The 64,405-nt window shown below is 43.3% G+C and overlaps 3 protein-coding genes across 5 annotated transcripts; 2 read left to right on the forward strand and 1 right to left on the reverse strand.

The window, feature by feature from the left end:
• Positions 1-5,723: 5,723 nt before the first annotated feature.
• ACTA1 (actin alpha 1, skeletal muscle) lies at positions 5,724-8,123 on the forward strand. Of its 2 annotated transcripts, none has more exons than XM_048936784.1 (7): positions 5,724-5,855; positions 5,974-6,114; positions 6,231-6,555; positions 6,691-6,852; positions 7,077-7,268; positions 7,376-7,557; positions 7,706-8,123. In XM_048936784.1, the coding sequence occupies exons 2-7, from the start codon at positions 5,986-5,988 to the stop codon at positions 7,847-7,849; spliced, it is 1,134 nt and encodes a 377-aa protein (XP_048792741.1). In that variant the 5' UTR covers positions 5,724-5,855; positions 5,974-5,985; the 3' UTR covers positions 7,850-8,123. The 2 variants fall into 2 exon arrangements, with proteins under 2 accessions (XP_048792741.1, XP_048792742.1); XM_048936785.1 differs by having other exon boundaries at positions 5,746-5,855; positions 5,978-6,114.
• Positions 8,124-19,009: 10,886 nt separating this feature from the next.
• On the forward strand, positions 19,010-31,439 carry LOC125689033 (centriole, cilia and spindle associated protein). Its single transcript, XM_048935807.1, has 3 exons — positions 19,010-19,366; positions 24,239-24,546; positions 27,486-31,439. The coding sequence occupies exons 1-3, from the start codon at positions 19,087-19,089 to the stop codon at positions 27,657-27,659; spliced, it is 762 nt and encodes a 253-aa protein (XP_048791764.1). The 5' UTR covers positions 19,010-19,086; the 3' UTR covers positions 27,660-31,439.
• Positions 31,440-32,220: 781 nt separating this feature from the next.
• Positions 32,221-52,981, reverse strand: RAB4A (RAB4A, member RAS oncogene family). 2 transcript variants are annotated; one of them, XM_048935808.1, is made up of 9 exons: positions 52,839-52,981; positions 47,124-47,147; positions 44,568-44,648; positions 43,910-44,024; positions 42,904-42,966; positions 40,665-40,819; positions 39,625-39,720; positions 37,138-37,298; positions 32,221-35,658 (listed from the first exon to the last, which is right to left on the reverse strand). In XM_048935808.1, exons 1-8 carry the CDS (start codon positions 52,867-52,869, stop codon positions 37,183-37,185), a joined length of 681 nt encoding a protein of 226 aa, XP_048791765.1. In that variant the 5' UTR covers positions 52,870-52,981; the 3' UTR covers positions 32,221-35,658; positions 37,138-37,182. The 2 variants fall into 2 exon arrangements, with proteins under 2 accessions (XP_048791765.1, XP_048791766.1); XM_048935809.1 differs by lacking the exon at positions 47,124-47,147.
• Positions 52,982-64,405: the final 11,424 nt, after the last annotated feature.

Below are 64,405 nucleotides of genomic sequence, written 5' to 3' on the forward strand. Positions count from 1 at the left end.
AACACTGCATTGGGAATAATAGGTTCTGGGGCATTCAAACATTGGGACACATTTGCCAAAAGCCATGTGATTAGTCAGCACTCCAAGATCTGCCAGTCAAGCTGGTCCTGCCCAATGAAACCTTGTATGCACTGTAAAAGGGGATAAAGTGCTGGTAGTGTATATAAAAAACATGCTGGATAAGACAGTCTGTTATTCCAGCCTTGGGCAAAGGCAAGCCTGTTTGTGGGACTGCTTCTGCTCAAGGACCTGGGTGCATGTGGTGGGTAATGTGGAAGGATGGGGATGTCTGTGATTTGATGCTGGGTGAGAACAGCTGGTAGTTTAAATTGTGTGATGTTAAATTACTACATAACACTGCATGTCGTCATCATGATTATGGTCGTTACATCTCTTGTTAAAACTATTACAGTAAGAGCTGCTCAGGTTAAAGAAGAACGAACTCCAGTGGAACCAGAACTAGCTTCTGAATGCAGTAACCCAACACTGTGAATCATCCCTTCTGCACTGAAGAACTGTACTGGCAGATGCAGCCCAAAGTTGTGAACGAAATGAATACCATGAACAATTTACATGAATGGCCAGTAGGTCATGGGAATACTGTATGTGTAGATATATCAGAAAGCAAGATAGGTGATGGTAGTTAATTAGGATGTGTAGAAATTATGGGACCTGGACATGATGTAAATGATAGAGAATAAGGGGTGTCTTAGTTTCAGTTGGGATGGAATTGTTTTCTTTATAGTGTCTGGTATGATGCTATGTTTTGGTTCTAGGGGAAAGACAATGTTGATAACACATCAGTGTTTATAGTTGCTGCTTAGCAGTGTTGTAGAGTCAAGCCCATTCTCAGCAAAGGGCCTGAGGAGCTGGGAGGGAAGAGAATTAGAACAGCTGACTCTAACTGGCCAAAGGGATGTTCCATGCTATACGACATCAAGCAGAATGAGTTTTGAAGGGGGTGAGAGTTCATCTCTCACTCTTCCACTGCTCAGGGCCTAGCTGGGCATCAGTTTGGGGATGGTGAGCAATTGCTTGTTCATCACTTGTTATATACATTATATACATATATATACATCCAGTCATAACTATTATTCTTTTCCTTTTTTCTGTCCTAGAACAGTTTTATTTCAACCCTTGAGTGTTTGGGATTTTTTTGTTTGTTTGTTTGTTTGTTTGTTTTTAATTGTCTCCCCCATCCCAGTGGGAAGAGGGGGAATGAGTGAACAACTGTGTGGTGCTCAGTCACCTGCCAGGTTAAACCACGGCAGTCTTAAATTTATAAACATTGTCACCTCGGTCAGGGGCATCAGGAGTGTGTTTTCAGGTAAAAGAAAAAATAAGGTTTTCATTTTCCATGCAATAAGGTTTTCATTTTCCATGCATTTTGTAAACTCGCTGTTTTGTTGTATATTTTCTTTACTATGAGACCTGCCTGATAGTCAGGAAGTTGCAAAGACACACAGGGTGAAATGTGGGACCCACTGAAGAAAGTAGAAACCCTTGCTCTCACTCCATGGGGTCTGTGATTTCAGTTCAGATAACATTGAACAGCATTAATGCTTGATGACTATATTTTGCTTAAGAAACACATAGTTCTTCTGTAGAATAACTTTACTACCAACAGTTCTCTTGTAGTCTGCATTGTGTACAGTCTGCTGCAGAAACTAATTTCAGTTTTGCAGTAACGATTGCTGTAAGGATAGCTGGCTTGTCACTAGTTCAACTTGTCACCAAACACTATTGTCATTCAGATTCCTCTGACCCAGAAATACACCATTCTTTCAGTTCGTCCTGATTTTATACTTTACAAGACCAGGGTTACTTTTTCAAAATGCTCTTAACTGACATTTTATCCGTCTAATGTTCATAAAAATTACTTCTAGATTTCTAGAACGCATCTTAAAAATGAGATTTAGGGGCTCACCATGCAGGCATTCACAGTAACTGCTTGAATTGAGGCTGACCAGAAACCTCGAGAGCAGTTCATGAAAGTGGGTGTCCATCGTGATCTTCCTTACTTGACGACTTGCTCTTTAATAGTTGATGTTGCGGTTAATTTTTAACCCTTCTGTCTCAGTTATCTCTAACATAGGAATAAAAAATTCATTTAATTTTTTATTAATTATTTTGATTGGTAGCAGATTTTGAACTTTAAGTTAAATGTTGCTTTAGTCTGATAGGTTTGCACCTTACTTTTGCAAGTAGCTCAACAGCCAGAGAATGAATGCAGAGCGAGTTGCATGCCCTTATGTTTTACTTGTCTGGCGAGTTGCCTGCTGCAACAACTTGATCCAACAGCTGAGAAGGTCAGAAGTTAAATTGGTTGAAGAGAATCCAGTTTCTAGTTTTAAAAGCACAGCTCCCCTTCCGCCGCTTCCCCTCCTCCCTGTACTAATACAGTAAGCTGGGCTGAAAGTCTGAACATGTTTGGAAGAATAGCTTTATCTAGAGAGGTTCTAACTAATATGGAAAAGAAATGCATTAACAACTCATCTTCTCAGATTGTTCTAGGAAGCAGACTTTGCTCTCCTGCAGTCCTTTGTGGCTGATAACAAAGTGTGGGTATAAATCTGAGCTGTGGTTGCAAAGCAGTCAGTCATTTAAAACATTAGAAGAATTGCACCTGCTTGTTTAAATATTGCTTTAAGGGTGGTTTCATGTAATTGATGTCACATTTTAAGAGAAATGGCATAATCTAGCAGATGACTGTCACTCTGCGCTGAAATGTGTTCTACACAAACTTTTACTGGGCATGTTTTGCAAGAAAAGGAATCTCTGTAATTGACCATCCACAGCGAAATACTTCAGAGATACCCTTCTTAGAATGTCAGTAGTCTGTTAGGACTGACAGGATCAGCCAAGAAAGCTTTTTCTAGCGGTACACACTTCTGCTCATCCACTGCTGTCTGCTCCAATGCGCCTGGTGTCTTTGCTGAGATGTGTTTATTCCAGTTGGTGTAAAGGCATTCCCCAGGTTCTCAGGAAACGATCAGCCGTGGAGTCTTTACAATTAATGTTTTATTCTGCTGCTGGGTTAGGAGGTATTTGGCATTTGTACAATGCCTTTCATCTGACTATTGCCAAAACAGAAGGCTACAGGCAATGAGTTTACTTAAATATAACCTCATTAAAATAACTTCCATGCCTAAACTGAAGTTAAGTGTTCTCCTACAAGGAATGTTAAGTTGGTTCACTATTGCATTAGGAAGCTTGAAAAGCTGGGGATTTGGGGCTATCCCTCCAGACTCCGTTTCGTTATGTAATAAGCTGTTCTTTTACAGCACTCTTGTCTCGGGTTACTGTACAGCAGGATGCCTTCGTTTATCACTGCCCATCAAAGGTCATGCAAGAGCTCCAAATTACTTCCAAGTGCAACAGAACCAGAAATACAGTTGGGCCTCAAAACATTCAGGTTTTGATAAAAACAGCTCAGGGTGTATGGGCAGCTCCTGTACAGAACTGCATTTCATATTGTTTCTTAAAGTGTTGCTTTTTCATTAATGGAAAATACATGCAGCACAAAATGTCCACACTTCTGTCCTCTGCTGTTATAGGAGCAGCAGTTTATCAGTTGTCATTTGTGGTAAATTTCTAAAGTCACTTATTGTAGATAGTGGTTTTCTCTGTGTTCTCTTTTGGAAACTAAATTCAAATGTTTCCTGACTTACAGCCCAAATCAAATAGAGTTAAATATCTGACCTACCTGTGGAGAGCTATGCAGAACTAGAAGAATTTCACACCAAGCTGTAAAGTTTATTTGGGCTGCCAGAAAATCAAAAGAAATTAGGGAAAGAGTGGGTTTAGGCTTGCGTCGTGTTTCATTGAAGGACCATTAAAAATGTTTACATCTCAGAAGTGTTAATGTTTTAGGCAGGATTTCTGTTATAAACATAATTTGATTTCAGATCCAAAGCCCGCTCAATGCAAGTGGCCATATTTTGGAACCCGTGTTACAGTTCTGTAAGTAGATTCAATGGCCGCAGTTCTCTTAAAGTGCTTTTCTGGCTTCCAATTTTTCAAGTCCCAGTTATAGATGACAGAACTGAAGAACAGCACAAGAAGTTGAAAAATAGTGTGAGAGAAAAGCATCTGTTATCCCCATGTACTTCAGTACAATAAAGTGACAAGAAACGAAAACATACAGCTGAAAGAAATAGGGAGCAGCCAGAGGTGAAGAGGAATGCTGTCAAGACAGAGGATGCAAAAGCTGAAAAAAAAAAAAGTTTGCTTCTCTTCACACTTCTTGTTCTGCATGGCAGTGGAGGAAATGCCTTTACTTTGAGGAGTAAGTAACTTCCTCACAGCATGAATGCTTCTGGCTTAACTCTTCTTTTTACCTCTTCTTCCTCTTCCTCTCTTGACTCCATGTTAAAGTCTATAAGTATTTCCCTTGACCAGCTGTATCATCAGAGAATGTCTTGAAGGCTGATTTACATGGACTCATGTGCAAGGCTGCAAACTTGCTTGTTACCTCCTCAATTCTTCTTCTGATGTGATCAGAATTTCTGTATAAAGTCTTCCACATCTGCCACACAGAACCTGTTAAAATACCCGTAGCTGCCGGAGATGGACAGTTCCTTTTCACTTGCACAGTACCTTTGCTTAATCAGAGATGGTTTCTCTGTGAGACTGCCCTCATTTTAAGAGGCTGAGCTGCTGTGCTGGATAGGGGGTGGTGTGCTGTACCCAGCAGAGCTCAGCAGGCCAGAAACAGGGATGTGGTAAGGGCACCAGCATTCAAGGCCACGTCAGGCTTCTGGGACCTGAGTCACCTGCGTCTGTACCTTCCCTGCTTTGCCTTCGGACATTTCTCTGTGATCATCATATACCTTTATTTTCCATTTTAAAAATAGCACCCAGGAAAAAAATATGTGACAACTCAGAATGCAAAGCTGTGACTTTGGGGCTGTTTAATCTGGGGAAGAGGAGGCTGAGGGGAGACCATATTGCTCTCTTCAAATACCTGAAGGGAGATTGCACTGAGAGCAGGGTTGGTCTCTTCTCACTGGTGACAGGTAACAGGATGAAGGGAAATAGCTTCAAGTTGCACCAGCGGAAGTTTAGGTTGGAAAAAACTTCTCTATAGAATGGAATGGGCTCCCCAGGGAAGTGGTTGAGTCACCATCCTTGGATGTGTTTAAAAACCATTTGGATGCAGTGCTCAGGGACATGATTTAGCAGAGGGTTGTTAGTTAGAATAGTACGGTTAGGTTGTGGTTGGACTTGACGATCTTGAAGATCTTTTCCAGCCTGAACGATTCTATGACGCTGTGATTCTATGATTCTAGGCGGGCTGCCTCCATGTCCCACAGGACGGCACATAGCCACAGCTCAGCCTCTAACATGCTGCCCTTCCAGCTGCCCGTCCTTTGCCTGGCTCAGCCCGTACCTGGCCTCACGCTCCCTCACAGGTGAGGCTCGGAGGCTCCGTCCCTGTAAGGAGCCCCGCAGCCGGCCGCCCCGGCCCCCGAGGCCTCCTCCCTCACGCCTCACTGCGCTCCCGGCTCCCGCACGGCCCCGGGAGAGGCCCCCACCGCTTCGTCCTTAACGGGCCCGGCGGTGCCGGGGGATTATTTCGGCCCCGGCCCCGGGGGGGGCCCGGCAGACGCTCCTTATACGGCCCGGCCTCGCTCACCTGGGCCGCGGCCAGGAGCGCCTTCTTTGGGCAGCGCCGGGCCGGGGCCGCGCCGGGCCCGACACCCAAATATGGCGACGGCCGGGGCCGCATTCCTGGGGGCCGGGCGCCGCTCCCGCCCGCCTCGATAAAAGGCTCCGGGGCCGGCGGCGGCCCACGAGCTACCCGGAGGAGCGGGAGGCGTCTCTGCCAGCGGCCCGACGCGCAGTCAGCACAGGTAGGTGGGCGCCGTGCCGTGCCGTGCCGTGCCGCCCGGCGTCCTTTCGCGGGGCCGTCGCGTGGTCCCTCCGTGCGCCCCGCCGTCACCCTGAGCCTGACGGCCCCGTGTCCCGCAGACAGCCAGCAACATGTGTGACGAGGACGAGACCACCGCGCTCGTGTGCGACAACGGCTCCGGCCTGGTGAAGGCTGGCTTCGCCGGGGATGACGCCCCCAGGGCCGTGTTCCCCTCCATCGTGGGCCGGCCCCGCCACCAGGTACGATGTTGGCCCCCTCGGGGCTTCCTGCGGGGTCCCTCGGCCCCCTGTGTGGAGAGGGGATGTGCTGCTGCCCGTGGAGAGGTTGCTGAGCCCCCCGTTTTCCTCTCCTGCAGGGTGTCATGGTGGGTATGGGTCAGAAGGACTCCTACGTAGGAGACGAAGCTCAGAGCAAGAGGGGTATCCTCACCCTGAAGTACCCCATTGAACACGGCATCATCACAAACTGGGACGACATGGAGAAGATCTGGCACCACACCTTCTACAATGAGCTGCGTGTGGCCCCTGAGGAGCACCCCACCCTGCTCACTGAGGCCCCCCTTAATCCCAAAGCCAACCGTGAAAAGATGACCCAAATCATGTTTGAGACCTTCAATGTGCCCGCCATGTATGTGGCCATCCAGGCTGTGCTGTCCCTGTACGCCTCTGGCCGTACCACTGGTGAGTGCAGTCATCCCAATGGACCCTCTTCCCCAAGGACACCCAGGACCGGGCCTCTGCAGTCACCAGTTGCTCTGCCCCAGCGCAGATCTGTTTGTGGGCTGCTCCTCAGATGGCTGCTCTTTGTTTTCACAGGTATTGTGCTGGACTCCGGTGATGGTGTGACACACAACGTCCCCATCTATGAAGGGTATGCCCTGCCCCATGCCATCATGCGCTTGGATCTGGCTGGCCGTGACCTCACTGACTACCTGATGAAGATCCTGACTGAGCGTGGCTATTCCTTTGTCACCACGGGTAAGCACTGTTCCCTCCTCCAAAATGTCTCCCCACATTCCCAACTCTCACACATCAAGGAATGCTGAAGCCTCTTGCCGCACTGCAAGCCCTGGGAGCGCTCCCTGTGGGGCATTTGCTTGTGGCTTGTGGTCTGGAGACCCAGCAGACCTATGGAGGAGTTGCGAGTGTTTCCTGTTCTTTCCCTTCCTTGCAATCACTGATGCCATTGCTCCCTCTAACAGCTGAACGTGAGATTGTCCGTGACATCAAGGAGAAGCTGTGCTATGTGGCTCTGGACTTTGAGAACGAGATGGCCACCGCTGCCTCCTCCTCCTCCCTGGAGAAGAGCTACGAGCTGCCTGATGGACAGGTCATCACCATCGGCAATGAGCGTTTCCGCTGCCCAGAAACCCTCTTCCAGCCTTCCTTCATTGGTGTGTGCCCCCCTTCCCTCTGTTCTCCCCTGCCAGTTCTCTGCTTTCTTCTGGCACAGAGCTCCTGCTTAGCACTTAGCTCATACCTGCTCTTCTCCTGCCCCCAGGTATGGAGTCTGCAGGGATCCATGAGACAACCTACAACAGCATCATGAAATGCGACATTGACATCAGGAAGGACCTGTATGCCAACAACGTCATGTCTGGGGGTACCACCATGTACCCAGGTATTGCTGACCGCATGCAAAAGGAGATCACAGCCCTGGCCCCCAGCACAATGAAGATCAAGGTAAGGCTTGAGTATCAAGGACCTGCACAGAAGTCTCCAGGAGCAGCCTTTTCTGGTGGTCCTGTGAACAGTGCGTGGGGCAGCATGTACCCCATGACACCTGTGGTGGCTGCAAGTGTGCTGATCTTGTCTCTCTTGGCTTTCCTAGATCATTGCCCCACCTGAGCGCAAATACTCTGTCTGGATCGGTGGCTCTATCTTGGCCTCCCTGTCCACCTTCCAGCAGATGTGGATCACAAAGCAGGAGTACGATGAAGCTGGCCCATCCATTGTCCACCGTAAATGCTTCTAAACATGTTTACATGATCACTTTGCCAACCACACTCAGGATGACAACCTTGTAGGTTCCAGGTTGCTGAGGACCTGCACCAGCCATGCAACTTTCTATTTTGTAACAATTTCTGGTTACTGTTGCTGCAAAGCTCCATGTGACACAGTGTATGTAAAGTGTACATAAATTAATTTATTTTACCTCGTTTTGTTTGTTTTTAAAACCAATGCCCTGTGGAAGGAAACATAAAACTTCAAGAAGCATTAAATCATCAGTCATTCTGTCACACCCCTAATGCAGTTGTTTCTGTCGTTATTTCCCTGGGCTCGTCCATCTCTCGCTGACGTGGGTCTGGGTGCTGGGGTTGGGAGTAGGGGTTGGGGCTGTCCAGGGAGAGATGGCATGGGGAGGGTGATGGGATCCTGCTGGGGGGGCTTAGCCCTGCTGTGGGCTGCAGGAAGCTCACTGGTGCAGAGAGTAGTCTGGGATGCCCACAACACGGGCGCCCACTGCACTGTGTTTCTCCCATGCCCAGTAGGGAAAGGGTTACAAGTGTTGCTCGTTCTCAGCTTGTGAAGGATTTTGTTGGGCTCAGCCTGCCAGAGCAGGAGTCAGGCATGCCTGTGCAGCTCCGAGCTGTGATGGACAGAGGCAAGGCCACAGCTGAGGCCAGGTGGTGGGCACAGGTTAAATTAAGACCTTTCCACTCCACTTATGGAAAGACCTCCTGCACTCACCCTGTCCCCGGGGCTGGGGGCAGCCAGGGCCACTTCCTCACCCCACCTGACACGCAGAGCTTTGCCTGCACAGCCAAGACCTCCTGTGGCCACAGGTTCATGTGGATTCCCTGTGCCCTGGGAGCCCAGGGGGCTTTCCCTGCCTGCCCTTCTGCCTCCAAGGACACTGTGGGAGCTGCCTTACCTATCTGCCTCCTCTTAAATGGCCCTGGCAGGAAGGCTGCACTTGGTTTGGGGCTGCTGTTCCACATTACCACTGCAGTGGGGGCAACACTGCTGGAAGAAAAGATGATTTTCAGCTGAACTTCCAATCCGGAGAGGTTATTGCTCTACTGTGATGATGCTAAGAGTGTGTTCTTTCTCATTGCGATGATTTTGCCCTCGTGTGAATACACTTTCCAATAACAGCCCAGTCTCCAAAGAAAATTTCTGCAGGAAGAGACAGTACCTGGTGTGGGAAGTCCCTGTGCAGCCCTACATGCTTCAAGCTGAATGGCTGGGACTGGATGGGAGAGCAGGATCATATCCTTTCTTAAAAAGACAAACAGAAGTTGTTGTTCAGTGGTACATACTTCAACAGGGCTATGGAGAGCTGCTTACCCAACCCTTGCTACTGAAGGGTACTGATATGAGATTTTCCTGTAGCTTAAATGGTGCTAAGTTCTTAAGTGGTCATAGGATCAGTAAGGCTGGAAAAGACCACAGATCATTAAGTCCAAGTGGCAGCCCCTCCCCACCATGCCCACTAACCATGTCACTCAATGCCACCTCCACACATCTTCTGAACACCTCCAGGGACGGTGACTCCACTAGTTCACCAATTGTGCTTCAGAGCAGGCAGGATGACACTCTCAGTGTCAATTGCATCCTGCTGAAGAGCTTAACAGTGCAGTTTAACAATGAACTGATTTGTTGGTTTGGTTGCTGAATGAAGATGTTGAGATGCCACTGAACTTTTTGGAGATTAATTTCAGGACTGAACACATTCGTAATCCTGAAACCAGCCTTTGATTTGGACTTGGCATTTGCAGGAAAAAGGTTGTTTGGAAACAGATGAAGAGAATTTTCAGCAAAGGGAAAATTAGCACATCACTTTGAGTCTGGTCTTCACTGACCAATTTCTTAAGAATTTCATCATCCTTCATGCTCTTGGGCCAGTGCTGCTGACAGGAGGGGGAGGATCATCAGAGCCAGCATCCTCAGCATCTAGGAATGTGTGCTATGAGTAATGGTGACACTTTAGAGAACTACTTTGTTTCCCCAGGGCTTTCCCTCTTCTCCATGTATAGTTCACTTTCATCCCTGAAAGTCCAACTTTCTGGACTTCCAGCACTGTCTGCTCTTGGTGGCCTATCCCATAGTGCCACAGGGACTGTATCAGGCACAACCTTTTCCCAGTCATGTTCTGAAGCCAGCTCTGTTGGCTGGGAGGCAGCTCTGGCCCTGGGGTGCTGCAGTCATCCAGGAAACAAGCCTATGCTATAACCCTACTTCACAGGGCTGCATATATATAGATTCCTGTAAGCAGCTTTCTTCTTTGGCATATCCCTCCAGCCCATTATACCCTCTCAGCCCTACCTGCTCTCTGCTCAACCTCTCTTAGCTTCCAGCAGCTTTTCCCTGCTCCAGGGAAAACAAAATTCTAAAGATCAGAGAAAAGTATGATGGCTTTATAGAAGAGCTCTCGTGTGCTCAGGGGTGAACAGATTAAAGCCAGTGGCATCATGTGCCCTTGCAGCTCAGAAAACCAGCTGTATCCTGGGCTACATCAAAAGAAGCATGGCCAGCAGGATGATGAAAGGGGTCTTGCCCCTCTACTCTGCACTGGTGAGACCTCACCTGGAGTACTGCATCCAGATGTGGAGTCCTCAATACAGGAGAGATGTGGACCTGTTTGAGAGCATCCAGAGGGGGGTTGCAAAAATGATCCAAAGGATGGAACATCTCTCCTATGAAGACAGGCTGAGAGAGCTGGGGCTGTTCAGCCCAAAGAAGAGAAGGCTCCAGGGAGACCTGAGAGTGGCCTTTTAGTATCTAAAAAGTGGCTGCAAGAGAGAAGGGGACAGACTTTTTAGCAGGGTCTGTTGTGATAAGACAAGGGGAAAAGGTTTCAAACTAAACGAGGGGAGATTTAGATTGGATATAAGGAAGAAGTTTTTTTACAATAAGGGTAATGAAGCACTGCAGGAACAGGTTGCCCAGAGAAGTGGTGGATGCCCTGTACCTGCAGACACTCTGGCTGGACTAGTCTCTGAGCAACCTGATCTAGCTGTAGGTGTCCCTGTTCACTGCAGGGAGTTGAACTAGATGGGCCCTTCCAACTCAAATGATTCTATAAGACCTATGATTCTATGACACTATGTTTGTTCCTAGTCCTGCTCATGGAGACATAACCCCATCTGCCTTGATTCAGTGCAGTGTGGCAGATCTCTCTCCTGAGGACTGAGCTGTACTTGCAGAGATGGCTGTGCCTGCTTGGCCCTTTGAATGAATCAGCTTTTGGTTATGTTGCCCAAAGCAGAACCCTCTGCATTCTACTCCAGGCGAATGTGTGTTAAGGGATGCACCTCTGGCCTTTCCCAGGGAAAAGAGGTGGCAGGAGCTGGTGACCCTTCATCTGACTCCTCCCGAACCACTTTTCCAGTGGGAAAGAGACACCAGAATTTTGCATCTGATTCAGACGGGATTGGTGCAGTCAGTGCTTTCTCTGAAGGAGTTGGGATTCCCCTGGACTGCTGCCAGCCCATGAAGTAGGCAGGTGTTGCTGGGCTGCCTGCCCACGGTACTCTTTGGGTAGAGTTTTCCAAGGGTTTGCTGTGCTGTCATGGGGCCTGCGGCAGCCACTGGGTAGAAGAAGGGCTGATGGCCACCAGTGCTGCCCCAGGTGATGCACCATGACAACAGGACAGAAGTGTATTGGTTTTATCTCCATTTTACCTTTTCCCATCCCAAGCTCATCATGGTTTTCCCCCTGACCATAAACAAGTCAACACTCCCTGCGGTCTGTTTGTTACCAGCGAAATGGCTTTTCTTTTTTCTGACTCAAAGGAAGATAACAAGGAACAGCTAATGTTCATGGAAGATTGTGAGATATCGTCATGAAGGTGTTTGGAGAACGGGAAATACTTGCCATCCTAAATTTAGCCCTGAAAGTCATACAGTCCAGTTTCCTGGCACAAATACCAGGGAAAGTCTAGAAATCTGAATGTCTTCCAAGCACGGCCATGACCCAGGGGCTGCCATGGCCACCAGCTGGGTGGAACATTCCCATACTAGCTGTGGGGTCTCCTCCTTTAGAAATCTCCAAAAGCCACCTGGACATGGCCCTGGGCACCCTAATCCAGTGGCCCTGCTTGAGTAGAGGATAGAACAGATGGACCCAGACGTTCCCTCCAGCCTCAGCCATGCTGTGACCCTGTGATAACTCCTGTAAATCTTGGCCAGGGCCCAGTGACCAGGTGCAGCTTGCCCAGATTGGTGATGGTTCTTCATAGCCTACAACTCACCTGGGCAAAAGCTGAAAAAGGGCCGTGGGCAGGCCATGGGGTACACCAGCTGGGTGTGCATCACTGTGTAAAACTAAAAGGGGCAGGATGATATGAAGCAGTGAGCAAAGAATAACATAGAAAACACTGCAGGGTCAGCACACGGCAGGGACTGGGAGATAGAAGTAATGGGGTCCGGGGCAATCTGCAGCACATTACTGATGTTCTCCCAGTTTCATACCGATAGAGGCTCCCCAGATGCCCTGTATTGATATTGCACTTAGTATTAATTGTTGCCATTTGTGCAGGTGAGGTTTGGCTGATCACACCTTGTGGCAGTTTCATCCCATTAGTGGAGTCTCAGACAGGCAGCACATGAACAAACCCTGTGTTTATCTCACTGCAGATGTGCTGAGTCCTGTGAGTGGCCCTCATTGAAGCCACCAGAAGACAACAGATCTGCTTAGTGTCCAAGGGTTTGCACGTTTAGGGCCTGGATTATGAAACATAGCCACAGAAATAAAAACAATATTAACATCTAAGGAGGAAATGCCTTCTGACATAACCACAGGGGCTGCCGCCTTCTTCAGTGGCAGTGGCTGTGCTGGTGGCATGCGGGCAGGCTGCAGCCTGGGAGCTCTGCCCTCTGTAATCATAGGTTGCGTGCAACCAGCGGGACAGTGAGTGGCCTTCCAACACTTTTGGAGAAATCACCATCGATGTGCTGACCACATATGGGCATGGTGTTTTTATATGGTAAGTGTAACCGTGAGCAGGCGTTGGTATTGCTAAATGAATATTTAAAGCAAATGTCTGATAAGTTCCTCACAGGCAGTTTGACTTGTGAGTCACGTTGCAGAGTCCCCAACCTTGCCCCTCTCTATTTATAAGTTCATGCCTTGCTATATCTGACTCGCTAAATAAGCCTTCCAAACTGCAGCAGGGATTCTGGGGGCGTATTATGGGACGTGGGGAGTGATTTAGAAGAGCGAGGGGAGCTGGGGAGGGCACTGCAAATCTCGGTGTGCCCACTGCCTTCTGAAGAGCAGAACTCCCTGCCCTCGGTCTGACCCACACAACTCCAATCTACTGGCACAGGCTGGGGGGAGCTCATGGCTGTGCTTATGACAGGCAGGCAAGAACTGCAGCGAGGTTACTCCAGGGAATACCCATATCATCACCCTCTGGAGGGCAACGTTCTTTCTGGTTTTACATTCTCCCAGCGGGACCTCCAGCATTACAGTGCTGTGAGCATCAGAGTGGCATTTACCCAGAAGGAAGGATGGACCTCAAGGTATTCCTTTAAGGGCTTCACCCAAAGGCAGCTCACTCCCAGGTCCTGCCTAGATTTTGGAAATGCTGCACTTCTTAATGTGGCAGACACTTTCTTCCCAATTTCTCTGATTCTATCTTACACAGCATAGGGAGGGATGGTATCGGCTCTAGAAGGGAAAGTGGGGTGCCAAACAGTGAAGTGGCCACAGCCTTAAAATGTAACCAGTGTAACTGACTTAAAGATACGGAGTTGAAAGGAAAAATAGGACTGAAGGTGAAAAAAAGGGGGGGGGGAGGGGGGAAAGATAATTGATTTTCCAGAAAGTTTTTTTGATTAAAAATCCAAAATAAGTTAAGGACTTGAGATGGCATGTCTATGCCTCAATAGAGATTTATTTATTTTTAGATCAGCTTTCATAGATAAAGATATAAAGGTTTTATGGTTGTCCTCCCACAGCAGATTTCCAGACCATTGCCTGTTGTTTGGCTCTGTCCACAGTGTGTTTATTTAAACAGTGTCACACTTTTCTTGGCAGGAACTCCTGATGAGAGTATAGGAGAATATATCTTCTTCAGGAGGGAGAGCTTAGCAGCATGTTGAAGGAATAAAGGGTTGTTCTCTCTGCCACTGGCCAGATGCCTATTGTAGTTTCTCCACCAGAAAGCAAGAACACATTTCCAACCCACCTGGATGCAGAGGGAGAATCCTGACCTGTCCTGCTTGCCTCCCCTCCCCGGGTAAAGGACAGATACATTTAAGGAGCTCTTCAAGATTGTTTTGGATGACTGCATGACCACCTTTTCCCCTGTTGGCTACCTCTCAGTGGTGACCTCCTGCTCTGCAGAAGGTCTGGCAAACAAGAGACCTTCAGAGTGTCATCTGGAGCTGAGAGCTTTTTGGTGAACATTCATTGCTGCAGGACTTCACAGGAAGGATTTTACAGCAGAGCAAGGCAAAGTGTAGAGTGTTCATTCAGCTTTGTCCACAGAGCTTTTGGGAGCAGTGGGTCCTGTATACAGAGCACAGTGTGCACAGGGTTTGGTGTGCTGGCAGCCTGGGCTGGATAAAAACCAGCGAGCTCAGGAGGTGAAAGTTAGCCTGAGAACACTCTGTGGAGCCAACAGGTTGCCTGTGCCGAGGAGATAATCCATTATAAACAATAAACAGAGATGTCAGCACTCTCTAAGGAGGCACTTACAAGCGGTGTTCATTTTTTTTCAAGGATGCCCATTTGCCAGATCTATCCTGGAGATGATCTGTGATTCTCCAATGGATGTTTTCTTAAAACATGGACTTCTTTCATTGGGCACACAATTGTGCTTGGTCCCCTTCCTCTGAAAAACACAATCCTGGCACCAACCCAGATGACTGCGTGTTTGAAATGTACTTTTTGTAAGGGTGCTGTTGTGTCTGGAGATGCTGTGTGTGAGTGGCTGCCCTTTTTGTGTCCATCCTTGGAAGGAGGCTACTGTGCTGGTGAATTTTAGGATGGAGAGCACTGGGAAGGACCAACAGTTGTGCGGAGAGAAACATTTAAGCTGGAGAGACCTGGGAAACTCTTAGTAACATTTGCTTTTCGGTACTGAAAACAGGCACTTTGGATTGCTGAGCAGCAGCTTCCTCCTACGAAGCCTTTAGGACCCAACTGGAAATCTCCAACCAAACGCTGAGCCCAGAGTTGGCTGCTGGTGGCTTCATCCCATCCCACCCTGCTGGCACAGCTCGGAGCCGGAGAGCTTGGCCACGCTCGGCCAAAGCTGCAAAGCTGGTGTGCGGTTGGCAGTGCTTAGCACGTGTGTGCATTCAGGCTGCTGGCTGAGATTGCTAGGAAGCCAAAGGAAGAGGCAGCCTAAGACTTTAATCCCCCTCCTATCTGGAGGCTAAGTTAACCCCAGCTACACTGACATTTTCCAGCCTGAAGCCAAGTGGCCGATTACGTGCCTCTTGCTAGCGGCAGAAACCTGTACAGATGGAACTTACACATCTGCAAGCCCCAGGGGGTTAAAAATAAACCCCACCCCACCGGTGGCTGTTTCATGTCCTTTTAGAGGTGTGCCATACTTTTCATGCATTTCCATTCTAATAATCCTCTGTGAGACCTGAGAAAATGCATTGGTGGCATTTTGACGTTTTGTTCAAGGCACTTTTTTTTTTTAACTCCTGCTATCTGGGCTAGCTCCCCTCCGCAGAATTATTTCACCAGAAGTACATTTGCCATCTATGTGCCTTGTTCTAAACTGGGAGCTACAACATGTTTACCAGCACGTTTATGGCTCTCTCTGCCACTGCTGTGCAGTCAGCAGCAAATGACTGAGTGTTTCTCAGCAAGGCAGAGACTTGCTCTCTGGAATGGGTAAGCCATGTTTGCTTCTTTGCCTTTTTTTTTTTTCTTCTCTTTTTTTCTTTTCATGCTCCAGTGCAGGGAAGCTTTGTTCAGAAGAGCACCATCTGAGCAGACTTATTTGTGTCATCCCTGCCGAGTGGTGTCACTCCTTTTGGTGTGGGTGTTCCAACAGGTCCCTGGCTTGGGCATTACTCTGAGCATCTGGGGTGTCCTCAGGAGTGTGTCCTTTGCAGGAGGAGCCATGCATGCACCCTGGAGAGCAGCAGAGCAGCTGGGCCCAGACCCACAGCTTCTTGGGCTGTTTGAGATGTGGGTGGGATAAGGGAATGATTGTAACATGTGGACAGCATTTGGGTGAAGGCAGAAAAATGAAAAGACAGGTAAAGCCTTTGTGGGTCCTGCAATGGAGGGGAGAAGCTGTGGTTGCTGAAGGAAGGGGCTGACAAGGTTGCATTGCTCTGTGTTTTGGGGGAGGGACAGGTGAGTCACTTGGGTATGGAAAATGAGGAGAACAGCAAATTCAAAGAGCCCCTTCCCCACCACATGAAAGGGGACAAAGCTCCTTTCTTGAATGCTCACCTTGGGGAGACAAGGGCGAAGGGCTTCTTTTCCTCTGAGTGGAAGGAATGGAGGAAGACAAGAACTGGAACTAGAACAAAGCTGGGAGATATAAAGGAGTGAAGTTTGAGGAAAGCAGCAGTATGAGCAGGTCATGGCTATGCAGCTGGTGCAGCTGTACCGGAGCATGCCTTGCTGCTGCTGCAGCTGGAGCAGGGCAGGGAGCTCAGGACAGGGGCTGGGTGTTAGAAGGTAACCCCCAAGAGTAAAGCTGCATGAAGATGGGCTCTCTCTGCCAGTGTCCACTGCATCCCAGTCACTGTTGGTTGTACCCAGCCACTGCATGCTGCCTGAAACCCAAGAGAGCCTGGACAGCCTCCAGGAGGCAGGCACAATTCCCATATTGAGCCAGTCTTGCTCTTTCCCTGCTAGCACCCAGCATGGTTTGCCTTCGTGGGGGCTTTTATACAGGGCTGCATTCCTGCAGCAGGAGCCCCCAGCCAGTCAGCGCAGCCGAGGCCATATTAGGGACGCTGCTCACCAAACCATGGCTGCATGCCCTCTGCACCTCCCCAGCAGGGCTCTCTGTGGGGAGGAGGAAGGTGGGCAGGTGGGAAGTCTCTCCTGCTTGCCCTGCCTCTCTCCTGGCTGGGTGAAGGCCTAGGTTGTGTCAGGCTCAGTGGGCAGACTGCAGGGGTGCTGCTGGGGCTGGCACCCTGGCCATCACCCTGCTTTTGGCTCTAAGGTCTGTTTCTTGCAGGGACCTCCTTGACCTGGCAGCAATGATGTACAGCACTGTAGTGCTTGAGGAGCAGAAAAGTGGGAAAAAATGGCTGATAACAGTAAAAAGGAGAAGATACGGGCAAGTCCACTGATCCTCCTCTAGCACCTGCTGCTACAGAGCATGGAGGAAGGCTGGGCTGTAGGGTCTGATGCCAGCTCTGCCATCAGCACGTGGAGCTCCTGACTCACCTGGCCTGCCACCTGCAAGAAGCCAATGATGGAGACTAGAGGCAGAACTAAGGCCCTCCTGGGAAAAGGCCTTTAAAAGTGAAAAGCATGTTTAGAATTCATGTTCATGTTCAAATGATGTCTCCAGATTTTTAATGAAGGAAAACAACAGCAAAATATGTGAGGGAGGAAATTCTTATAAATACTGTAGTTCTTCATTCAGGCATCTGTGGAGCTGAAGCTACTTAATAACCGGCTACTCTCAGCCTGTGTATGTAGATCTCTGCCATGAGGCACTGAAGCCAAAACTCATTAGGATTAAAGAAATAAATGTTTACATAGCTACGCTGAGCACATCCAGAGCTGCTGTGCTGAGGAGCTGGAGCAATCCCTGCGTGTGTGCATGGAGCTGTGCTAAGAGGCTCTCACAGGAGTTGCCTTTAATCGCTGTCATCTAGCTCAATGTCCTCCCCCAGAGCCGCAAACAACGCCTCAGGGCTGGGTAGGGGTGATGGCTGGCATGAGGCATGTTGGGCCCTGCTGACTGGCCTTAGGGGCCCTGTCCCACAACTCCTTAGGGATGGCTGTGGAGGGCCATGAGGAACGTGCGTGGGTAAGGTGTGGCTGTTGGCATAGCATAGGCACAGCTGGGTGTCTCCACAGGCTTCTGTGACAGGCCTTTTACACAAACTGTCCCTAGTTAGTTCTCAAGCGTGCCTGCTGCCAATCTGCCCATCAATGGGGGATGTATTGCAAGAGATCCAGGACAAACTGGAGTGTATGGACAGCTGGGCGCTCGCTTTCATGGCAGTGAGGGAAAATGGCCCTCAAAAAGGCTGGCACAAAGAAGGTGAGGGCTCATAACAGCAATCAGGCACTGTTTGCAAAGTGCTGACGTCCTGTTGCCTGCCCTGAGTGAAAATGCTGGAGGTGGAGCTGGCAGCGAGCCGGCCTGCTGTTGTGGTTCTGGTGTCCCTGTGTGAAGGCTGAAGCATGAGTTAATGGCTGTGAGATCTGTGGGCACTGGGGTGCCTGTGCTCCCTGTGTATGGCCACGTCTGCCTCCGCAGAGGGCTGTTTCTCTGAGGAGAGACAGCACACAGGAGGAGAGGAGCCGGTGCTCCAGGAGCCAGCTCACAATCCCAGCTGCCCATCCAGTGCTTTGCAGGGTGGTTCAGAATGCCATTGAGCACACAATTACCGCTTCTGGACAGAAGGCAGATGCTGCAAACCCAGACCTGTCATCTGCCATAAATGTCATCTGCCCATACATCCCTGGTTTACTGGGGAGCAATCTGTGCTCCTCCCTGGCCCAGGCGGCCGCGTCAGCCCCGCAGCTGGGCGAGGGCACAGCTGGGCGGCGGCGGTGGGTGGCAGCGACACAGCGGGCGGCCACCAGAGCCCGGGGGGGTGACGGGCACGTGTTAAACGGGAAGCCGTGTGGTTTGCCTGCGCCAGGGCGGCACGGATCGATCGGCGAGAGGACTGTATATCTCGGGTGTCTCTGCCGGCTCCAGCGATCTCATTTACGCTGGTTCGGGCGAGCCGGCCTTCACCGTAGCAAGGCGAGAGGAGAACGACGTTTGCCCGCTGCCTAAAAGTAGGAGAGCCTCCCGCCGCGCTCCTGAAAGCCGTCAGTGCCCCCCTGTGTCGGAGCAGGGCGCCGTTCAGTCTCACTGCACGGCCCGGCGCACACCCCGCCACTGGGTGGCGCTGTCGCCAGGCGACGCGAGGAGGCTCCGGGGGGTGTCGGCGGCGTCGCGCCGCGATTGGCGCGGCGGGAGGGGCGGGGCCGGGCGCCGCTGTTTGGATTTAAACGTTGCAGCGGGAGGGGCGGGCTCGGCCTGCGGCGCAGCGCTACGCGCCGTTCTGTGCCTGTTCCGCTCCCGTTCCCCTCTCGGCTCCGCCATGGTGGTGCCGGCGCGGCGCGTGAAGACGGAGTACATGAAGCGCTTCAAGGAGCCCAAGTGGGAGTCGTGCGGCGCCTGCTACCTGGAACTGCTGCGCTACCGCCTCAGCCGCCGCCTCCTGGAGCAGGCGCACCGGCCCTGGCTGTGGGACGGCTGGGAGCAGGACAGCGTCGGCGGCAGCGGCAGCAGCACCGTCGGGTCCCCCTCGCCGCCGGGAGCGGGCAGCCCTCCGCCCGCGCAGGAGGAGGAAGCGGCTGAGGCGGGACGGGCCGGCCCCGGTAGGAGCGGGGGGATGGCGGGGGTGGCTGTGGCGGCTGTGGCTGTGTGCCTCCCTGGGAAGGCGCGGCCGGGTCAGGTGCGTGGTCGTGGCTGGCGGAGGAGGCCCGGCCCGGCCCTGGTGGTGCCGCAATGTGGACGAGCTGCTTGGGGTTCCGCGTGCAGCGAATAGGGCGAGAGTATTGCGCGTCCTGCTCTGTGTGCTGTAGAGAAATCTGGGCCGGGAGCTTCTCAGGGAGAAGCCTATCCGTGAGCTGCGGCTGTGGAACCTCAGGGACCCGCAACGCTGAGAAGCTGGGCGTCCCTTTAAAGAAGAGCGTTGTGGTAACTCATCCTGACTCACAGCCGCTTATGTAAACGGTTGCCATGGGAGCAGCGCATCCCTGCAATTATATAAGCAGGTTCTCTGGCGAAAGCGGCAGCACCAAGCTAGGCTGTGTGCCAGTGACTGGCACATAATGTTACTGCTTCCCTGGACCTGCGTGTGACATTCTTTTGTCTTTGCTGAACACTGGGTCCCTGCTGATACCCGAGCTCTGTGGTCTTGGTTTTGCAGTGAGTCAGTAACCCTGAGCCAGTGTAGAGCTGCAGTCCTCACAGCAGCGTGGGCCTGTGTGCCACCCGGCTGTCATATGCCTGCTAAAATGCTGTTAGGCTGAAACACAGCTCCTCAGTGTTGGGAGAAAATGCCAAGACGACAGGAGTGGTTAGGGATGCTCTTAAGAACAAGGTCTGTTTGAGTTGAAGGAGCTGAGGTATGCACAGGTGCTGGCTGACAGGGTTAAACACTCTATCCCTCCAAAGCCATGCAGTGATGGCAGCAGCTCACTGGGATGAAACCAGGCCGGAGTTCCTTGGTAGCTTGATTCCATTTAGGTCTGCTTTAGCAGCAAGTAAGAAGTTGTTAGTTGCAGATGTGCTCATATAAGCATATTCTGTAGTTAGTAATGGTGTGCGTGGTCTGGTTCTGGCTTGTGTGGATGTCTTTTCACCTTTGCTTATCCTAGCCAGCAGTACTGACCTGAGCAACGCAGAGGCTTTAGGCAGCAGTAGTAAGGTTTGTGGCTGCTGTAAGAGAGTACCTGATTCTTTCTGAGGTTCTTCCCATTTACTATGGGAGGGAAAACCTGTATCTGATCTTCATGTCTTTGCAGAGTGACTTTCTGCAGGTATTTTAAAAGCTTTAGCAGAAGATCTAAAAGCAATTCAGGTTTGGCAGCTGGATTAAGTGGAAATTTATTATATACTCATGGACAGCTTACTGTACAATCAGAAAGCAAGCAACTTGGTATTAAGGAATTATGAAGGTGCTATTTTCTTTTGTTCAGTGACTTCATAATTAAAAAGCACAGAGGATATAACATACAAACCACCACCCCATGAATCTTTCATTATTCGACTGCTTTTTTTTCTGAAAGGACTTAATTACGCTGAAATGCTGTGGGAGCAGTGAGTGTGCTAATGTCAGTGATGTTTTTTGTCTTCTGAATCTGACACCCACCCACACGCTGCAGCATCCTGGTTGGGTTGTTACCTGGCTACTGATGCTTCTCTCTCTCCTGGAGGGAACCAGATTTCTGCTAGAGTTTGTGGCAGAATGTGCTTGGCCAGCAGTAATGTTGCTGAAATCACACATGCAGTGTTTTTCTTCAAGAAACAATTACCTGGTTTTTTTTTTCCACTTAGTTCTGACCTGTGAAAGAGCACTGACAGCAGTTCTTGAAAGCTTCTGTTATCCGTATACAAAGCTGGTTTTATTATTTTGCAGCTTAACTTCAAGGCTTAGTGATGTTGCTCTAAATTATTACCAGCATGAACCCCTCAGATGGCAAATAGGATGATTGCGTTTCCTTGCTGTATCTGAAAGATATTAAGGTGCACACTGAATGGCAACTTTGGCTTAATTCCTTCTTGCTCTTCACACTTGGGGGGGGACGGGACGGGACTGCTCTGTAGAATGCATTTAGGCCTGGACATGATCCAATAAAATCCTGACCGAAATCAACTGGTCTAGTTGACACATACTCAAAGCTGTCAACCCCATGGTCTGGTAAGTGAATGACAGGAGCTCTTGGCAGCAGTACTGCAAGCAAACCTGCTCCTTGTGAAATGATACTGTTGCACACACATCCAGGATTAGGCCATCTTTCCAGCCTTATTATGACTTTTTTGCCTTCATAGCACTTTATACAGAAGTTTTAAATGACAGCAGTGACAACTTTGTGTCAAAACAGCTGCCACACAATAGACTGGATTAGTGCATCTGGGTAGAAGACCCAGTCTGAAACTTGTTCCCTGATCTGTCATGATGCTGTAGGAATGCTTGTTGACCCAGCTGCCCCGGGAGGGGTGGCTGATGCTGGAGAAGAAGATTAACAGTGTCACTTTAGGAATTTACAGTGATTCAAGGATACTTCAGTGTCTTTTGGGTTGAAACAAGTTTTGCTGTCAAGTCAAGCTAGGTACAACTTTCTTCAGCTGGTGAATCTAATCAACTCAACTGCTGTGTTGCTGGTCACTCGGTTATTGTGCCAGTGCCTCACATGAGACTGATCTTGAAGCAATGCTGCTGCAGCCTGTTTCAGCTGTAGTAAATAGTAACTATTTTCTGCCCAGCTATAGTCAGTTAGTGCCCCTCTTCAGGCCTTGAAGACCTGTGCAGTTGGGACCTGCTCAAGCTGTCATGGTGTGTAGGAGATTGCTTGTATGGTACCTGTTCTGGGAGCTGGTGTGTTTGAACAGGGTACCTCTCGAGATGACTGGGAGCAGTCAAGATGACCCAGTGTTTCCTGCTTTGTTACAAAATGCTTCCAAACCTGAGGTAGTAAGGGGCAAACACTTCTATGTAAAGATAGTAGCACTGACCTCTCAGACTTGTGTATCTGACCAGAAGGTTGGTACCTCCAGCAAGTCAGCAGAGCCTTTGCCTTGGAGGTCTCATCAGCCTGGTAGAGCATGCACAGCTTTAGATGGGGGGGGAAAGCACCCTCAGCTCCTCTTCAGGCCACTGGAGAGGAGCTGTTATGTAAGTTGGGTGATGCAGGAGGACTCAAGTGACCTCTTCTGGGCAGGAGCTTTCTACTGCTGTGTTGGGTGGGCCTGGCAGCCTGGTTCTGCTGCTAAGCACTTAATCCCCTCCTGTCCAGTGTGCTCTGTTTAGCATCCATGATGCGGTTTTTAAATGTTCCTAGCTTTTTCCCTATGCTGGCTAATCCCTGTAATGCCCCAGCAAGTCAGTTGAGTTTCCTGTTCTATTCGCAGCATGCATTTAGCAGTGCCTGCCTGAGCTGGCACACTATGGGGGAAGGAGGTAGATTTTGCTGACAGTTGAGCTTCCTGAGTAGCTGGGTTTGGTTCCTCCCTTGCTATCAACTGCTGCTTTTCTCCTTGCTGCAAGGAGTGCCTAGCAAAATAGCTTGGATATAAAATGTAATTGGCTGTTTAAAGCATCCACCTTGTACCTTCTGAGTTTTATATATGTGAACTGTGGGAGTGAGCTCATTAAAATACCTGCTGTAATAGCAGGTGCACGTAAGGTGCCAAAGTATACTCTGGTATACAGCATTTACTGCAAGACTGTGCAAGATTCTGCATGCCACTTAGTCATATGCTTTTATAGCTATTTTGGGACAAGTTGGCTTCATCATTTCTGCACCAGCTGGGACTGTATCTGAGCGAGCTGTATCCAGGCTTGTCTGTTGCCTTGAAGTAATAACTTAAAGCTATGCTCCCAATGCAATCATGGAGACTCCCCTCTTTTCTTTAATTTGAAGGCTTTAAATGCCATCTCTGTTCTGCTGTAGACATGGAAGGTTTTTCCTTGAAGGCAAGATTTGACATACCAAAACAAAAGCACTCTTATCAGATTCAACAACAATATGCCTGCCTTCAGTGTCTTTCTGAAATATTGCTGCAGTGCTCAAAAAAGTGCTCAAACCAGTGGGGTGACATGCAGAAGGAGGACCTAACTGGTCCCCTCTTAGGAGTGGCAGCGTAGAGAAACTTGTGGGTAATAAGCTTTTGCAAGGGAATACCTCTGTGCTGCAAGGATCAAAAGCACTACTGGATTGGTAATCAGTGTGCTAGGTAGGTTATGTCTGTTCTGGCAAAGCTGGGTGGATGCTGTAATGAAACTAAAGCAGTGTCAGATTGCTCATGCATGAAAGTGATTTGCTAAATCAAAGCAATTAGCATGAATGATCCTTGTTGTGTTGTACGGATGGGCAAGTCCTTCTGCTTTTAATGACAGTACTTAAGTAAAATTTGTTATTGTCTGTGGTCCACACTGCAATATGTAAGCTAGCCTTAAACTAGATTATTTCATTCAACACCAGTGCAGGAATCTTTCCATAACCAGTAGCATCATACTCCTCTTTCCTCTGCATGCAAACAATCAATGCCTGTATGAATAATCAGGGAGTTTGAAAAGGAATCACTTCTTTCAGTCAAAGCTTATAGTATGAGAGATTATTCTCTGGCTGGCAGCATCTACTTGCTACTTAGCAGTCCATCTGTTTGCTGTCTGAAAGATAGAAGGATGAAACAGTGAAGACAGGAGAGCACTGGAAACAATCTTACTGCATGTACAGCACTGCTTGGAGCTATTAGGCATCTGTAGCCTCACTAGTGAAAGGTGTGTTTAAATGTGGCAGCTGATGTATTGAGGGACAGGCTTGAAAATACTGATTGCTAAAGAGTGAAAGCATATAAGCAAGGCATGCCTCTAATGCTAAGGAATTAACGACTTCTTTCTTGGAAAAAAAAAAGCACAGTTTTCTGAGAGATCTTGAGATCTGCACTGAGAGGGGCAGTGCAGATTAAACAATATCATGTTGTCATTGAAACTTAAAGCAGAACTTAATTTTTTTTTTCAGAAAAAGAAAGACAAGATCAAGAAAAGAATCAGAAAGAAGAGCAAGAAAAAACTGTAGAACATACTTCCACAAAGGAAGCAGATAAAACTTCCACGAAGGATGCAGATAAAACCAGCCGTACAGGACGACGTCCAAGCCAAAGTGCCTTGTCCAGTCGTAATGATCGAAGATCAACCAGAAGTCCTCAAAAGACAGATGGACCAAAGGAGAATAAACATCCATTTGCTCTCTATGGGTGGGGAGAAAGACAGACAGATACTGGAAGCCAGAAAACTCACAATGTCTGTGCTTCTGCTTCAGTGAATGAAGTAAGTAAAAGCTGCTTTTTAAGTGAGAGAACTGACTTAGTGCCTGGAAAAGATATTGCTAATATCTAGATAAAGACTTTTCAGAGGTTCTTTTATTTGTGATCACGTGGGGAACTGTAAAGACTTTCAGCGGCCTCTGTGTTTTGCTGTAGTGATAGTGTCTTACAAATACTAGCTTGCAGTTGTGCCAGAATGAAGTGAGGGGCTTATTCCACTCAGTTCCTTTGAACTGGTGTCATTTTTACAGGTTTAGTTGTGATTGAGACTGTACATGAATTCCTTCAGATAGCCCTTCTAGGCTGTGGTGTTTTCGTGTGTGAAAAGGCCTTCAAAGTATCACAACCCATGTCTGGATGCCTAGTTTGGGGTGCTGCAGAATCTTCCGAAGTGTTTCCCAGAAATGGGCAGTCTTCCATCATATCCAGTTGGGTCTGTAACAGAGTGTTTTCTTGGAAAAAACAGCAAATGAGTTGTTTTGAAGAGACAGAAATGGCTTTTCTTTCTCCTCATCAAAATGAAATAGTAGTTGCCACATTAAAGGCCTGTAGGTACAAGAATACAATGGAGGACTGAATGCACAGAACTTCTAGGAGGCGTAGAACCCTTCTACCTCTAGGAAATGGAGGTTTCATCAGGCAGGAACACATCTGCCCACAGCTGTGATAAACAGTGCCATAAGAAAAGGACAGGTATGGGATGAAAGGTGATTGATGCCACTTCTAGGCTGAGTATTGGTTATGTGCTGTATAATCAATGAATATTAAGATGTTATAATTATGAAATAAACTAGAGAGTTTGGCAAAGCAGATAACGATAACAAAAAGAGGATAGATAGAAAGCTTACCTGTATCCTGGGCTCACTTACAAAACACCAGTAGAGGTGATCTCCAGAAGAGATCTTTCCCCACTGGTAGCCAGCTCTTAAATAGGTCTAGGAGGGGTGGAGCCTGGCTCCATCCCTTCCGGCAGCACAGGTGAATTGCCTTCACCTGTGCTCCTCTGGCTGACTCATGGCTCACCTCAGGTGATCAATCAGAGGTTCAGGCCGTGACTCAGCAGTTCCCATACATGTGCATTCATACTGGTCACAGCAGGTATCAGCATTTTCTAGTAGAGTGTGCTTCAGGGGTAGAGCTGTGATCTGTAGTCCTTGCTAATGCAGCTGTCATTGAAGTTAACATCTTCGTATGGCAGTCGAGAACTTGGGTTAGGTATGGAGGGAGAAGCAGAGGAAAGCAGAGAAGTATACTTCAGCTGTTGGTAGGTCTGACAGTACAGTACTGTCATTAGGTTTATTGCTGTAACTTCATTTAATACTAAAGATGCTTGGCATGTCCAACCTGAGTAACTTTTAACTGTTTGTCTTGAACTCTCTGCGTTTTACTAATACTTTAAAAATCCGATTAATGCTTGGCTGTCTTGTTTCTGACTATTTCAGTGCTACCAGCAAAACTGGCAGTTCAAAACATATTTCTGCATTCTGAACAAGAGAAAAGCAGCAGGCAGTTAGCACGAAGCATCCCAAAACAGGCAGGTAGATAAACATGGGTATAGCGCTGGGCTGTGAATAAGCAACTCTTCCTGCAGCAGTCTTCAGGAATAGGAGCCCCAGTGCTTTACTGCTAAGCTGTCCAGCAGGCTGTTTCAGCATGTTGCCAGTGGGGAGCTTTGGTAGCAGAGCAGGCTGTCAGTGTCTGATGGACTGCAGGGCTGATGTAAATATTAGCACAACAGCACATGTAAAATTCACATGGCCATGGGCAACAAAAGAATTAGGTTCTAAAATGCCGTTTCCTTATTTAACAAGAAATGATAAGTTTGGAGTGCTAAAACTGATCTTTTCAGTTCTAGAACTCTCCTGGTAAGATACAGATTCACTCTTTCCAGCATCTTGTCCTTATCATACTAGTAATGCAGAACCTGAATCTATGACCCAAGACATCTGAAGCCTGACTTCCAATGGGCTGTTCTGGAAGGGATTTCAAGTGCAGTCTTTTTTTCTTTCTGGATGGCTCTCCTCTTAAGGAAATGAGAATGGGTCCTGTAGCTTTTGAAACAAGCTGCTCATCCTGGTAATGGGTGCTGTTACTGGATCAATAAGCTTAGGTCAGTGGTGGTAATGGCTGACTGATGCTTTGCTGAAGCCTAACATATGTTGATGTCCAACTTGAGCATTAACTGATGCTTTGAAAGACTTTTACTATTACTTGTACTAGAAAGAAGGGTATAGAGCTCTAAAGATCAGGTCTCTGGATTGTAGTGAATGGAACGACTCCTCTGAAACACTTCCAGTTATCTCAGCCATGCATGTAGCACTGCCACTAGTGATGCTTCTGTAATGAAGGTCTACTTACTGCCTGGTTAGGTTACTTTTCCTGAATATTTTCAAGTTGTTACTCTTATCTGACATGGGAGATCTTAAAATCTTGTGATAGAAATCAGCAAGCATAGAGGTTGGCTCTTGAGACCATAGTTAAGGAAATTTATATAATTTCTTAACACAAAAACGTATTTCTGTGGCATGTTCTGAAGATTAAGAAGCTCTTAAGTGCCTTATAATGAGTCTATAACAACTGATCGTAGTACTGAGCTTAGATTGTTAAGGGTTGCTTGGGTGTACTGAGGATAATTAAGAATTCTAAACAGTAGCAAGATGAGAAAGGAGGTTATTGAATGTCAGAGTAAGATGAAGACAAACATTTTGAATGTTTCAATACTTAGCAGCACAGAATCAGAAAAATGCAGAATAGAATTGGAGGCATTTATTTAATGGAAATGCATATGACTTTTGGATAGTGGTGCAAATTCCAGAGGTAGGTGTTTTGGTAGCAAACTGCTTCTTCACAATGGGGGTAGGGATGAAGCAGAGGTGACCCTTGACTTTGCTGTGAGGTTCTTAGTCCATTTTCCTGCTTATAATGCTAACTCTGATCTTCTAGATTCACGAATCTGCTCTACGAGCAAAGAGCAGGAGACAAGTGGAGAAAAGGAAGCTTTCACAGAGGCGAGTACGATCAGCAGAAGCAGAGAAAGCTTGGCGGATAAAGCCTTCCCCACCAGATAACCCCTGGATGACGGAGTATATGAGATGCTACTCGGCCAGAGCTCGGTGAATTTGGATTCAACTTGGGCATCTTCACAAGAAGTTATGCATATCAGGACACTGGTGCAAGGAACCAAACCATTTATGCAAGGTTTTTATAGGGAGTTTCCAGCTGTTAAAATATTTGTTAAAGTATTTTTATCTTGGCTACCTACCTCACAGTGGGGTGTCTAGTTGGAGCCATAACATTTGAAGAGGCTTTTAAATATAGCTACCCAAATTTTTAAACAATTCCCCTTTTGGGAATCTTTCTAATGAGTTTCAATTGACTTGTTTTGAGGGGGGAGGGGGGCTTTGCATACTGGCAATCAAAACAAACTCTTATTTTATTGATATTGGTTATGAATAATCTGCCCCTTACTTTAAAAGATCTAAAGTCCTCCAAATCACAAGGAGGTGGTGCTGGGGGGAGGGAATGGGAGGAAGAAAGGGAAGGGAGGGGGAACTTGAAAGGTGTGATGGAGGTGCCTTTGCATTTATTTTATTAAGTCAATACTTGTACCAAAATAAATATATTAAAATGGGCAACAGAAAGGCAAGTGGGTGTGGTAAGCAGCACTATTGGGTGTGGATGCTTCAGACAGACAAATGCCAAGTATTGTCTGCATACAGAAGCTTCAAAAAAAAAATTAGTAAATCTGCTGATTCTTAATTTTCATTGATGCTTTCAAGGTTATCTGTAATAAAATACTAACTTTCAGAGCAAGAAACAGCTGCAGCAGAATTATTGTGCTGTTGCTGTACCTGTTGCACTGAATAACTGATAAAGACAATCATCATCTGACAGCTGCTGCTCAAAAAGCAGCTGCTTGTTCTATGAGTATCAACTTGGCACCACTGTACTGAGCTTGTGGTCACACTTATTCTGTGCTTAATCGTGTAAATGCTGGTTTATCAGAGCAGGCTGGCTTCTGTTTAGTGAAGTCTATTTTTTTATTACTTATGAATATTTATCTATGCTCAGTGGGGTTAGACTGCAATATGTATTCCATTTGGTGGTACTGTACGAGTGTGCTAAATTAGAGGCTTTTAACTTGAACCATTTTTGATAAAATTTAGATGAAGTAGAGGAGCCTTAGCCTTCTGCCTCAAGGTTGGTGCATAACTCCTCAATAAGGGGGGGTGAGAGCTGGGGAGGAAGGAGATGGTATCCTTCAGTAGAGTACATAATGGAGTTTGGATGCTTTCACTTTGTAGGTCTTTCTTTTACATACACTGTCTGTCAAACCCACAGTGATTTTTTTTTTAAATTCAATCTGCTATGAATGATTTGTCTGAAAATTGAGCTTTAGGCAGGTGACTATGGTTATGAACTTCAAGTTTAGTTCAGATGTGCTGTGTTTGTTATATATGTTGTTTACCTTACTTTAACAGTTTTGAAGCTTGCTTTTTACAGACGGGACCATTTCTCACAGGAAGCACACTTAACACTGCTGCAGCAGAAGCCTGTGCTTCACTACCCAATCTCATTGAATCAGCAGGACTAGAACCCCTGCTGCAACAGGGACAGTTAAAATGCTTAGTGAAGTCTGATTGTTGATCTTCAAGTAATTGTGGGAAGACAAAGTATTGTTGCCTTCTAATCTGATATCAGTAAGATGGAAATTAAGATTAAATAAACCTTTAATAAGAAGTTTTAGAGTCTGTGAAATTATAACCTGATTTTTCAAGTGTATAACTTACTTTAAAAATCCAAACAGCTAATGTTCAGGATGCCTACCAGAGATTTTGCACTTTTAAATCTCAGAAAGTATGGTTGTCTGATCCATGAAGAATGACTATTCCAACTTCTCAGCAAAGCACAGTTTAGAACTTCCTAAAATTTCAAAACAGCATTCCAAACTGAGGTGAAATTATCCAACAGAATGTTTTTATTCCACATGAGATTTTTATTTCTTTGTATACCATTTTTCCTATTTAAAACATATTTACAGCAGCTATTTAAGCTGCTTTGATGCTGTTTCAGTTCAGAAATCCACTCTAGCTTTGAACAACAGTATCAAAGCACTCAGTAGTACCTAACAGCCTTGTTGTGTGGAACACCATACATACACACCTTTGTCTTTGTGGACTTCGTGTAACTGGCAGATGAACTATGTGCCCTCTGCATTTTGTTGCATTAAGCAGGTTCCTTGGTGGGACTCGTCTTGCCATACTTTCCATGCCAGTTTCTAGAGTTCCCACTGAGAATGGGGTGAGCCAAGAATCCTGCCTTAAGTACTCATTCTTGGATAAGCTGCATTTCCTATTAGATTTCAGTTGCAAGGTTTTAACAGTTTTCTGCCTTGGATACTGGGTACCAAGCCTGAGAAGTCTCCAACTTGGTCACGATCTGCAGAACATTAGAAGCATGTTCAACACCATCTGGACAACTATGTACTGAGGAAATACTCGTTTTTATCCTTGTCTAGATAAGAGCTGTTCCCCAGAAAAGAAAAAAAGTTGTTAGACAGTAGTGGCAGTAATTGGGTTATGTGAGTCACGCTTTTTCAAATGGTCTATAGTTGAAAATAATCTTGATTGCTATGTTGCTACTATCTTAATTAAGAAACATAATGCCTGAAGTGAGGGGCAAATTATTCTGCTGAGTAGGTAGCTTGCTTACATTTGGTATTTGCCTTTTTTGAAAGAAAAAAAAATAGGAGGCTTGCTTAGACTGTGTGAAACAGTACAGTCCTGATCACTCCAAGTTGTGTATGCAGAGTATTTGATATGCCAGGCCAAAGTCTGGAAAGCAACTTTTGTGTTTTGACATAAAATTTGATGGAAAGTCTTTTTTTAAAACACAGAAGCTGTAGCTGCATTTCATAGATTGATAGAATAGCCTGTTTTGCATTAAATTCAACTTGCTCAAAAGTGGAAAACTTAGTGAATGTTTACAATATCAATTAAGAAAGTTCTGACTTGTCTTGCAACAGACTGTTGAATTCAGTCAAGTGATGAAAACTTGTCGCACCTGTTGTACAAGTAAAACTTTGTAAGAACATGGTTAATACACAGTTGTCCAGTCTTCATGAAAGTTTACTCCTTTCAGTTTCTGAAAGCACTTAGCTAAATGAGACCTGCACAATATGTAATGCTGCAATTTAACTGTAGTGCTGTATAGATTAGTGTTTACAATGTGAAATGTTGCAATGAAAACTGCATATGAGTGTCCCTGTGAAGTACGGTAGCATGCTTGTTCAGTCAATGCTGTCACACTCTTTGCAGCTATGAACTCCAGATTTCTTTACTGGAAGTCTGAAATAGTCAGGGTGATATTTAATTTAGAGCCAAACTTAACTGTTAGGAACAGACCTGAATTTCTGGTGAAGAATTCTATCAAAGATTAATGCATATTAATCAAGTTTCACTATGTGGGGGAACATATCTGCCCTTCTAACTTTTTAACATGCAACTGAATTACAAAGGTCTCTGACTCTCTCTCTTTTTTTTTTTTAACCATGAGGACCAAAAGCTAGCAATCTGAGGAGCTGTCCAGTAAACCTGCATGTGCCAACTTACCTTCACTTTCTGCACTCAGCAGCAAAGCCATATGTAGAGCCTGACTTAACACCTTGACAATAGCACCTATAAAATTAGGGGTAGAAGAGAATGGGAAGCTGCCTCAGCTCCTGTTAGCACTGGATTCACTTTAAAAAAAAATATAGGGGAAACAGCATCTAAGCTTGAAGTAATATGTGGTGTTTTTTTTAAGGTTTTTAATAGTACTTGTTTTTAATGCTTCTGTATTGTCTATATTTAATAGTGTGGTGTCAATTTGTATATGTGAATAAAATGAGTGACCATCTCTTGGCTGCTTATACTGTTATTTTTTGGCTCTCAGCTGTTAGAGGGTTCTTACAGACTGTGCACAAACTATGGTTTCTGGTTCTATGCCCTCCCTATGAGAAAAGTAACTAATGCAACTCTTTACCCAACACCATTCTTTACACGTATGTCAGTTTGAGAGCTGAATTTGTATTCTGCCTGTAGTGCTCTCTCAAATTCTTAATACCTTTTCCTTACAGAGAGGTCAGCTGTGCTCTCAACCTGAGTTGCCTGTTAGTCTGGAAAAGTTCTAAGAGCAAATACAGGATTCAAGGTGTATAAACATCTTCTCATAGCTTTTAAAAAAGCATTTCTCACTTCTGAAATAAGGCATTGCAGGAGCTCTAGGGACATCACTGTTTAGTGACCTGAAGCAAGAAGACAGACAAGCGAAATAAAGGCAAGTGGATGTAGTTTCATAGCCCTGACCTCCTTCAGGATGTGCTACTGAAAACACACCTTGCAGTTGCTTCCTCTTTAACCCAAGGGGGAAGCAGCAGGGTGCCAGGGCAGGGGCCTGCCTGTGCAGTGGGAGGCCTGGGGGAATCTACTGCCAGCAGGGACAGTGACTTCCTCGCTCTGTTGCTGTGAAATACACTCTAGCAGTACTCCAGCCTCATACCTGCTGGTACTTTCCCAAACACCAACTCCACTATAAATTCAGCCAAAATATTCTTTTCCTGACTATCTAACAGTTTGTCTTGGGGACTTCATTCATGTAACTGTAGTACAAATAAATAGAATATGCTGTAGCACCCCTAGAAAAATTAAGACAGACTCTTTATTTCTTGTTAGGTACAAGCATGAAATGGAATATAAGCCAGTAGCCTCACTGAAAGGCAAAACAGACTTTAATAAGACATTTAGATCTTCTAACGGACTGGAAGAGTTGAAACTCTGTATTCAGTGAATCCTAGGATATGGCTGCCTGGAATTAGTTCACATAAAATTAAGCCATTTTGCTTTGGTAAATCAATTTTACACTAAAAGTCATATGTAGTTGAACATATTTTTCACTTAATATTTTCATGAGCTAGTTTTATTAAAGCTTGAAATTGATTCCACAGCTGTTATGGGCATAATGTTTATTTTTAGAAATAAATTCTCAGAGGAGAACTAGTAAACACTGTTGCTTATAGTATTGCTTCCCAAGTACTGCCCTCTGGAATTGCCATTTTAGAAGGTTTCTTTTCAAAATGTCAATGAGATGCAGCATGGGGGTGCAAGACTACAAAACATTAACCTGGTTAAGTTGCACTAAGGTAGCAGGAACATATATTTAAAGAAATAGTAGAAACATGTCAACTGATTATAATGCAAGTATTTTTTCCTTCGTCCTGGGAAGGAGACAGCATAAGACAAGTTGTTACCAAACAATGAAACTGCTTCCTGCTGCTTAACCATATGAACCAGTATAAAACAGAGAGCCAATTTGTACATAAAGGAAAAAGGAATAGAAAATGCATTTTTTTAAAAGTCAGAAAAAACCAACCACACTTCAAAGTCCCTGTTTCTTTTGTTAGGGGACTATTCAGAAGCAACAGAACTAAATAACCACTCCCCTTATTCTTCAAACTGCTAGCATAATAATAAAAGTAAGTTTTAATCAAGTGCCAACTCCTGCCTTCAACCACTTTAAGTGACAGGGGAGACCTTTAGCTCTGTGCTATGTCAGAACTGGTAAGTGCTCAGCCTTCGTACACTTTATCAGTGTACCAAGAAATCTGATTAGATGAAGGGGAAATGGATTCCTCTATTATTTTTTCCAGCATTTCAGTAATGGTTTGGTGTTTCAGAACTGACATATTCCCCTTCACTCTGCATTTTTGCTAGAGTTCAGGAGGATGGCAAAACATCACAGTTGACCAACAGGCCATTTGGACTGGTAGAGACTGCATCTAACTGCATCTAAACTCTACTTCAAGGGACTGCTTTTGGTACCTCCGTCTGGTTTTGGAGTAGTGGAAGCCAAATTAAGTTATTACGGCTGACAGGTAAGGTCTATTCGGAGTTCGTTCTTTTATGTCCCTGTAAATGCAGAATTAAGATGCCTAAAAAAAAAATCCAAAACAACATAACACTGAATTTTATCAAGAAGAGAATATGCCTTGGGAAGAATTATTATTAGTTATTTAGGATTTAGATTTGTTGCATAACATGGGACACAGCAGAAAGCTCTAACAAGACTTTGGACTCTACAGTCTTTTAAAAACTTACTGTGTACTGGAAAAGTCTAGGGTTAATTATTTCATATTTTTATTTCAGAGATGGCCAAGGTATATCATTTTAAGACAAACATCCATTTGAAACAAAAATGTCAGGACAATTATTTTTTTCCACACAATTCTAATTCTATGAAAGATGGAATACCGTCTTCTCTGTATCATCCTTGGTTTGCCTGTGTGCTTTAACTGCCCTCTGAGTCACAGCAGCAGTTCAGTTTTCTGATTTAGTTTTTAAATATGTACCTGACAAGCATCCCTTAAAAATACTCATACATAGAAAATAAAGCATGTTTTTCCTTGGAATTTTCATACTGTTTTCTGATGAGATAAACTATTTTCTGTGTTTGCTTGCATTCGCTTGCATTTCCAAAAAGACTTCCAATTTCTAATTACATAAGGAACTAAGTAAAATCCTCACTAGCAATTTATATCCATACAACTGAACTATCATTTCCCTTGTGACAACAGTTTGAGTTCAGATAGCTCCAGAAACACTTTCCACAGCTCCTTATCTGACAACATGAAAGCCGTATCTCTTACCTGATCATACATACTACTCATGGTTCTGTCCTCACGCTTAAGCCCTCTGCCAGTCTATTCTGTCTCCAGCTGAGCAATGACAACAGAACTCCTAGTCCTCACCCTGTATCTCCTTCTTGCCATACAAGAAAGCAGAAGGGAAGTATGAATTGCTTGAATGAGAAATGAAGTCAGCACTAAGGCCGATGTTTCCCCTGATGAGTTTCACAGGAAGAACAAACTACATCCCCAGCATCTTTTTCTTTCTTCCCTCATATGAGTCTCCTGGAAGCAATGTTGACAGTGTTACGTACCATATTTTCCCCAGAAGTTCAAAAGGTTGGACTCCAGCAAGACAGAGTCTTCAGTTCCTGATTTCGAAGTCTAACTTTACCATCCAAGTTCCTAATTGTATTTTATAAACGTTTAAGATACCAGTATTCTAAATCATACATTCGGGATACTTTAGAAGAACCAACCTGGGTTCAGTTTGTACCTCACTAGGCATATTTCAGCAGAAATCAGTTTTTCCTACAGGTGATTGCTTAGTTAGCAATCAGAGGTTAATAGAACTCCTACTGTGACAGGTTTCCAGAAGCCCATGCCCAACACCAGATGTACAAAACACACAGAAGATGCTCAATTCTGTTCACATATACATACTATCTTCATGACACCAGTGCTATACAAAACGTCAGAACCAAGAAAAAAATTTCAAAATCCACATCAATTAACAGCCATTTGAGAGACTCATGTTCTCAACATAAGTATGTTTTCCTGAACTTTTACAGTTTGATAAAAGTGCTTCAAAAGATGATATGTAAGAATTTTGTTAAAACAGGTGAACTTCAATAAAAATGACTTTTCCAACTTGATGCACTGCCCAAAGCAAGCAACCAAAACTAACCCCATATTGAGAACCAGTCATAGAAACACCTTGTCAGAACGTGGCAAAAGAAATGGGGGGAGGTGTGGGGGAAAAAAACAGCCATCCCTCACTGACACTGCCAGTGGTTTTATAATTCATGGCATAAATATAAACTATTATGCAAGAAACATGACAAAGTCTACTTCAGTTAACTTTTAGTTTCTACAATAAAAAAATAAAATATTAAACTGTTGTAGTGCAATGTTCTATCATCATATATATATATATATATCATGCTTTGTAAATTTACTGTTACATTATTTACAGTATATAGTAACGCTTTCAACTAAAGGTGAAATAAAAATAGGTAATGGAAAACGTTTACATACAGGTATCACTTTAACACTTCCCACTGAGTTAGCAGGTTCCCTTTGCAGGCTTGTGCCACATGAACATTCCTGCTCCACACCACATGATGCACCTCTCTGTCAGCAGTGGTCTGCTCTGGCTGTACACAGCAGAAAGATGGTTTGCAAAACTGCACAGCTTTCAAGCTTTATTTCTTCAAACACCATTTGTATGGACAGCTGAAAAATACACAAGAACTCCATTGTTTATTTACATCTGATCAATCTTGGAAACTCAATTGCTGAAATAAAGATCAATAGACAGATGTAGAGCCATATATAATTGGACTAAATGAATGCCCTTTCATAGCAGTTTTTCAGTTGAAGAAAGCTGCTGTATGAGGAGAAAAAAAGGCAGGAAAGCAGTTCAAGGATTCTTATGCATTATTTAAAATTCTGAGATTTAATTGGGAGCTAAGCTCTTGGAACAGAGAACAAAATATGAGAACATATAATTTAACGCTGCTTTATTTAACATTCTGCAAAGCTTCTGCTGGCAGTTTGAATAATGCTGGTGGACACTGTCCAAACTGATAAAAAGAAACAGGCAAAAAATATGTAGTAACTATACTTCCAGTAATAGTTTCATTTGATATTGCAGCCCTCAAGTTAGGAAAGTAAGACTGAAAATGTTAGAATAATTACACAGCAATTTCTTAATTACCTTCTTTAGTGACTGAGGGGGGCAGGGCTGCCCTAACAGCCCTTAATAATATCCCTGAATACTGAAACATATCTAAGAACAACTCTTTATAAGAAAGGCTAACCATCAAGCTCTTCTTGGGATCAGGCTTTACAACTTTCAGCCCTCTTCCTCTATTATGCTGAAGTGAGGAACAGATTATTCCTTTCCTCTGTTCAGCATCTCTAGGGCACTACACCAACTCCACAGGCTGCAGTGGCCCAAGAAGAGATGCTGTAGATAATAACACTGCCTAAGCAGCAAATATTGCAGTTCCCCAGTTGATATTTCCACTTGAGGTAGACAGGAATCAGAATCACTATGGGCCAGTTTTAGGCCCAGATGTCAGTGGAAGTCTGAAATCCAGTATTATCTTTCATTTTCCAGTCTCAATATTTAGTGAGATTGCATTTAAAAAAAAAATGCTATATAAGAGTTTTGGATAAGATCACAGAATCACAGAATCACCCGGGTTGGAAGGGACCCCAAGGATCATGTAGTTCCAACCCCCCTGCCTAGCAGGGCCACCAAACATACACATTCAGATCAGGTTGCCCAGGACCCCGTCCAACCTGGCCTTAAACACGTCCAAGGACAAAGATAGTGCCCCATACATTTTATAAATTCTTGTTTCTAATAACATTTGTTCAATATACTATGGAAATTATCAATTTTTTCCTACAGTGCATTAGGTAACTATTTGAACTTTAATGCATTTCAGAGATACTGAATTCCAAAGTGTTATCCACAGTATTACTCAGTAAAAATTGATCAATATTTCAGAAGGAGCACTGTCTGTGATTTGGTGGACAGACAGCAGAAGTACAAAAACAAACAACAAAGAAATTAATTCTACTGTGCATTATTTCACTAGATTCCACAGTGCTTTGCAGGCTATGAAAAAGCCAAGCACTTGATAGGGCATATTTCTCAAATATGGTAACTTATGAAACGCTCCAAGATTTCTGTAATCTTACCTTCTGTATCTAAAGTGAGTATTTTGGATTTTGTGTTTTGCTTCTTTAACACCCACATTCCTGAGCACTTTGTGCTTGTGCTCTTCGTGGTGATCTCAGCTGTCTCAAGGCAGCATCTCCATACTGTATACCTGAGCCCATTCTTTCTGGATCTAATTCTCCTGAAAAGAAACAAAATGGTCACAGGAGATAGATTACTTGCAAATAATACATACCAATTTAAATGACAGTATCAGAAACAAATATGTAATGGCACTCTGCTCTGGTTATGGAGAGATCTACTGCAATTCTGTTTATTTTTAGGCAACTTCAAAACGATACCATTTTATCCTGTAATTTCAGCTGTGGGTCCTTAATGATAATGACGAAGCAGCTCATTGCTGAGCTAGGCTGCAACAGTAAGTGTTTTTCCACTAACTATTTCTTAAAAAGGAAATGCCCAAAATGTGTTCTGCAAATACTGCTTCATGTTGAGACACATGCTTTCAGATTCTACTATGTAAGGGAAGAAGCACTGTAAATACACCAAGCCAAACAAAAATGGATCAATCTCAGAGTCCACAAAGCGCTGCCCAAGAAGAAATGGCTTCAGCCTTCCCTGCTTCTGTTGTCCACTGCTGTAACTGGTTTACTCCACACCTTGTGCCTTCAGAAATTTCCCTACAGATCCACGGAGAACTGGCCAAAATTAGAAACAACTAGTTAAAATAAAAAATACCCTGAATAATTCAGATCAGTTCTTCTGAGTTAGGAGATGACAACATGCTGAGCGCGACACCAGCTTGAAGGTAGGGCTACTCTTCAGAAAATACCATGGGTAAGCCAGAGGACAGCAGGAATCCTGTGAAATTCAGCAACTACACACACAGAGCCTTTTATCTGTGACAGAACAAGGCCAAGCACAGGTACAGGCTGGGGACCAACTACTTAGGTAGCAACTCTGCAAAAAAAGAACCAGGGATCTTAACAGACAAAGTGACCACGAGATGCAGCATGCACTTGTGACAAAGGGTAAATAATGCACAGGGCTGTTACAGCATGACTGTGGCCAGCAGGCTGATGGAAGTATTATTTTGCTCTACCTGGCATGCTCAAATCCACACAGAATCATCCAGAACATCTAGAACCCTGTGTTCATTTTTGCATTCTCCAGTAACAAAGAACCAGAACTGGAGAGAGTCCAGGAAAAGACTGCTGTGGCAGCTGCAGGCTGAAGCTCAGTATGTTCAAAAAGAAGCTAAGGGAGCTGTGTTTGCTTAGCTTGGAAGAGAGAAGGCTAAGAGGGAATCTGTATCTATGATTGCATGGTCTTATGGATGTGAAGACTAGAACCAGACTGCACACAGGAATAATAAAAGAAGAGGGAAGAAACACAGCCTGCACAAGGAGAATTTCTGAACACAAGGGAAATGAAAATGTCACTATATACTTCAGTCAGCATTGAAACACATTGTCCGAAGGGGCTGTGGCACCTCCAGTCTTTGAGCATCTCACAGTATGCTTCAATATGCTGTGGGCAACCTGTTTTCACTTTGAAACTGAATCTAAAACAGGAGGCTGGACCAGAGAGCTCCAGCAGTTCTCTCCAGACTCAATTTTTTCATGATTCAGTGCATGATTGCTGATAGAAGGGACAGGACAAGCAGCTTACAGAAAGCTGGACTTATTTCTGTTATAGTAATGCCTCTTTATATCAGTTATAGGAATACTAACTAGCCAAATGCTGCTTTTTGTTGTTGTTTTTGCTTTTCTTTTTTTATTTTGTTGGGGTTTTCTTATTGTTTGTTTTGTTTAAAATGAAGGAGGCTATTTGACATTGATTTTGATGCAGTAATGAGGAAATTTCTATGAAAATATTGTACTACTTTTTTTTTGTTTGGCATTCAAAATGAGTAAGAAAAAAAATGAGAGAAAAATCAGAATAACAGATTAGCTCTAGTGACACAAACACATCAGAGCCTATTTCTGACAAAAGCTTGCCCACTTGTACTGAGAAGTTTCTGGCATATTTCTAGATCTGCAGAAAGAAAAGTGACTTCAGCTAAGGCCAGGAAGGTCATATCAGAGAAACACAGTTGCTAGGAAACATCCCTGGTATTTTGTGTTAAGTGTTCAAATTCTCTTGATCATGTTGCCTGCAGTAAATGAGAAGCAGAATTAAAAGTTATGCCCTTACATCATGTTCTTCTTCTGCTTTGTTAAAGCTGTCTAATGTCAGGCTTCTCTGTTGTATGCACATAATCCACAGAACATGCAACCTACATGCTGAGCTCACTGTTAAGGTAAATATTGTACACCCACAATGCACCTCTCCCCCTTTTTAGGTACACAGATCTTACCTGAATGTTCATTCCTGTTAAAACATACAGCTATAAAATAAATGGGTTATATTACCACAACTAAATAACTTTAGATGTTGATACTTAAACACATGCTTTAAGTTTCTAGGAAAAAAAATAGGTTAAAGTAATATTAATTTCTGTTTACCTGATTCAATTTTATTGAGTATTTTTCTTGCACACTGTACAAAGGCCTCCTCAACATTTTCCCCCGTCAGCGCGCTTGTTTCCAAAAACATCAGCTCTGCATTGGACACCAGAAAAACAATCTCAAAGCAAGCCTGGAATATCTGATACAGCAAATCAAGCATGAAAATTAATAGAAACGTTTTTTTCTTAGACTTGTTGAGAGCTATCCTCCAATAGCATGGTCCTGAAACAGTTACTTTATGAAAGCAAAGCTTCTAGACACGCAAAAACTTCCTCTAAAACTTCAGAAATATAAAAATTAAGACTCTAAACACAATTACCTGGGCTGCATGTGCAAAAACAGCACAAGAAAACAAAGTACTTCATATAGGCTCCTGTTAACAGAAAGCTATTTGCAAGAGAAAAGCCAGCAACAACAGTAAAATACATGGTAGAAAAGACCCGATAATCAATTTATAAAACTAAAGAGAGACTTTACTGATAGTAGGACTGCAGCACAAAGGTCAGACTGGATTCACCTGCTACAGAAACAGGCCTCCACAGACTGAAAATTTTGGACACTACAGATCAGTTTTCTGGATCCACAACATATATTGAACTTTGTTTACCACGAGCTGGTTGCTTTCAACTGCAGCCAACCCCACTCCATCTTGACTACGATCTGGAAAGCCTGCAAGATGCTAAAAACCAGGAAACCTTACTCTCTATTTTCTCTCCAGCTCCTTGGTTGCAAGGTAACAAGAAAAGTCATCTTACATACTCTAAGGAATACGACACCACATAGAAGATATTCTTTAAGTAGCAACTCTGAATGGAAGAATCATCAATAGCAGGACAAATAGCACATGCAGTTCTTATTACAGGCACTGTCCTCATGTCTCCCTCAGAAAAGATAACAGATACAGCAGACCAAAGTATTCTCTAGTAGCAAAAAACCAACCAACCAAACAAAAAAACCACCCAAAAACAACAACAAAAAAAACTGTTTTAAGTACTAAACATCTTTCAGCATTACATGAAGATTTTTTTACTACTTACCATTTTCTTGTGCAAACCGGGATGCTTCTAGAAAGGTTACTTCACGATCTGCATCAAGATCTTTTTTGTTTCCACACAGAATTATCACAATATTTTGACTTGCTAACATTCTTGCATCTGTCAGCCAATTAGTGAGAGCATTGTAGGTTTCACGGCTGTGATGAAAAAACCCAATGTTAGAAAATGCTCACTTCTAGCAAGCAGATCACTGAACTAAAACTTTTGAAGGCAAATCTACATTATTGCCAAGCCACAAGACTGTACTAGTCAGACAAGTCACCTACACACCTCAATTACACCAGCAACAAACTGGGGAAAGTACCAAGTTCCTTCAAGAAACAAGAAGGGTAAAGTTCTTAAAAAGCAAAATCAAATCAATCACAACCAAACCCAGATAATTTCTTTCCAGCAACTTCTCTCTCTGAAGTCAAGAAACACTGTATAGTCTGCTGCTAGAGCCTATAAAGGCATTACCGCTCAGCTCACTTCTCACAGTGCTTATGAATGTTCTGCTCCACCACTGCCTTAATTCCTTTCATTAGGTAGTCATTCTGATTAATAAATTATCATCTAGACACCAGGACCCATGAGCTGAAACACATGAAATCCCAGCTGCAGCTCCTAAGATATTTGAAAGCAAGATCTCTTCTGAAGCATCACTAAGATGATTTGGAGTGGCAACCCCAGACAAAAGGGGAACAGATGATTAAACACACATACAGCTCATGGTGCATTTGGCTACACGTAGCCTTTGAGAAGTAGTAGCTTACTTCTTATTGATGCAAAACGCCCACAGATTGGAATAAAAATAAATAACAAGATACTTTGTTAATGTGAAAGGCTAAAATTTGAAGTGCTAATGTAGTTTCAGCTTTCTGTGCACGGAATTTAGGAATAGTGATGAGTTATTAATATGGAATTCAATAATTAAGTTCCAGATGGTATTATAAGAATTAACTATGCTAATGGAGAAATGCAGGCCTGAAGTATCACATTTGTTTTAAGACCAAAAACATCACAGGCATTTATCCTGCTTACATCAGTAGTCATTATAGTGGTGGGCAAAGCTAAAACGATCAAGAAGACCGACTGACAAATGAGCTCAGCTGACCTCAAGCACAAAACACTGATTTTGAAGAGTGCTCAAGGGAAAACAGTACAACAGTGCACTCACAGGAAAAAAAACAATACATACAGCGAGTCATCATTAACCAACACAAAGCTTATCTGACAAGCATTAGTCTATCAGGGCCAGAAAAAAAAAAAAAGCAGAAGTGTGCAATGGTAAGGTATTCTACTGGCTGCCTACAACATTAAAACAAACAAAAAACCCACAGCAAACAAACAAGATTAAAATATTTTTGTGCCATAGTTACAGAACACAGGGGTAAAGCTAGCTTCTCCAGATGATGACCTGTTACACCAGCACACTAATAAGCAGCTTCCACAGACACGTGCTACCTTACAAGTGGCTATATTACAAGTGGCTTAAGACTGCTCTAAATTTCTGTTGCATACCACCAGTGTCAGGTTATTTGTTCTCAAGGACATGAAACTGAGAAACACAGACCAGTTCAGAGGTTTGTTTATCTCTTTGGAAAACCATGAATGCAAAATATAGATGAAAAACACAGTAACAAGACACACAGTGATCTTTTCTCAGTTTATTCAGTTCCTAACAGCTGTTGCTAACAGCTAACAGTGGCTAACAGCCACTGGCTGCGCATAGTCTAGCATGATTACATCTACTGGTAGGCCAATTCCTACATATTTGTCTAATCCCCTGAGCCTTTGTACATTTATGGCTTTCATAATCATAGAATCACAGAATGGCCTGGGTTGAAAAGGACCACAATGGTCATCCAGCTTCAACCCCCTTACCTGTGCAGGGTCACAAACCAGCAGCCCAGGCTGCCCAGAGCCACATCCAGCCTGGCCTTGAATGCCTCCAGAGATGGGGCATCCACAGCCTCCTTGAACAACCTGTTCCGGTGTGTCACCACCCTCTGGGTGAAAAACTTCCTCCTAATATCTAACCCAAACCTCCTGTCTCAGTTTAAAATAATATGTCATGTAAGCAAGTTCCAAGGCTTAGATATGCACTAAAATAGCAATACATTTCGTATTTCTTTTCTTTTTGTCTATTCTCTGTCAGAGGATTAGATACATGGGAGGGATTCTAGTTATTCATTAATTGTTTCTGACAGCCAATAAACCAAAGAGGAGCTAGTTTTCTTACCTGGTTATATCATAGACAAGTAAAGCACCCGCAGCACCTCTATAGTAACTTCTTGTTACAGACCTGAAATATAATTGACAGAATACATATACATTTTTGTTGTGTATTTTGTTTAAAGTCTAGGTTTCATGTATCTACTGTATTACGTAAACAATTATCTTTTTTTTTAATAAAAATAAAAAAGTGATTTTAATCATAATGCAGCAGCAAAAACTTATAACTAGGCTTTCGATGACAAGATGACAAGTTTTCAAGGAATGCAGTCATACAGTGATTTCTGAAAGTCTATTCTGATCCATGTCCTGCTGAAGATACATTTGAAATACGGCCTGACACAGAACTGGGAGCTGCTGGTGGTAATTGCTCATCTTTCATGCCACAGTTATGTTTCATCTTTCAGCAGTAAAGGGAGAGTGAAGTAAATGCCATTGAACAACTTAAGACTCCTTAAAAAGGAAGCAAAGAACACAAAGCATTCTTCAAAAGGTAGAGTATGAATTAAAAACAGACTGCTAAGTATGCTAAGGTAGTCTTAAAAAGAAAAGGCTCACATAGATTATAAGAAGTACCCGAAGAAAATAATCTGCACTTCCGTAAATGCATTCAACTTAAAGGAACATCATTTTTATGAGCCTCTAGAACAAGCTCCTCACAATCTCATGGTATCTAGCCAACAGACTGGAGACATCTTACTGTACATCACTGCCTGGCTTTGCCTGTTAGAGGACAAGTATTTGGACTGCAGTCCATTCCCCAGACTTTCACCACTGTGCTCACCTTTGTTAACCATTGGTAGCTCTCTATACCCCATAAACAAGCAAAACAGCCCCCCCCCAAACCAATAGAAAAGCCTCTGAGAGATAATATTTGATAGCAAATATACTCAAACACATACCTTCTCTGCCAAATTTGATATATGCCTGCTTTTCAGCAGGAATAGGTAATACCCAACATCCAAAGTAATGATTTAACAAGAAACATTTAATAAAACGGCTGAAAAGGGTACCTGAATCTCTCTTGTCCTGCTGTATCCCATATCTGCAATTTCACGTATTTACCACCAACATTTATGATCTTTGAACCAAATTCCACTCCTATGGTATGATTTGAATCATCTTTAACTAAAAAAAAAAAAAAGACAAAAAAAAAAAAAAGAAAAAACAGATTTATTATTTGGAGAACATTTGGGGTGAATAAGTAGTTTTCATTAAATCCAACGTAGGTGCAATTAAAATTTTTCCGGTGTTCAAATGACAAACTACTTCCTGAACAAACAAAATCAGTGCAGCTATTGCCATCATGCAGAAAAAACATTTCTTACAAGTTTTGAACACCCCACTGAATTAAAAATTATTACTAGAATGGCCTGCCTTAATCATATTATTATGGCTGCCACTAATGATGTAAAAACAACATTTTCTTCAATTTTGTTTTCTAATACTGCACGGCAATTTAAAAAAAGAAGGAAAAGCAGAGCACAAAATGCCAGTCTTTTCCATGAATATGCAAAATATGTTTGTTTTTTAATGTTAAGACACTACTGCACATATTCTCAGCAGTAAGTTTCTTGATTATACATCATAATCTCAGAGCTGTTTCTCAAGAGAATTACAGTTTGGCTGAGGAAGATAACCCTTTAGGGAACCCTTGCTGCGTATACTTACATTTCTTTTCAATAAATTGGTGTAGTAAACAGGATTTTCCAGTCCCAGCATTTCCTATGACCAAGAACTTAAACAGGAAATCTGAAGATTAAAAAAAAAAAAAAGAAAAGAAAAATTGCTAACTTTTACTGATGTTAGAAAGTGAGAGCAAAGAGCGTTACTTGTTTATGGAGATACAAGAATGACAACCGGAGATGAAAATGATGGAATCAGAAGGCATCTGGCTGACTTTTCTACCAGCAACCTACTTTATGGGTAAATAAACTATTAGCTACAGTCAGTACAATTGCCCTCTATAACAACATCAGCTCCAACAAAACTCAACAGACCTTTTAATACTTGTATAATCTGAAAAAAAGTGGAATGTGTTCTCTACAAATTTACTGGCAAGGCTTTTTTATTCTGGAATCTCTGCTTTTGTGTTTCTTCCGTATGGCAAATTAAGGAAGTTATTTCTGGCACCTCACCTACTTAGGTGCCATTGACATCAGCGTTCATTTAGTAATGGCAATACTCAAAATCTCTTTTGTCTTGTTACAGACACCACTTTGATACTACCTTTCCAGTTTTGCTAACCATCGAAGAAAGCTTCCTCATCTTATCATTCTCAAAGACTTGCACTGATAAACTATGATAACAATGCTTACGATTACTTTCCCAACTATTTATTTTTCTACCAACAGCATCCTTTTTACAGTCATCTTTACAACTTTATTGCATCATTTCTATTATAAACACAGTAGGTCTCCAGAAGATAAGCATGCAATGAAAAGGATTAAGCTTGCAATACAAACAAAAATAAAAACCTAGCATTAATTTCATTAACACTGTTCAAAGCTGTCAAATGCGTTACAGTAAATACCAGTTCATGGGATGGCAGAATAAAAACAGGAATACACTCAGTCAAAGCACTGATTCATTATTTCATGAGAATTTTGTTTGAACCTCTGGCTTTGTAAGTTGAATTTAACATGCACAAAGAAGTCTGCCCAATCATTTTCCTTTATGAAGGAATTAGAGCATCACAAGAATCTCAGAATGTCAGGGATAGGAAGGGACTTCAAAAGATCATCTAGTCCAATCACCCTGCTGTAGCAGGAACACCAAATAGAATGGTTTGGGTTGGAAGAGACATTTAAGATCACATAGTCCACAACCCCCTGCTGCAGGCAGGGACACCTCCCTCTAGACCAGGTTGCTCAAGATTCTATGATTCTATGAAAACTAAATAAAGAGTATCTTATATTCTTATTCATGGTAAGCAGTTTCCCACTGTTGAAAATTCAATAGCAAAAGTGAGGGCTATGAATCCAGGAATGTCCAACATCCTTTGTTTTCAGCTGTCCTTCAGATGTTATCTTTAAAATGAAGTATTATTTTTACATATCATCTTTACATGATTTTTTGTTTCAAACACTGTAACAGACTTTGGAATGGACTCTATTCTGAAAGAAGAGATTGCCTTTTCTCACTCACAAATAGAGTCATTTACAGTCTCTAGACATTCTGTTCCAAACTCCTATCGTTCTTCCTGCCCCCACTCAGCCATTTGTGCTTTCTAGACCAAGAAAAGAGATTTTGGTTCAGGTTTTGAAATACTGCCTATTAACTCCTGTACAGAAGGACCCTTTACATCATTTCAATTGCAAAACACACTGAGGCTCAGAATATATCATCCTTCAGACTACCAAATCTCCACTGTTAGCATGAAATGCATGTAAGTCATAAATAACCCTTAAGCATTTGGTTAAGAAAAAAAATCCTCTGTGAAAGTTTCTCTTTTATGGACCAAATAGTGAGCTACTTTGTGCACCTTCCCATATATTTAACCAATGTGGGTGTGTGTAATCTCACTGGTTTTATCACTTCCAAAGAGTTCCTCAAAAAGCAAAATGTTCTGAGACATCTGCAAGTAGAATACTGTTGCCTCTGCAGCTTTTCCAAAAATAAATTTGAAACCCAGTTAAAACTGGTTCTCCTACATGTTTGGTAAATGCTGCTTGCCAGAATTTCCCGTCAAGAACAAGTGAAAAAAAGTAAACCAAATATACCTTTTTTTTTCCCCCCCTCCCATGGACTAATACAATTTATCAGCTACCATCAAACTACAACAGGAGACACATCACATCAACACTCTATTTCTACTCTAATTTCTCTGTCATTTCAGGCCCTGGTTGTTAAATGTGGTTGAATAAAGGCATATTTTACAATCCACGTCGAGCAGCACATTTAACAAGATGCTCCATTCTGTGCGGCCAGGCTGCCAGCCAGCAAGAAATTCTGAGACAACGGTGTCACTGTCAGGGACTGATAGGGAACAGACTGAGAACAGCAGTGTATTTTTCCTGAGGTGCTTTGATTTGAGGCGCTTCATATTTTGCTCTGAGGGCAAGAGTAATATTGGAGACCTCATATTAATTCCTTTACATTGATATCATAACAGCACTTTACAGGTAGACCCCTAACTCATTAAGATTCTATTGCGCCAGGCAACTTTAAGTGGGAATCTCTTCTATGATAAATATTTGGATAGATGATTATTCATTATCTGCTTACCTGGTAGACAAAAAATGCTTCCATCTGCCAAAAAAAACAAACAAGTGTTCTAAGGTGAAACTTGAAACTGCAGTTTCATACAGTAACCACGTGAATTGTAAGGAAGTCTGTTTTAATCACTCATAGAATGGAAACAGCCAAAGCTTCTATAAAAATGAAAATCTTTTTGCGCTGGGGAAAGCAGCAACCTTTCAGAGCATGCAAACTTGTGGAGCAAGGAAATTAACACTCTGCAGTCATGTTCACAGCGCACTTCTATCACTTGAAATGACTTTACATAAATTGCTTGAAAGAGCACAAGGCTCTCAGTTCAGCTTACGTTAATAGTTGATCCAGAAGCATCAGACAATGTGTTTCAGGAAACGTGGAATACCGTGTACATTTAATCACCACGAAACAAGGACAGGAAAAGGCATGTGCCAATACCAAAAGTCACAAATACCCATATTGATTGAGTTGATGTGCTGGGCTATGAATCTAGAAATGCTCTCAATGAAGAAACGTAGCAGATAAGAAGAGAGAGAATAGTTTTTCAGTTTACTATTCCAGAATGTATTTCTTATGGTGTCATTTCGCAAGGTAACCACAAGCATTATTGGTAGTGTTTTTTATAATGTCCTCATTGTTTGATTCAGAAGAAATATCTTCTCTTTCAACTGTAAGGGCACCTAAAAAAATTTAGCACGGCTCTGAAACTGAATGAGACAGACTGAAAGAACTCCTCTCCCAGAGGAGTTAACTCATTTCATAGCTTTGTGGTTTGTTTTTTTTTTTTTCTCCCCCTCCAATTGACAAAGAAGCTCTGAGCTCTAACATTCCAGTTAGCCACTAAGGCTGTCACCCTAGAGAAGTTTTTCTTATGAACTCCGTTGTTCCTCCTTCGTTGAGAAGCTGAAAAGGAACATCATTACAATGTTAAAAATGCTTGCTATCATTCTGGCTACTATGAAGATCTGGATAAGTTAAAGTACTTTGCCTGTAAATAATGTCTTTATATAGAGAAAGGATTTAAAATGAAAATTAAACATCACGCCAAAAAGAAAAAGGGCGGCAAGACATGCACTAGAAAAAGCATAAAGAGATTAAAGATAGCATATCTTGGCTGTTTAGGAAAATAAGACGTCATAAAGAATCAACTTACTGCCTTCAGTAAGCTACATGCATCACCTGGTCCCACACTGGGTAGGGGTTACATGGAGCAAAGCAATGGGACAGATCCCTGTTCCCCAGCACAGGTGAAAAGCAATCAGTAACACTGTGGCTCCACCCCAAAGAAGCACCAGCAGCTGAACTGCTGTGTGCAGGGGGAGGAAAGGGCTGAGGGGGGAGGAGAAGGGAGACAATCGTGGGCTTTGACTCAACTACCACGGCAGATCAAAACCAGATGGCTGGTGTGGAAACCACCCCAGGATGTCCAACCTCCTCCTTTGACTGAAATCGATTCCAGCAGAGGGAAAAAAGTTGAACAAACCACTGCAGCTCAGTCTTTAAAATGTAGCATGAATTGTTTCCTGTATTCTTCTTAATACAAAAGAGGGGTGGGAAATCAACCAAATTATATCCTCTTTCATAGATCAGTCTTCTACCAAATCCCTGATAAAGGGTAGAACATACATTCATTAGTTTCCAAAGGATCAGCAGTATTTCATTCATGTCATTAAAAACAAAAACAACTTTCCTGGTCAGGTATCTTTTATATTGTAGAAGCCTGCATAAGGGAGGAGTGCTCTGAAGCAATCCTACTGACAATACGCTGCCTCTAAATGAGAGAAAAGAAGGGCTATCTCTCTTTACTCCTTTCTCTAGCAATAGCAATTAAGATCAACAGGTAGAACAGAAACTTGGCTCAACTTGGCTCTTCATCTGAATAAAGAGTGCTTAAAAGGAGGAAGCTCTGCTTCCTGATGAACAAAACAGCCATGCCCTCTAGGCAATAAAACAAACTATGAAATAAACTGAAGACCAAGGTGATAAATGAAAATACATTTGCTAAGTATATATGGGGAGCAGGAAAGGCAGGACTGGGAGAAAAGCATGAATCAAATTATCTAGACAAAAAAGAAATACATTTCAGTGGACAGGCAGCTTACACATTCCAACAACAAATTCCAACAAGACTCATGATCAGACTGGCAGTAGCAGATATTCAAGGAAAAAAGAGAGGAAGTAGGAACTGAAGAGATTGAGTGAAATGTACTATCTTCCCAAAGATAATGCAGTCTTCTAGCCTTACACCATTTAAAACTAAAAGGTGGTTTTGCATTTATCAGTTAAGGACAAGCCATTTTAAAAATCAATGTATATTTATCATAATGTGAAAATGGATGCATTTTGCACTGGGAAGCAGGACAAACTCTGCACACGTCCTGTAGTAACTATCCATATACGCCACAGACACTGTATCACAGGAAACATGAGTTACTCACTGGAAAATTAAGAGATTTGTTTCCACTGTTACAAGCTGCATGTTTTAGATTATTATTATTATTTTTTAAGATTGTATTGGATCATTCTATTGTAGTTGTACTACAGTAGAAATCCCAGCTTGTTCCAGTTTATATCTCAACTGAGTACTGTCAGACTTATGTTACCACTCCAAACCGAGCTGAAAACACAGAGAGAATGGAAAACTACACACTGAAGGACAACATCCCAAACACCATTTCTATTAATTATTCAGTCTATCATAATATTGCTTCCCAGAGCAAACTGAGTCATCTCTCCCATGCTAACAACACAACAGAGAAGAGAGAGTACTATTTTGGTGAAACATTTGCAGTGAATAATTGGATGTTTGTATGGTGAAACTTGGACTTAAAAGTAAAGACTTATTTTTTTTCCAGTGAAATCAAATACATTTATAACAGTTGTGTGATGCAGCCACTACAATTTGAATAAACACTGCGTTTCCTATCAGTCCATTTCACTATCTGCTGTAGAAACTGGCACTCAAGTTCCACAGGTCTCCAGCCCTTGATGCTCCACCAGTAGCAAAAAGTTGCAGATAAAATTAAATTCACACTCATATCTCATCCAGTTACAACTTCTCATTCCCTATTTCTACAAGTATTACAATCGGTGGGCTTGAAAACGTGGCAGTGTTTCCATCCACCTCCCACCTTGCTCAAGAACAAGATCAATGCTCAGAGATCATTCATACACATGAAGATACTCCAAGGAGCCTGGAAAACATCAAGTCCAAAGCCTCAGAAAAATATTAATCAAAAACACAATGAAATTCAACTCATTAAGAAAACTTTTTTTTTTTTTTCTTAAATGCAACTGGCAATGGTAAGAGAAAGGAGAAGCACCCTTAATTGTGGGATTATAACTTCTACTGCAGATAATTTACAATTGCTATTAAACAAGAAGCCCTGTAAGGATTTTCCAGAAAGAATGGAATTGAGCAAAGTACAGTTTTCAAATCCTGAGAGTAAAGCAAAATGATTGGTTATGGTAAAGCAGTTTCATTAAGCAGAAGAATATTTCTTAGAAGAAAAAAAAAAAAAGAACCTCCATCCCTAGAATTACTTGGGAATTCCTAATGCTAAGAAATCTCAAAGGCTTGCCAAATATTTCTAATACCCAAATGTATCCCGAAAAGGAAGAGTTCGCCTAAGTAAGTTTCTTCTAAATAGCTTTTGGAAAAATACAGTCCACAGTCTGAAAAATACAGAGCCAAAATATTATAATAATTAGAAGAATCTAAGTAAAAGTGCTATGTGTAGTTACTCTGCCGTTAACAAGAAAAAAAAAGAAATACAGCATTTACATGTAGCTAGCACTGACAGCTAGCAAACAGACTGCAATGTCTCATAATTTCAAATAGACAATTAATGCACAGTCCTCAAAATCACAGCAACTCAATCAAAACCATTAAAAGTGATACCAACCCCTAGATGAACTATGGAATATAACATTAAAAAGACTAAAAACGTTTAATGGCAATAATGGAGGCAATTTAACTTGTGTTGTTTTATGCAAATGCATTTCATCTTTCCATCAGTAAGTTGGAAATACTCATGGTCTATGCAACCATGAGTGAAATCACAAAGAGGGGAGATGGAGATAAATACCACACTGTTCCAGCAGAAGAGCTAAGGTCATCAAGTAAAACTGGCCATCAAGTAGAACTCAAAAAACAAGGAGAAGGCCTTTCACAGAACAGATCATTTACATAGGGAGCTCCCTGTCAAAGGGCGCCACGAACACAAATTTGCATTCAAGAAAAGATTGGGTGAGTTCATTGAAGAAAATGCTGCTGAGGGTTTATCAAGAGAAACTATTGTTGGCTCTGGGAACTATTAATATTAAAATAGTTGGAGGTCAAGGAATCTTACATCCCATATGCTTGCCCTGCTCTCATCCTCTTTCCAGGGCACCAACAGGACACTGCAAAGTTAGATACTGGTTACTCCTGTGGTCAGAGATAACATAACCATTGTTAACATCTACGTCATGCCATAACATGATTCATATTTTTCCATCTACTTTAAATCTTGATTTCTTAATGGCTTGTGTACAAAAAGAATGAACATTGGAACTAGGAAGAAAAATACACCAAACAGAAAATGAATAAAAGGAATAACTCACAACAACTGCAGAACTTCAGTGTTAAGGCCATAGTTTCTAGAACACCGAACCAATTAGAAAGCATCAGCAGTTAGAGTGGGCTTACAATTACTATTCTGCATCACTGAACCAATGCAAAAAATGTCTGAAGTGTACTTGTTTTAAAATGCAATCATCTATACGATGCTGCTGCAATAGCAAGCAGGCTAAAGAGTACAGCTAGAACACTTTCCACCTTCTCTGGTTGCTGATCCATCTGATTGCTTGGAAAACCACCAATTCCAACGCAAGCATAGCAGAAACGATGCCAGTTCTTGATCACGTGAAGTCAGACTACGAGAAGTTGGTCCAAACTCTTATCTAGATCTACAAGGCACGCCTCTAGTCCAGCTTCTGCCTACATGTTTCAAGCACGGAAAACAGAAGCAGGATCTCAATGCTTACACTTCAAGGGCTGCCTCATGTTCTTGCCTCATTTTGCCCAACAGTTCCTTATGCTTACTGTACACCAAAGCATTGACCACTGTGAAAAAACAGCCACTGGTGGAAACTGAAAGCAAACAGGCTTGCGCAGCAGAAGCCAACAGTTTCCATACCGGTAAGAACTCCTGCTGGCAACACAGGCTGTCTCATAGACAGCAGAGGTATTGCACCTCACTGTACTGCACCTATGGAAGCTATTTATTTCCAGGACCGCGCTCTCCCAACAGTGAGACACAGGTCGAAGTCAGAACTGCTGGTGAGGACGGAGGAGACGAAGGAACACACCCAGCACACCGCGTTCGAGGCTGTTCTCACCCACCCTAGTGCCCCGGCACAGAGGCTCTGCAGCCTTTCCGCGTGAGAGCCACTGCCGTTCTGCAAGATGTCACCGGCCGCGCTACGCAAAGGGGCGGAAAGCCGAGGCGATCCAAGCGCGCTCAGCCGGCTGGAGCAAAGTTAGGGCAAAGAGGCACGCAGGCTACCGCTGCGGGCCAACGCCAGCCCTGCCCACCTACAGAGCCCTCGCTTTACCCCCAACCTCCTCCTCGGGGCCGCCGTTCCCCCGACAGGGGGCCGTGCTCCCTCCCTGCGCGGGGCCGCACCCGCTGCCCCCCGCTTCCCGTCACGGTCCGTTCGCACGGCCCCACCCCCAGCTCCTACCGTAGGTCTCGGACATGGCAGCCTGCGACATTTCGCGAGTAGCAAACCTCCCTCGCTCGCTCCGCTCCCGCACCGTGCCCGAGAAGCGAGCCGCCGGGCGGAGACTCGCAACCCCGCAGCACCGAACGCACGCCCCTCACCGCCGCCCCACCTCACCTCGCCCCGCCCCTGGCCCCGGCCGCTACGGCCGCCGCTGCGCATGCGCGCCCCGCTCCCACACCCTCGGCACGGCGCAGGCGCGCGCAGCTCGTTGTGTTCCGCCGAGAGGGGGCGCGCCTCTGCGGTGCGTCCTGTAGAGCTCCTGCCCGGCGAGCGTGTTCTCGTCGGGGCAGGGCGGGCTGGTGGAGAGTGCAATTCCCTTCCTCTCAAGTGTCTCGCAGCTCTCCTTGATCAAGGCGATGAGACCCCAAGCCACGTTCCCTTGTGCCCCTCCATCCGCAGCCTTCCCTCCCATCCCCTTAAATCTTGTCCTTGGTATTCTAACTTCCCAGTCCTGCTGCCTCTCTGTTGCCTCCTGGGCTGTAGAGAAACAGTACTGAGCCTTGAAGCTTGACCTAGCAGTATGGAATTCCTGGCAGTTGGTTACACACACAACATTTATTCAAAGATAAGTGGCAACAGCAACAGAAAAAAAAGACAAAACCAAACCGAGGCTTGGCTAACACAGAAGTAGACAGATTTTGCCTGATTCCTGAAACATATTGTGCAGTATCAGTAAGAGGACACGCAGATCTAGCCATCTTGCACTGTACATACAGTACTCTAGGCTAAATGACAAATTAGTCTCATGATATCAAAACAAGCTAACATATATGGAAGTTATATTTGATAAATATCACCCTCCTCTGCCTCCAGTCACTCCCAATTAGCTAACATGCACATACTGATAAAATACATCAGAAGTATGCAGCCTTCTGTAAGTATCCTGTTAGTAATATTGAAGAAAAAGATAGATGTTGGAAGAATGGAAAAGGAAAGATAGAGCTGCTAATGGAGTCACCGTTGCTGGAGTTGTCCAAGAAATGTGTAGATGTGGCACTGAGGGACATGGTTAGTGGGCATGGTGGGGATGGGTTGGTGGTTTGACTAAATAATCTTAGTGGCCTCTTCCAACCTTAACGATTCTATGACTGTGAAAAGTATTGGGTCTAGCAGCATTTCTACTTTGAAGATGAAATTGAGAACAAAGTAAAATTCACAAATAATGAGTGCTTGCAGTAGGTTGGAGAATATATTGCTGGTATTTGAGGGATTTGATAATACAGGCTACTGTATGTTAATAAAAATATTACTTCTGACTAACCGAAAAATAAATAGCTACAACTGACCTCACCGGTGTCCATCTGTAGTCTGAGAACAAAGAAAGCTGAAAGCCAAACATTTCATTTGTCTTCTGGCTCATGTAAAGACAGAGACATCATGTCTAATTGTGTCTGCAGATCAGACATTTAAACACTATCATTTGTTTCCCAAATTAGTTTCACCACAGTTATTGTTCCTGTAATTGGTTGTGATAGTAAAATTGCTGCCCAAAAGGCCATGTTGATGTTTCTTTAAAAATGATAATCTGATTTTTTAGAGTTTTTTACTAACCAGAGTACCAGAACATTAGTGTTTGATACCCTAGAAATAGAAGAGGACTGCAAGATCTCCTCAGATGCGGACTCAGGATGGAGGATTCTTCAAAAGCTTTTTCCTCCAAAGGAAACAACCTGACCTCTGGGACTCGGGAGATATGGAATTGGCTTTTAATGCCTTTCCCTATTGCAGGGAAACAAAATTCAGCCTGAAACGGAGCCATATTTTGGATTCACCTTCACAGAGTGCTCAGTCATCCACCGTTCATCCTGTAAAGTGGGTCTGTAGGACCCTTTTGCCATGACTCCAAAGATATGCTTATATGTGGCACTTAAGGACATGGTTTAGTGAGCATGGTGGAGACAGATTAACAGCAGGACCTGATAATCTTAGATGTCTTTTCTTAATGGTTACAGGATTCTGTTAGATGTGGGAGTGATAGGACATGTCTTGGTTTAGTCTGAAGGTGGCACTACAAGGCCATTTGTGAAAGGCACTGCAGTAACGCTATACTTCATGTATGTTCGCTTGATCAGTTACGGTTGCATGGCATGCAGTCCCACCTGAGAGGTTAGTTAAAATCAGGAATCAAGTGTTCTCCTTGCTTTCGTGCCATTTATGTGACAGGTATGGAAAGCAACCCAGTGTATGTAGAAGCTGCAGGCTTCAAATAGATTTGAAGTGGTCATGAATTTGGCTCCGACAAGCCAAGTGAAATATGGAGACAGGTGATGGATTCTGAGACACCTCAGAGATTTACATGTACTCGGTGTTACTGGCCAGCTGACTTCATCTGAAAATAACTGACATCATCTGAATACTGTCATCTTCAACTTCCACTGAAGCTGCCCTCAACCTATGAATGTGGTTGTCAATTAATGTAATTGCAGTTATTCATGGAAATTTATGGGCTAAATGTTTCTAAAGTCTTGGGCTAGTTCCTCAGATGTTAGCCTGGAGTAGATGGAGGTGGTGAAGAAGGTGATGTTTCAGGTACTGTGGTTGAGCTCCTTTTTTGCAGTAAACTTTCCCAAATATGATTCCCGCAAGCTATACTGCTGAATTGACGTCTGGTAAAGGCCAGAGTCCAGCATGCTGTCTGCTAGTGACCTTCTATTCCTCTTCAACATACTGTCTTCACCAGTGGTAGGGAGAAGGCAGCCACACTGCAGTTTAGGGAAACTCAGGATTCCTGAACAATTGCCAGGAGCTGGGATAAGCTCATTTTCAGATAAATCCATAGTATAATGCAGAAGTACAAATTTGCTCTAATGTGGGATAGGGTACTGTTCTTTTTTATCTTGCAGAAGCTTATATAACATTTTTAAAGCTTTTGTTAAGAGAAACATGTTAGTGGATTTTAAAGTAGATCAGTATACAGGCCACGGATTTTGAAAACACTGATTTAATTTTTCAAGATCTATGTAAACAGACTGATGAGGCCTAAATATTTATTTCAGGAGAAAATGAAGAGAACAGTAGTCTGGGTCTTTATAGGATTATATTATAGAATTATTACACATTAATGTTGTCTGAAACACAGTTTGTATGAAACTCGCTGTATTTTATGAAGTTAGCCTCATGGTGTCACTGATTAACTGCTCTGCTGGTGAAATACAGTGGCAATGGGATGTAGTAGGCTGCATTTGTTCACTTTTACTGTCATTATACTTGAAGTAGACGGTTTATTAACACGTTATTGTGAAAGACATGAGGCCACACAGGTATTCCTCATCGTGAGCCCAAAGTGGTTCTCTGCTGTGGAGATCTCACATGCAGTAGAAACATTGCTCATTTGGGTCCCGCTTCTCGAGTGAATATCCTCAAACATGCAAAATACCAGTCTTGATTCAGTTCTACCACTCCAGATGCTTGAATGCATCATGCCACTGAGGCACAATTTGCACATGGATATCATCTGTCATCTGCATGGTTCACTTGGATGGCTCATCAGGTCTAGGTCAGTGTGAGCTGCACATTTGAGAAAGAATTTGCCGTCATGCCCCATGTTTCAGACAACCAAGCAGTGGAGGCATGACCTCATGCTCCCAAGGCCCTGGTTCCCATACTGCTGAATCAAGGACCTGTCCAAAATGTACCACGATGCCTATGTCTGCTGCAGCTGTGCTGCTGATCCACAGCCCATGGAGGTGCTCCTATGTCCCCCCTTCATATGTAGTATAAGCACACACCAGTTATCTGGGCACCATCCATATCAGTGCAGAATTAGAGGCACTATAGAGAATGCCTCAGCAAAGGTATCTTGACAAGCCATCTGAGGACTTAGATCTCCTCTCCATTGGTTCTGCCACAGGGGGAGCACGATTCATGCTTGGAAAAACTAAATTTTGAGTACCGAAAGGCACATTTTATTGTGCTAAACTTCCTCTCTGAGCTGTTACATACCTTTAAGCATGCAGTCTGCAGTGACTACCTTGTCTCTGAAAATAGCTTTCTTTCAATAATCCAAAAAATCTGTGAAGCTCCTGATTTATGTTAGTTCTGTTGTGTACACAGATGTGGCTGAGGGGACACAAACTGGTAGCACTGAGCTGTGCTCAATGAAAAATTTCCCTGACTGCCAACAGTCTTCTGGTCATCAGGTGCTGCAGTTTTCATCTGCATTGTTGCTGCAATCAGTTGCAATTGCATTCAACTTTTTCCTAATATTGCTGTCCCTCTGAATGTGGTGGTATCATGTAGTCACAAGGCTGGATAAGTGAAGGGGCCAAAGAAGGATACTCTGCATGTCTGCTGTAGCAGTAAAAACATCACAGCAGTTAGAGGAAAAGAGAGCCGTGCATGAGGGAATGTCTTTAGAGCTAACATCTTGCTATGATTTTGCATGAGCCTGTAAATGTGATCTGTGCCAAGATGTTTTAAGAAGTCTGCAGTGCAGTGTTAAGTCTTCAGCCACTAATGATGTGCTACATTTTCCTGAAGCCACAGAATATTTATGTCTTAAAAGCCTTAAGACTAGCATTTTTCAACTTGCGAAACATTTTGTGACAGAAAATCTCTTGTAACTTATTACCTCTTATGAATAGTTGTTTTTTTTTCAAACCCTCAAAAAATCCAGAACATCTGAGGTCTAAGATAGGTTTTTGTAGATGATTATTTTTATTATTTTTATTTTTTTTTACTTTAACATGCATTCATCTTGCAGTTTTCTGAGACAGAGGTGTCTGAGCTGGCTTACATGGACGCTCTACAAAGAAGGCTGGATGTCCTCTGTAGTTCATGGGCAGATCCAGCCAGCTGGTAAGCTGCTTGCAAGGACCTATCCTGATGATACATGGATTTAAGGTCATATGCCTTTTGCTAAGCAATGAAACTGTGTGTGCAGATTTTTGAAAACAAATATAAAGAAAAAAAATATCTACAGTAATAAACGTAAGAATCAAGTCAATCATGTATTTTTTTTTTTACCTACAAACACAAATACAAACGTAGTCTTTTCACCTGACAGGCAATTGTTGAAGAGTGTCTGAAGGAAAAATCTGAGTCTAAATATAACAACATCTATGCAGCAAGTGAATGAATCTCAGTTCCCAAAATGCAATTCTATCTCTGGCCATGCACATCATTTTTCATGGCTGTCTTCTTGTCTGTTTCACCTTCACTTGTAAATAACCTTGGAGCTAATTTCACCTTGGAGCTATTCTCTTCCACAACATTTTTTTTTTTAAATAAAAAGTATGAAAATACTTGTGGTCTATGAAGAAGCTTCATTCCTTTTTTATTTTTTAAATTACAGCCAAATAAGAAAGTTCTACACCATCAAACTGACATGCTGATTGAAATGAACAGGCATGGCTTTTGAGTCTAGCTTTGGTTATTAGTGACAGCACATTGTTATTGATGGCTTATATAAAATACGCTTGATGATCTTATCTAGTTTCGTGGCCATTGCTGTCATACAAAACTCACACCAGTTGGAAGAGACGTTGAAGGCAAATGAGGCAGACATGCTTTACAGCAGACATTACTGGCTTCTTAAACTGGATCCCATAGGTAAAGCAGGGCCCTCACCCAGCCACCTCCAATTTCCCCTGCCTCACAACCAGATTTTCTCACAGATCTGCAGGCTCTTCTCCCATGCAGGGACCCAAGGAATTCATGGTGAAGACCACAAACCTATCCATACTCTGTTGACCTTTTGTCCTGTCTATGGGACACAGGGCAGTGACGGACTGGTGTAGAGCACAGTGGTGAGGAGGCATCAGCACCATCATGTTTATGCACAGGAAACATTTTTGGAGCACTCTGGTATTTTAAGTGTCTCCAAAGCAGGCACAAATGAGGGAGTGGAGAATTAAATTCATAAATTTTCTGCAGTTGCATGCCAAACCAGGAACTCTGCCTTCATCTGGTTGGATGCATGCACACGTGCCCATCTGTTAGGATGGCACCATGCCCAGGCTGGCCTGGTCCCCCTCATGGATGCTGTTGCTGTGCCAGGTGTGATGTTTGGTGCCTGACCTCCATGACCTGGCAAGTGACCTCCTAACGGCATGGTGGCCTCCTCACACAGCTGGCACATATGTATATGAACATCATCTCTTTACTGACCACGCTTCAGCTGAAGCAAGAAGGAACAAGGGCTCAGGGGCATTTGCCAGATGCACAAGTCACCCTGCACAGACAGCTCTCACACCTCTTCTCCTTTTAAGGAGCATGGAGTGTATGCCAGCAGAGCTCTTTGTCTGTTACATCTAAGGTCATGCCAATGTCAGTCCTTTGCAATAAGAAGAAAATGAGCTTTTTAACAAGAGAAGAAAAGCCTGCTGAGCTCAAAGCACAAATGGAGCACTTATGCTGCTGAGTGGATGAGGTGTTGCCTCAGAATGTCGAATGTTCTTTTATGCAAACAAAAGAGCAGACAAGGTTTTCTATGCTGGAAAGTAAAGCAAACAAAAACAAAAATAAAAACAAGAAAACAAAACAACAACAACAAGCAAAATCACAAGAAAAGTGAAAAAAGAAATGGAACTGATTTTCTGGAGGAGCAATATGTAATTGTAGGTATTTGCAGGCTTTTGCTAATTAAGCCACGAAAGCCTTGTGCTTCCTCCCACATGGTCTAGATGGGCACAATCAATTAAAGCATCAGTGCAGTAGAAGCAGCTTAGGCTGGCTTCTTTCCGGAGAAGGGGTGAGAGCAATTCTCTGACACCACTTAGCTAATGGGGTGAAGCCCATACTCTGCTGAATCCAGCAGTGCTCAAAGTTTTGGCTCAGGATTAAATTTTACACAACTGAGACATACAATCCCTCTCTAAATTCCAGAAATCAGATTTAGATCTACATAAGGTCCTTAAGCACGAAGCCAATGAAAACAACACAGGATTTAATGGGAATCCTATAAAAGTATAAATACAGTGGATTTACTTTCTGAAGCAGTAGCAAGAATTAGTTGTGCAGAAACTACCATTACTACAGCTTGCCTAACTCTCTGTTAGAAGTGTAACACACCTTTTGCAACTGTATAAGTGCCTTATACATTAATAGAATTCAAACTGAGACAAAAGAAATCAACACAACTGTTTTCACTCCCTCCTTCAGGGGTTCATGCAAGGTTGCTTTGGAAGTTCTAGGTGGTTTCTGCTTCAAGTGTTCAAAGCCATAATATGCATCAGGCTCTGAAGGTACACAGAACAAGACCACTCTTGTTTCTCATGGGAGAAAACTCCACAGGATCCTGTATTCCCTACTCTTCTTTCAGCTTCTACACCGTGTGCTTGTTTGCATACGCTTCCTCTGCACAATGGCTCTGAACATTTTTGCTAGTAGTAACAAAAATGTCACTAAGGTGCAGGCATATGATACCATGTACCTCCTTCTGAGATTGCAAAAGGAGATTTCTGAAGATGTTCCTGCAGCCTGTTAATACTACACACTAAAATGATGTTAGAAGTCTTTTAACAAGATTAAAGCTCTTGGGCCAGGGCTTCCAGTTGCAATCTTCTAGTGGGACAAGTCCTCACTGCATGCTCATGCTCCATACTGATGGGAGAAAGCCCTGGTCTCTATAAACAAAATAAGAGTATAGTATCACATTTGGGAGGAACTCTTCTTGCTGTGCTGGCAGCAATATTACACACTGATAACCAGCCTTTCTTTGGAAGGAAATTTTAATATAGCATCAGTGATCAGTTCTGTTGGTCCTGTAATGTTAATCAGATTTTCCTAACGTCATAACACTGTTAAGTTCTGTTACTGTCATCTCTATTCAACCAGCTGTTAATGTTGCAGATAAAATCATAGCCCATACACCTAAAACATAATTAAATCTTACTGAATGAAGGCTTAAAGTAGTTGCCGAACTTTTCTCAGGGTCTTTGTTGTATTTTAAACAACAAATAACCACGTAACTGGTTATACCTCTACTTATGTGTGAGTATAATTATTTTAGAATTATTTTAACAAGGAGTGAAATTAGGAATTGATCTTTTATTTTTAAGTTGTAAAAATTTAGCTTACTATCTTAGCTACTTTCAACTAGGTAAATGATTTATTTCCCTCTTCATTTATATTTGGCTGAATCAGTATTCTAATACTCTTTCATTCATCAGCATTTTACATACAGAACCCATTACAAGTCTGTCTTTTGTGATTGATGCATTTCACATATGCAGCTTTGCCTAACAATTTTCCTCTGCATATTCAAGAAAGGTTCTTCTTGATCATAAATGTATGCAACAGGCTCTGTTATGTAGAAATATTTAGAAATAAGAAGATCTTATAGCTCAAAGCTATAACTGTGAATAAAGATCTCATTGTTGAACAGAACACCCCCTAAATAGCTGGTGACGTTCTCCCAAAAGAAAAAGGCATTGGGTTAGAAAGAAATCTATCCCTCATCCCTCCATATTACAATGAGCATCCTTTGCTCACCCAGGCTTTTTCATGTATTTCCCAATTTGTGGACTCCTAATGCTTGTTCTTGGTATTTGGCAAAGCACAGGACCCCCCATTTCATGCTGAAAAAAATTGCACATTTGCTAGTTACTTTTTTTTTTCTTTCTCCCAGTAACAATGGAAATTAGAAAGCTGAGAGAGGCTACCCACTGCTTGCTTTGAGTAACCATCACAGACATCCTCTGGGCTTTGACTTGAAAATCCTTGCATCAGTCTAAAATAACATCGTTATTTAAATAGAGATATTTTTGTTACTTCATTCCTAACAAATTGCATAGAATTCTAGCCTAATTTCATTGCTGAAGAATAAGCTTGCAGCAGCAGTTCAGACTTCAAAATTTCTGTAGCAGCAGGCCAGGCTGCTATAAATCATAGGTAGCAGGGATTGGTCCAGACAGTTTCTGGGGAGACATTCTCCAACTGATACTATGTCAATTAATTAACATTGGAAATAGTATCTGCAACATTCTTGTTTTTAATAGCCCTAATTGGATACATGTAAGTCTCATATATTAACAGTTCAGTGAAATTTAATCCATTTGTGAACAATTCAGACTTAAAACTGCATCAACTAGTAATGCTAAAATATCCTCTGTTTTCCAAGCATTCTCCCACAAAAATGTGTCAAAGCAAATACTGCTTTGGCTTCCCCACTTCAGCAGGTGTGCCCAAGTCATTTTATAGCCGTTGCCATTAATTATCTAATTCTCCCCGGACCAATGCCCTATGCTTGCAGTCATCAATTCCCTCACTATTGTTTTAATAATATGACTAATTTGATCAATTCTTCTGAAAACATGAGGCATATAGAAACAGGTAATTTAAATTGAGCTTCCAGCAGTTTCAGACATCTGGCCACCATGGTTGGAGTTGAGAATCACTATCATTGCCACTAAAGGAAGGTTCCTGAAATGCCACTAGAAATGTTCCCAAACTTCGGTTCTAGCTGTGTCCTGGCAAGGGCCAGATGCTCTTTTAAAGGGGAGATTGGCGTCATCTGTAACACATAAAGGTCTTCCTGCACATAGCTGTACATCTTTTCTGACCATTCAAAACTGATTGTCGAATGTATAAATTGTAAATCTATTATCACAGAAATAAACCCTTGCTATTATCCTAGTAAACTGAAAGACTTCTAATAACATCAGCTATTAAAAACAAAAGGGCTGCTGCATGTCTTTCTTATTAAACACAAATGCCTTACACAGGCTGTCCTTCACAGATCTTTCTCTTGTTTTCTGAAAGTTTTATAAAAACACACTGGCTTTAAAATACTTTTGTTTATTCCTAGTAAATTATGCCTTCATGCTCAAATAGAGAACAAGCCTGAAATGAAACTTCACTCTTATTTCATGTAACTAATTAAGAGAAAAAATAATAGGAGCCAACTCTGTGAAAGCCCATACCCAACCTGCCTGTCAAATTCATGGTGCATTTGTAGGGAATCACTGTTGGTATTTCCCCAAAAATTAAGCTGTGGGAAAGTGCCAGTAGCATGTTCTTCTGCTCTCACTAGTTGGGTGCTGAACAGTGGCCATAAGACAAGCATGGAAAAAGCAAAGAAGTAATGGCTACCACAGTGAAGGAAGAAGAAAGACTCCACAAATAACTCAGGAATTGTAATGGGGCAGATAAATCTGAAAATATTCATTGGTAAAAGCAAAAGCTGTACTTTTCTAGAAGATGGTTTCTTCCTCTCCTGCATGAAGGACCTGGTTCTGGCAGAGCCTAAGGAGAGAAAGCGTCCTGCTTTGGGATTGAGTGATACCATGCTCTCATGAAGACCTACAAGATGTGCTACCAGGGGACTATGAGGCCAGCTTTGGGATACTGGTTGCATAGTCACCACTGGACACAGTGGTTTGAAAATCCAAGCGGATACCTGGGGCAGAGGGTGGCTCAGTCATGCTCAGGCTGAGGAAGAAACACCGTGGCTTTTGACAGATCGCTGATGAGGTGGAAAGCAGGAGCTTCCTGTTTTGAAAAGCTGTTCTCTGGTGGGAATATTCTTCACTACCGCATTCTCAGAGCATCCTTCCTGCTAGAAGGACACAGCAGCTTTTTGCATCCATTGAACAAGCATCACCCTGACACCTGCAGGTCTTGCTGGCATCAGCCCATGAGTACTCCTCCGAAATGTGGGTACTGCAGTAGTGGGACCTTTCAAAAAAGAATTAGCTAGTGATGTCTCATTTACATCTCAGTGAATATGTTTTAGAAAGAGTTCTGGCAAATTTTTGTTCTTTGAACAATAGCATCTGTTCAGGGCTTCCAAATTTTGGGCCTAGTTTGTCTCACCTTCTCCTCTGACAGCCTTCTGTCAGCTCTGGAAGGGAATGGGATAGAGCCCCATAGGCAGGGTGAGACAGTGGCACTGCAGAGCTGCTCAGACAGAGGGAAGCTGAGAAGGTTGAATGATGGGAACACTACTAATTCCATAAAAAGCATGCAGAGAGATATGGAAAAAATAATCTTCCACTGCTGTGCTTAGCTTTTGTGCTCAAATTACCTGAGAGCAGATTGCTCTGTTTTTCACCCTAGCTGAAGTTTGTGGTAACATCCTGCTGTGGATAATTAGTTTTAATCAAGCTCTTTTTAGTTTCCACTCCATCCCATGTGACTCTTCTGTTTCAGTGAGTATTCTTATTTCTTACACAAAGAAACAGAAATCATCAGAATAGATTGCAGAAAGTCTTTATCTGAATACAATCCATCTGCTCATATAAACGCCAGATGCACACTGAAGGAGGAAATGGACATAGACTGTCTATTTCTTTTGTCTTGAGCTCACATGTCCTGGAAGATTTCAATTAGGTCAGAGCACACATTCTTGAGGGGCTTGAGCCACATATTCCAGCTTCCTCTCATTCTTAGTTACCAGAGTCAAGGTCCTTTCTTGCACTGTTTTCACTGCACCAGTCTGGTCCTTGAATTACATGCCTATACATCTGGCTTTCTGAGGCTTGCATTTTCCACCACCTGAAGATGAGCGAAGGAGTCTTGGAAAACATTACTGTCCTAAATATCTTGATAATGTGAGGAGATAGACCCAACTTTATGTTATCCCA

This window comes from Lagopus muta, chromosome 2 (assembly GCF_023343835.1).
Source record: "Lagopus muta isolate bLagMut1 chromosome 2, bLagMut1 primary, whole genome shotgun sequence".
Taxonomy (NCBI): Eukaryota; Metazoa; Chordata; class Aves; order Galliformes; family Phasianidae; genus Lagopus; species Lagopus muta.

Coding starts and splice junctions, on each gene's coding strand:
- ACTA1 (XM_048936784.1), top strand. CDS start 5,986: ATGTGTGACGAGGACGAGACCACCGCGCTCGTGTGCGACAACGGCTCC. Junction 6,853..7,076: donor CTATTCCTTTGTCACCACGG/GTAAGCACTGTT, acceptor TCCCTCTAACAG/CTGAACGTGAGATTGTCCGT. Junction 7,558..7,705: donor CCAGCACAATGAAGATCAAG/GTAAGGCTTGAG, acceptor TGGCTTTCCTAG/ATCATTGCCCCACCTGAGCG.
- LOC125689033 (XM_048935807.1), top strand. CDS start 19,087: ATGGTGGTGCCGGCGCGGCGCGTGAAGACGGAGTACATGAAGCGCTTC. Junction 19,367..24,238: donor GGCGGGACGGGCCGGCCCCG/GTAGGAGCGGGG, acceptor TTTTTTTTTCAG/AAAAAGAAAGACAAGATCAA. Junction 24,547..27,485: donor CTTCTGCTTCAGTGAATGAA/GTAAGTAAAAGC, acceptor CTGATCTTCTAG/ATTCACGAATCTGCTCTACG.
- RAB4A (XM_048935808.1), bottom strand. CDS start 52,869: ATGTCGCAGGCTGCCATGTCCGAGACCTACG. Junction 44,649..47,123: donor AAGCATTTTTTGTCTACCAG/GTAAGCAGATAA, acceptor TTTAATCTTCAG/ATTTCCTGTTTAAGTTCTTG. Junction 40,820..42,903: donor CTTGTCTATGATATAACCAG/GTAAGAAAACTA, acceptor TTTTCATCACAG/CCGTGAAACCTACAATGCTC.